This window comes from Zea mays, chromosome 3, assembly GCF_902167145.1.
Source record: "Zea mays cultivar B73 chromosome 3, Zm-B73-REFERENCE-NAM-5.0, whole genome shotgun sequence".
NCBI lineage: Eukaryota > Viridiplantae > Streptophyta > Magnoliopsida > Poales > Poaceae > Zea > Zea mays.
In genome coordinates this window covers 173,698,401-173,770,489 of record NC_050098.1, presented here as the reverse complement: position 1 = coordinate 173,770,489, position 72,089 = coordinate 173,698,401, and the positions used below count along the sequence as shown (strand labels likewise).

Genomic DNA, 72,089 nt, shown 5'->3' with positions numbered 1-72,089 from the left:
ATAGATCTAGTTCTTGTGTAGAACGTGTAGTGATTTGCAATAGATGTAAGGACTTTAATGTTGATGCATGTGTTGAGCATCTTACTTCTATTGCAAAACTAAATGGTGAAGTGGCTAGTCTTAATGCCCAACTTAAGACTAGCAAAAATGAATTTGATAAACTAAAATTTGCAAGGGATGCCTACACTGTTGGTAGACACCCCTCAATTAAGGATGGGCTTGGCTTTAAGAGGGAAGCCAAGAACTTAACAAGTCATAAGGCTCCCATCTCCGCCAAGGAGAAAGAGAAGGCCCCTATGGCTAATAGTGTTCAAAAGAATCATGCTTTCATTTATAGTGATAGAAAATTCTCTAGAAATGCTTATAGGAATTATTCTTATGATTCATATGCTATGCCTGCTTCTAGTTCTTCTATTATGCATGATATGTCTAGGAAAAATGTTATTCATCATATGCCTAGAAGAAATGTTGTTAATGTACCTAGGAAAGCAAGTAATGAACCTTCTACAATTTATCATGCTTGCAATGCTTCCTTTGCAATTTGTAGAAAGGATAAGAAAGTGATTGCTAGGAAATTAGGGGCAAAATGCAAGGGAGATAAAGCTTGCATTTGGGTCCCTAAGACTATTGTTACTAACCTTGTAGGACCCAACAAGAGTTGGGTACCTAAAACCCAAGCCTAAATTGCCTTGCAGGTTTATGCATCCGGGGGCTCAAGCTGGATTATCGACAGCGGATGCACAAACCACATGACGGGGGAGAAGAAGATGTTCACCTCCTACGTCAAGAACAAAGATTCCCAAGATTCAATCATATTCGGTGACGGGAATCAAGGCAAGGTTAAAGGACTAGGGAAGATTGCTATTTCATCCGAGCACTCCATTTCTAATGTGTTTTTAGTTGAGTCGCTCAGGTATAACTTGTTGTCCGTTAGTCAACTTTGTAATATGGGCTAATTGCTTATTCACAAATGTAGATGTGTCTGTCTTTAAAGAAGTGATGGTTCATTAGCTTTTAAGGGTGTACTAGACGGCAAACTCTATTTAGTTGATTTTGCAAAGGAAGAGGCCGGTCTAGATGCATGCTTAATTGCTAAGACTAGCATGGGCTGGCTGTGGCATCGCCGTCTAGCACATGTGGGGATGAAGAATCTTCACAAACTTCTAAAGGGAGAACATGTGTTAGGTCTAACAAATGTTACTTTTGAAAAAGATAGACCTTGTGCAGCTTGTCAAGCAGGTAAACAAGTGGGAAGTGTGCATCACAACAAGAATGTGATGACAACATCAAGACCCCTGGAGCTGCTGCATATGGACCTCTTCGGAGCCGTCGCCTACCTTAGCATCGGGGGAAGTAAGTATGGTTTAGTAATTGTTGATGATTTTTCTCGCTTCACTTGGGTATTCTTTTTGCAGGATAAATCTGAAACCCAAGGGACCCTCAAGTGCTTCCTAAGGAGAGCTCAGAATGAATTTGAGCTCAAAGTGAAAAAGATAAGGAGCGACAACGGGTCCGAGTTCAAGAACCTTCAAGTGGAGGAGTACCTTGAGGAGGAAGGAATCAAGCACGAGTTCTCCGCTCCCTACACACCACAGCAAAACGGTGTGGTAGAGAGGAAGAACAAGACTCTTCTAGACATGGCAAGGACGATGCTTGGAGAGTTCAAGACCCCCGAGCGGTTTTGGTCGGAAGCCGTGAACACGGCTTGCCATGCCATAAACTGGGTCTACCTTCATCGCCTCCTCAAGAAGACGTCGTACGAACTCCTAACCGGTAACAAACCCAATGTGTCATACTTTCATGTTTTTGGGAGCAAATGTTATATTCTAGTAAAGAAAGGTAGTGTAACACCCTGGGATCCACAAACACCCTAGAATGCTACTAAACTACACATCTAACATTCGTATATAAAATTTCGACAGCATCTCCTTTGAAAATGGCATAAACGGGGAAGCAACAAAGTATAAATAGATATCATGATAAGAAAACATAATAGACATTAATAGTCTGCTAGCAATGGGAAGACAACCATAACGGCATGAGCTAAATTATCCAGTGCGCACAACTAGTTAGAAACAAACATCCTTTGACAAGAAGCTTCTAATTAAATCATGACTATGCCTAAGCAGCGTTATTATAAGAGTGAAGGTGGATGTGCTGCTACTTCCCACTTCCCTTGATGAGCAACAAGCACCTGCATTGAGTAATGCAAGAGTGAGATGAAACATCTCAGCAAGCGAATAATTTTGACGAGATATTTAAACCACAAATTGAATTCATCAACATTTCAAAAGAGTCACAATTAAAATCAGAAATACTTGTAGATATGGAACTCAGTAGTCCCACTATAACCAATACCATCTCATTTCCTCGAACAACCACAATAGGTTCTATAACACTTCCCTGCGTCAATAATACCTGCAAATATCACTTCAATGTATGCATAGGAATGCAATGTGTAGGTACTCTATCTTCATACCTCTGAGAGTATAAAACCACATCATCTGCAAATATCACTTCAATGAATGCATATGAATGCAATGCATATGTCCTCTGCCTTCATACCTCTAAGGGTATGAAGCCACATCGTACCCCTCCTCGGGCAACGTACGATGCTAAATTGTACCGGTACGGTCGGACCATAGGTCACGACAAAACTTCAGATGCAAATGAGTCATGCAATGTATATGGCATGCTGCATTTATCAATAACCTTCACTTCCTTCAGATACAATACAAACCTCAAATAATACTTTATTTACCTTCAGATACAATACCAACCTCAAATAATACTTCATTTACCTTCAGATACAATACCAACCTCAAATAATACTTCATTTACCTTCAGGGGTGTGAATTAATCTCATGAATCATACTCGAATCATAATCATCAACAATATATGATTGAGCATCAGTATAATGCAAGCAAGTAAAGCATCACCATAGAGTCCAATTATGAAAAAATCCAATACTTCTGAATATTAGAGTGTAGGCAATAGAAATAACAGGTCAGAACGGAAGCAACCACCGCTACATTCACTTGCCTTCATCGAAGAAGAAGAAATGTACTAGACATGATCTGGAGTGTAGCCACCTGCTAGCGGGCATAAAACTTAGTACAAATATTTCACAAACATTTGCCATCAATCAACAAAACACTCCTACACTTGAAACCAAGACCCAGTGGAAAGACTCCCACCCTGAACCACATGCCATACAGCAGCAGCGCTGTTTGTTAATTTTGTATCTTTAAAATTAAAACAGCGGTGATATCAAACAAATACTCTAGAAGTATCTACACAAAATACTCTACAACTTCAGTATTCAATGGATAATTAAATTCTGCCATCTACAAGTTCTAAAACATCTGACAAGATAACTGACTGAATCTGTTTTAGACAGCAGTATGGTTAACTTTAAAATTCGATATCTCCCAAACTACAGAACCAAAAATTATGAAATTCTGCTCGAAGTAAGAACTTTTATCCCTCTACAAAAGTCTCCATAGTTGGAAGAGCCAATTCGGCCATTTACTAGATGAAACCCACCAGTGAACAGACCCACTCATTTTTGTCAGGCAAACAGGAACAGCCACAGTAAAACAAATATAACTGGAGTTTCACAAATCATATGAATACACTCTTTAACAATCTGGAAAGCTTATGAAATTATCTACAACTTCTTTTACCAACCCACAGTTTAATTCTGTTGATAAAATTACCTAACTCTTAAGAGAACAGATTCTGCACAGAATTATGAGACTGAAAAACTGCTATAATCAAACTGTCATAACTTTCTGTTCTGATGTCCGATTGAGGTGTTCTTCGCGGCCACGGAAAGATCTACAAATTATCTACGACTCATATATAGACTTTTTATTTTTTTTTGAGGCCACTAAGATCACGGAAAACTGGTATGAACAGAAACTGTCGAATCTGCCATTCTGCAGAAATTAAATTCGAAATCAAAACCTAACCCCACACCTAATCCAACCTCTAATCCTTCAATCCACATGATCCACAACCTCCAAAAGCACATAATTATAGGGAGAAACAAGAATCCCATCCTTACCTAGGGTTTTCCCTAAGAAAAATCTGCAAGAGATGGGGGTAGCACATCTCCTTGATCCTCTCTTCCTCTTCAATCCATCTTGTTCCTCCTCTTCTCGATCCTTGTTGCGTGGGGGGAGATCTAGGGAGGAAGAAGTATTGTAGGGCTGCTGCAATGGGGGGAGAGGGGGCGACCAGCCAAGGGGGAAAAGTGAGGCGGCCAAGAAAGGGGAGGGGGTGGCGACCAAGAAGGGGAAGAGGGTGGCCACCTAGGGTTTATTTTGTGGGAGAAAAGAAGTGACGCCTCAGATGACTTCTGATGCAGCATCCAACGGCCCACAACCCTTTTTCTCATATCCACTCACCGAAGATCAACTTTTGGGTCAACATTTTTTTGGGATATTACACTCTACCCCCCATAAAAAGAATTCGTCCTCGAATTCAACCACTCCAACCAAAACATCCAAGGTACCCCATATAGCAGCACCATTCAAAACATGGGTCCATTATTGGTCTTAATTAACACAAGAACTTCTACCTTGGACTAATTGTTTAAGGAAACTACACGACCTGACATAAAGCATGAAACAACATGCAATGAAGCTCAAAGCAAGTCATAGATGCAATCAACACTACAATTTCACAGCATCGAATTTGGATGCAACTATACATCAACCTCAATGTCTTAAGACAACACTCTTTTATGAAGGGGTAATATGCACTAAGCACAACCCTTACCAACTTCAACAATTAATTTTAATTAAATGGTGAAACATCCCCACCCGACGAATGTATAAGAAGATCAAACCCCTCACCTCAAAGCACCACGAAACAAGTAGTTCTATTGAAACAAAACTCCTAATCTTCCTAAATCTTATTCTTGCCATCATGAAAAGATAATCATGTAATCTAACATTCTTTGCACCCCACAAAAGGGAGAAAATCTACAGAACTAATGGAGCAATAAAGCCAACAAGAAGCCAATAACATTCTGCGCGGCACATTTTATCGAAGAAATGCCAAAAGCTCCACAAAGAGCACTGACAGCACAACAACACAATACTTGGTTAACCAATGTCACTATACTCCATCCAACAACTCAACTAGGGAAAAATATCTAAACTAGTGAGGTTAACCTACACATAACATAAGTCTTCATCTACTATAGTTCAGAAACTTACATTTCATTCTATCATACGATGCACTCAAAGTACCAGACATACAAGGTCAATAATAACCCCTAATCCTTCACACATTTGACAAACATATTAAGCTGATGTAAAAACAACATCATCTAGGAGTAGGTGACTAGCCACACCCAACCAACTCTAGGCTAGGCAATAACTTCCATCAAACCAATAGATAGGTGGTCTAAAAATGGCTCCACAAGCATGCATCGGAAAGGGAACCATCAGATCCTCAATGTATTAATACATAATCAATGGATCAAGAGAATCAAAGATTTATTCTACAATTAGTATGACTAACAGGCAACCACTTTAAACCACATCTAGGCTTTGTGGCAACTAAAACACACAATAGGAGAGAGACATGTAAGCCATTATGGCTATGAAAAGACTTCCCCCAAAAATCCATATAAAGTACCAATATTCATTTCTTTCAGAACCGGTTTCTCGTCATAAACAATCATTCTTTGCAAAGATAGTTGGAACTATCCACCAACCGCTCCACAACTAAAATTCAAATTGATGGTTGCCTTGTAACCCAAAACACACAATTCACACTCCTCTTAGATACATCCTCAATCAAGCATATATAACAATATTATTGTAATAAAACTCAACCATGAAAAACATGGTGAAAACAACATAGGCATACTTGTATATCACAAGCATAATAACAACGTCAATCTCACAAAAGACTAGCGATATCAAACGCATTAATAAAATAATATAAAGATTTAGAGATAAATTATATCAGGCATTAGGTCATAAACAACTTACCACATCACCATAAAGCAATAGGGAGGGGTGAAATTATTGTCATCTGCACTTCAAAGACATTAATATATATATCAAAGATATTTGTACCCATACCCTTCCTATATGTGCAAGTGTGTCAAATTTATCTTCAAATTGCCAAGAATCTAAAGCCTATGCTTTGATACCAACTGTAACACCCTGGGATCCACAAACACCCTAGAATGCTACTAAACTACACATCTAACATTCGTATATAAAATTTCGACAGCATCTCCTTTGAAAATGGCATAAACGGGGAAGCAACAAAGTATAAATAGATATCATGATAAGAAAACATAATAGACATTAATAGTCTGCTAGCAATGGGAAGACAACCATAACGGCATGAGCTAAATTATCCAGTGCGCACAACTAGTTAGAAACAAACATCCTTTGACAAGAAGCTTCTAATTAAATCATGACTATGCCTAAGCAGCGTTATTATAAGAGTGAAGGTGGATGTGCTGCTACTTCCCACTTCCCTTGATGAGCAACAAGCACCTGCATTGAGTAATGCAAGAGTGAGATGAAACATCTCAGCAAGCGAATAATTTTGACGAGATATTTAAACCACAAATTGAATTCATCAACATTTCAAAAGAGTCACAATTAAAATCAGAAATACTTGTAGATATGGAACTCAGTAGTCCCACTATAACCAATACCATCTCATTTCCTCGAACAACCACAATAGGTTCTATAACACTTCCCTGCGTCAATAATACCTGCAAATATCACTTCAATGTATGCATAGGAATGCAATGTGTAGGTACTCTATCTTCATACCTCTGAGAGTATAAAACCACATCATCTGCAAATATCACTTCAATGAATGCATATGAATGCAATGCATATGTCCTCTGCCTTCATACCTCTAAGGGTATGAAGCCACATCGTACCCCTCCTCGGGCAACGTACGATGCTAAATTGTACCGGTACGGTCGGACCATAGGTCACGACAAAACTTCAGATGCAAATGAGTCATGCAATGTATATGGCATGCTGCATTTATCAATAACCTTCACTTCCTTCAGATACAATACAAACCTCAAATAATACTTTATTTACCTTCAGATACAATACCAACCTCAAATAATACTTCATTTACCTTCAGATACAATACCAACCTCAAATAATACTTCATTTACCTTCAGGGGTGTGAATTAATCTCATGAATCATACTCGAATCATAATCATCAACAATATATGATTGAGCATCAGTATAATGCAAGCAAGTAAAGCATCACCATAGAGTCCAATTATGAAAAAATCCAATACTTCTGAATATTAGAGTGTAGGCAATAGAAATAACAGGTCAGAACGGAAGCAACCACCGCTACATTCACTTGCCTTCATCGAAGAAGAAGAAATGTACTAGACATGATCTGGAGTGTAGCCACCTGCTAGCGGGCATAAAACTTAGTACAAATATTTCACAAACATTTGCCATCAATCAACAAAACACTCCTACACTTGAAACCAAGACCCAGTGGAAAGACTCCCACCCTGAACCACATGCCATACAGCAGCAGCGCTGTTTGTTAATTTTGTATCTTTAAAATTAAAACAGCGGTGATATCAAACAAATACTCTAGAAGTATCTACACAAAATACTCTACAACTTCAGTATTCAATGGATAATTAAATTCTGCCATCTACAAGTTCTAAAACATCTGACAAGATAACTGACTGAATCTGTTTTAGACAGCAGTATGGTTAACTTTAAAATTCGATATCTCCCAAACTACAGAACCAAAAATTATGAAATTCTGCTCGAAGTAAGAACTTTTATCCCTCTACAAAAGTCTCCATAGTTGGAAGAGCCAATTCGGCCATTTACTAGATGAAACCCACCAGTGAACAGACCCACTCATTTTTGTCAGGCAAACAGGAACAGCCACAGTAAAACAAATATAACTGGAGTTTCACAAATCATATGAATACACTCTTTAACAATCTGGAAAGCTTATGAAATTATCTACAACTTCTTTTACCAACCCACAGTTTAATTCTGTTGATAAAATTACCTAACTCTTAAGAGAACAGATTCTGCACAGAATTATGAGACTGAAAAACTGCTATAATCAAACTGTCATAACTTTCTGTTCTGATGTCCGATTGAGGTGTTCTTCGCGGCCACGGAAAGATCTACAAATTATCTACGACTCATATATAGACTTTTTATTTTTTTTGAGGCCACTAAGATCACGGAAAACTGGTATGAACAGAAACTGTCGAATCTGCCATTCTGCAGAAATTAAATTCGAAATCAAAACCTAACCCTACACCTAATCCAACCTCTAATCCTTCAATCCACATGATCCACAACCTCCAAAAGCACATAATTATAGGGAGAAACAAGAATCCCATCCTTACCTAGGGTTTTCCCTAAGAAAAATCTGCAAGAGATGGGGGTAGCACATCTCCTTGATCCTCTCTTCCTCTTCAATCCATCTTGTTCCTCCTCTTCTCGATCCTTGTTGCGTGGGGGGGAGATCTAGGGAGGAAGAAGTATTGTAGGGCTGCTGCAATGGGGGGAGAGGGGGCGACCAGCCAAGGGGGAAAAGTGAGGCGGCCAAGAAAGGGGAGGGGGTGGCGGCCAAGAAGGGGAAGAGGGTGGCCACCTAGGGTTTATTTTGTGGGAGAAAAGAAGTGACGCCTCAGATGACTTCTGATGCAGCATCCAACGGCCCACAACCCTTTTTCTCATATCCACTCACCGAAGATCAACTTTTGGGTCAACATTTTTTTGGGATATTACAGGTAGAAATTCTAAGTTTGCTCCCAAAGCTATAGAAGGGTTTTTGTTAGGTTATGACTCAAATACAAAAGCGTATAGAGTCTTCAACAAATCATCGGGTTTGGTTGAAGTCTCTAGCGATGTTGTATTTGATGAGACTAATGGCTCTCCAAGAGAGCAAGTTGATCCTAATGATGTAGATGAATATGATGTTCCAACGGACGCAATTCGCACCATGGCGATTGGAGATGTGCGACAACAGGAACACCAAGAGCAAGATCAACCTTCTTCCTCAACAATGGTGCATCCCCCAACTCAAGACGATGAACAGGTTCATCAAGAAGAGGAGTGTGATCAAGGGAGAGCACAAGATGATCATGTTATGGAGGAAGAAGCACCTCAACTCCCTCCAACCCAAGTCCGAGCGACAATTCAAAGGAATCATCCCGTCAACCAAAGTTTGGGTGATATAAGCAAGGGAGTAACTACCCGCTCTAGATTAGTTAATTTTTGTGAGCATTACTCTTTTGTCTCTTCCATTGAGCCTTTCAGGGTAGAAGAGGCCTTGCTAGATCCGGACTGGGTGTTGGCCATGCAGGAAGAGCTCGACAACTTCAAGTGAAATGAAGTTTGGACCCTGGTGCCACATCCAAAGCAAAACGTTGTGGGAACCAAGTGGGTGTTCCGCAACAAACAAGACGAGCACGGAGTGGTGGCAAGGAACAAGGCTAGACTTGTGGCAAAAGGTTATGCCCAAGTCGCAGGTTTGGACTTTGAGGAGACTTTTGCTCCTGTGGCTAGGATAGAGTCTATTCGCATTTTGTTAGCCTATGCCACTCTACATTCTTTCAGGTTGTTCCAAATGGATGTGAAGAGGCCAATCAAGGAGGAGGTGTACGTAGAGCAACCCCCTGGCTTTGAGGATGAACGGTACCCCGACCACGTGTGTAAGCTCTCTAAGGCGCTCTATGGACTTAAGCAAGCCCCAAGAGCATGGTATGAATGCCTTAGAGACTTTTTAATTGCTAAGACTTGGGAAAGTCGATCCAACTTTATTCACTAAGACTTGCGATGGTGACTTATTTGTGTGCCAAATTTATGTCGATGACATATTATTTGGTTCTACTAACCAAAAGTCTTGTGAAGAGTTTAGCAGGGTGATGACTCAAAAGTTTGAGATGTCGATGATGGGCGAGTTGAACTACTTCCTTGGGTTCCAAGTGAATCAACTCAAGGACGGCACCTTCATCTCTCAAACAAAGTACACACAAGATTTGCTCAAGCGGTTTGGGATGAAGGACGCCAAGCCCGCAAAGACTCCAATGGGAACCGACGGACATGTCGACCTCAACAAAGGAGGTAAGTCCGTTGATCAAAAGGCATACCGGTCTATGATAGGGTCTTTACTTTATTTATGTGCTAGTAGACTAGATATTATGCTTAGCATATGCATGTGTGCTAGATTTCAATCCTACCCAAGGGAGTGTCACCTTGTGGCCGTTAAGCGAATTCTTAGATATCTAGTTGCTACGCCTTGCTTCGGGATCTTGTATCCAAAGGGGTCTACCTTTGACTTAATTGGATATTCAGACTCCGATTATGCTGGATGTAAGGTCGATAGGAAGAGTACATCAGGGACATGCCAATTCCTAGGAAGGTCCCTAGTGTCATGGAGTTCTAAGAAACAAACCTCCGTTGCCCTATCCACCGCTGAGGCCGAGTACGTTGTCGCAGGACAGTGTTGCACGCAACTACTTTGGATGAGGAAAACCCTCCGGGACTTTGGCTACAATCTGAGCAAAGTCCCACTCCTATGTGACAATGAGAGTGCTATCCGCATGGCGGACAATCCTGTTGAACACAGCCGCACAAAGCACATAAACATCCAACATCACTTTTTGAGAGACCACCAGCAAAAGGGAGATATCGAAGTGTTTTATGTTAGCACCGAGAACCAGCTAGCCGATATCTTTACCAAGCCTCTAGACGAGTCAAGCTTTTGCAGGCTGCGTAGTGAGCTAAATGTCTTAGATTCGCGGAACTTGGATTGATTTATAGCATACATGTGTCTTATGCCTTTGATCATGTTCCATTATGCATTTTATTGCTTCTTTTTGGTGCTCACGTTGTACAAGGGATCCCCGGACCTCACAAGTCCATGTGTGAATGATGTCCATACTTAGGGGGAGAAATGCTACAACTTGACCCTTTGAGACTAACCGTGTGTTTGAGCTTGCTTGATTTAGTCTCAAAGGTGGATTGAAAGGAAAAGGTGGACTTGGACCATGAAAGACTTCCACTGCACTCCGATGAGAGGGTAACTCACTCCAAGTTCATCTCCATACTCTTATTGCCTTTTATTCTTATTTGAAGATTTTGGTGAGGTAATGGGGTTTAAGGGCCAAAAATGATCCTGTTTTGGTGCTTCATGCCAAAGGGGGAGAAATTAAGGCCAAAGCAAGAAATGGATCAACTACCACTTGAGAATTTTGAAAATAGTAGAGTTAGAGCTTTTGTTTTGTCAAAATACTCTTATGGTCTCTTATTGTCAAAAATTGGTCTCTTGTGGGGAGAATGTTTAATTATGGGGAAAATGGGGAGGTTTTGAATCTTTGATCAATTTCTCTTGGAATACTTCTCTCTACGCCTCAACAAGTGAATTTGACTTAGAGTTAGGAAATTGAGTTTGATTTGCAAAAACAAACCAAGTGGTGGCAAAGAATGATCCAAATATGCCAAATTTGAATCAAAACAAATTTGTGTACTCATTCGCATTGAGTTTGCACTTCTATATGTTGCTTTTTGTTGTGTTGGCATAAATCACCAAAAAGGGGGATATTGAAAGGGAAATGTGCCCTTGGGCCATTTCTAAGTATTTTGGTGATTAAGTGTCCAACACAAATGGTTATTTGTTAAACTATGCCAAATGGTGGACAAAGTGCAAATCAATACAAAGGTATGATTCTAGACTTAGTACATTGGTTTTTGTGTACTAACATATTTGTCTAAGTGCTAGAATCAGAGAAAAGTCAAATGGAAAAGACTTGGCTCGAGCAGCCAAGACTCTGTTCAGTCTGGGTGCACCGGAGTGTCCGGTGGTGCACCGGACAGTGTCCGGTGTGCCAGGCTGCCTCTGGCAAAAAGGCTGCTCTCGGGTTTCGTCGGCGGTGTATGGCTAAAAATCACCGGGCTGTCCGGTGGTGCACCGGACTGTCCGGTGAGCCAACGGTCGGTCGAGCCAACGGTCGGCCGCGCAATCCGCGCGTGACGCGTGGCTGGGCCAACGGTCTGATGGGGGCACCGGAATGTCCGGTGTGCACCGGACAGTGTCCGGTGCGCCAACGGCTCCAAATCGTCAACGGTCGGCTACGCCAGAATAGGAAAGAAATCTACACCGGACAGTATCCGGTGGTGCACCGGACTGTCCAGTGCACCAGTCGACAGAAGGCAAGAATTGCCTTCCTGGATTGCTCTCAACGGCTCCTAGCTGCCTTGGGGCTATAAAAGGGACCCCTAGGCGCATGAAGGAGTACACCAAGCATTCTTTGATCATCTCTTAGCATCAAGACATCTCTCTAGCGCATTTGATTCATTGTGATAGCAATTTGAGCTCCTCTTGAGTTGAGAACTCCGTGTGTGATCTTAGAGCTCAAGTTGTGACTTGTGTGCGTGTTTGTGCTCGTGCTTTGAAGCTTGTGTGTGTTGCTCTTCCCACTCTTACTTCTGTGCTTCTTTGTGATCATCTCATTGTAAGGGCGAGAGGATCCAAGTTGTGGAGATTCCTCGCAAACGGGAAAGAGTAAAGAAAGAAGAACACCGTGGTATTCAAGTTGATCATTGGATCACTTGAAAGGAGTTGAGTGCAACTCTCGTCCATTGGGACGCCACAACGTGGACTAGGCAAGTATTGTACTTGGCCGAACCATGGGATAAATCCTTGTGTCTCTTGTGTTTGTTCTCACTGCGTCAATTGTGGTTCACAAGAGCTCTCCTTAGCCACTTGATTTTATTGTGCTAACACCTAATCAAGTTTGTGGCTTTAAGTTTCAAGTTTTATTCAGGATCACCTATTCACCCCCCCTCTAGGTGTTCTCACTCCTACCACTGAAGCCCCTTCCACTGATGCTCCCCTTCATAACCTTTTGATTATTTGTACCCTCCTCCATACCCGTACAAATATCCTTGTGGTCCTCCTACTTATGGATCTTATGATGGTCCTCTTTCATATGCTCCTTCTTATGGTGTTCCTCTTGCATTCCATCCCCGATGGTGGTACTCTCACATATGGTTCTCATGCTCCTTTTCGTTCTCCCCCAGGCACAGTAGTGCCACTAGGTAGCCACCACTGTGCAACCTCTAACCGGTCTACGTGCTCCTATGGGTCGTAGTTCCAACGGAGATAGGACTAGACTAAGATGGAGGATGAAATACTTGTAAGTACACGTATTCCTTTATGAGTTTCATACTTTTTTAAGTCAATAATAGTTTTTAGGTTCATAAATTTATTGGTGTACGTATGTATACTACACTCCATTGACCTTGTTGAGGGCAACGATAGAAAAGGATCAACCTTTTGGGACCAAATGGTGGTTACATATAGTTCTACCATCGAACCTCCTTCCCACCATAACACCAAGCAGCTCAAAAATTAGTGGTCCATGAGCAACCAAAAGGCCACCCTCTTCATCTATAACCGTTTGTTCGTGGCCTGACCAAGTAGATTAGATGATGGTATGTTGCTCAAAACGACAAAAGAGAGCTTCCACAACAGGTCCAGTGAAACAAACTTCAAGCTAGAGCACATGTGGTGTGCTTTTCATCATCAGCTAAAGTGGTGCGAGTGATAAAGAGATGACAACTCTAGCGATGAAATAATTGATCTCATCTTAACATGGAGGGTGAGTATAGCTTCATGTCATCGGATTGTATCGAACCGATATGATCTATTGGTTGTTATAGGCAATAGCGCAACACGAAGGTAAGAGGACACTAACGAGTAGCAACGAGTCTCCTGTCGAGAAGAAGAGCATGGTGAACAAGCTCTACAATACTAGCAAGAATATAAATCAATCAAAATTATACGAGTACTTCACCAAATTTCTAGATCAATCCACCATCGATATGGATGATGACATAGAGAGGGTCTATAGGTTGTTTGTAAAAAATGACCAAACAATTTAAACTAGATGAGGAAGAAAACAAGGAGGATGGATAGTAGTTTTAATTTTTTATGAACTATGTAATTTTATTTTTGATTTCACATTTATTTTCTTTGTTTGAATTATATTTTTATATATGTGCTCGATGATTTTTTCAAGAAAATATTGTGTTTTTTATGAACTATGTAATTTTAATTTTTGATTTAACATTTTTTTCTTTGTTTGAATTATATTTTTATATATGTGCTCGATGGTTTTTTTCAAGAAAATATTGTGTTTTGTTTTAAATAAGAGTCTATAAAAGAAAAACCGATGTGACGTACAGGTAAGTATAAGTTAACGCCTTAATAGTAAAGACTTAGCACTAGAGCGCTATGATAGATAAAGGCTAACGATGATGAATACCGTGGTTGGTTATGTGATCGGTAGCTAAGGTGACACACGGTATAAACCTTGAAGGTCGAATGCAGCGCTATCAGCTCACACCAAGTAGACTTTCTATTTGACATCCGAAGAGATATGGGCTAATTGTTGGGTCCCTACTCCCTATATGGAGATCGAGCATAATTACTAGTAACGGTCAAAGATACCGATGAATTTTAGAGCATCTCCAACTGCTTCTAATTGATACTTCTAAACCAATAGTTTAGAAGTAAAAGTAAAAAACCTTAGTCCAACAGCTTCTTATCTGCGCTCCCAATGTATTCGCTAAACTAAAACTAGAACTTCATGGTACAGATTTAGGGGAGAGCCATGACTGTGATTTTTTCGTTTCTCGCGACCAGAAGTGTTGCGTGCCAGGAATCTTCTCGCGCCACCACCAACCTATCGGTCACCACAGTTGTGTCGGATGCAATCTAAGCTAGAAGATCGTATGGCAACCATGCTCACCTCTAGTGAAGTAAAGTGTATCAACACCGTAGAACTACAACAATAGTTGTAGTAGTGCCAATTAAAAGGGCGTTTGGTTTCTGCGAATTAATTTTTAGTCACTTTATTTTATTCTATTTTAGTTCATAAATTATCAAATGTAAAAACTAAAATATAGTTTTAGTTTCTGTATTTGAAAATTTATTAAATAAAATAGAATAAAATGAAAGGGCTAAAAATTAGTCTATAGAAACCAAACTCCAAACACCCCCTAAAGTAATGCAAGACTTGCGACTCCATAGTTTCAACAGAAACCATTGGTGGAGAAGGCCACGAGGAAAGAGAATGAAAGAGGTGAGGGATAGAGCACATTGGGGTATTTTGAAGGAGTCATTGGAGTTTGGTATATTTTTAGGTCTTTTAAACCTTTGGGAGGAGTCCAATATAGAAATATTGGAAGTAGAAATATTAGAAGCCGTTGGAGATGCTTTTAGACCTTATTTATTTGAGTTGTAGCTTTTAGAGCTTTTCTAAAAATCTGTTGTTGGGCTTTTGATCCTGAGAAACAAATGGTAACTTTCGATTATGTTATTAGTTTCCTAAACTCAAGAAGCTACAGAAAGCCTATAAATCAGGCTTCTCAACTTCCTATATAAACTCAGGGCTTGTTTGGAAGCAAAAAATTTCCTAGTTCTAATGCAATACCATGATATTTGACAATACTTTGATATTTATATAAAATGGTGTTTGACAAAGGTTCCAAAAACTCTATATTAAAAACATGGTATTATGAATACACTAGTAAAACCACAGTATTGAAAACTTTGTCTAGACCAAAGTTTTTCCTCGTCGCGCATGCGAAACTATGTATTAGGATACTTTGGTTATGCTTTAGCATTCAAAAACTGCAATACTATAAAACTGTGGTATTGGAAAACTTTGCTCCCAAATAGGCCCTCATCTTTTCTGAGCTTCTAGCCTTCCTAAAGCTAAACAAAAAGCTAGCTACTTGTTTCAGCTTTTGACTTTTCACACTGAGAAGTTGATGTAAATAGGATCTAGTCGACGAATGGAGGTCAACATATTCCAATTCCACGTCCTAATTACACATCCTACAGTTACATATGAGGATTACAACGGCATACGCAGTAACTCTGGTTCGTGGTGTTTCTATAAGTGAGCACATATCTCTTTTTGTTGGTTTTGTTTTCGTTTCTGAACAACACTATGTACTTTGAACATTTTATTCAGTTGGCCTATTAGCTCAGCTGGTTAGAGCGTGGTGCTAATAACGCCAAGGTCACAGGTTCGAGACCTGTATGGGCCATTTTTTTATTTCTGTGGGATTTTGATTATTCGAGACCTGCATGGGCCATTTTTTTTATTTCTGTGGGATTTTGATTAAATTTCTAGCATGTTATGGGCCTTCTTTGCTATTGCTATGTTTTATATGGGGTTCTGGTTTAATTTCTAGCATGTTTGTGAGAGATAAACAACTTTTATTTGCATAACAGGTCCGACCATAACTATACCTGTGGCCACTGAGCTATCGTGTATAATAAAATAGTGGGGCCTGTTTACCATTGTTTTGAAATTGTGTCATATTGGTCAGAGATGAATCAGTTAACAATTTACCACATGAATCGAGGAACTTGTGTGCTGTACGGGTTCTAAACCCTTCTCTTTTGTCTATGATTCAAGGAACTTGTGTGATCTACGGGTTCTAAACCATTCTCTTTTGTCTATGATTCAAGGAACTAGTGTGTTCACGGGTTTTAAATCCTTTCTCCCTTCTTCTAAACCCTATTGATTTTAAAATTTAAAAATTCTATACATAGATTCAAGGTTCACTTGTGTTGATGATATGATAGAAATGAACGAATCAAATAGTGGTCTAGAATTAGATACTCAATATTGTGTATCATATCATATCATATTTTAATCATGTTTGTTGTACAAATGCGCTTAAGTGTGAGATATCTTCTAAGTTATTGCGCATTTTACCGTTGTTTATTTGAACTATCGATGCGTGGATTCATTATCTATACTACTCTATTAAGAACATAATGTGAGCACCCGGTGCTACCACAGCTTCACCCTCCCCACGTCTAGCGTCCGTAAAAAATAGTGCAAAACGAGCACTCGAACCCACACTCCTCTGCTCCAGAAATTTAGGGTTAACCATCAGATCACATATACCTTAGTGTTTAGAAATAAATAAAAAATATATTTATAGCCTAGACGCCGCTCCCCACGCTTTCCACCTCGTGGTAATGCACGAGCACATACCTAGTGAAATGCTTAACCACTTAGTGGATCTAGCGTTCTTCTAAGTTATGATGTCGTTTTGGTGGAGTCTTCTCAAGTCGATGGAGTTGGTAGCTGTTGGAACAACATTGAGTAGGGCTGGAAATAGATGTTTAGAAATCTGTATTATCCGTACTTATATTCGCTAAAAGTGCTAATATAGATATTCGATTTTAATATGGATGTCAAATAGATGTATCCGAATTCGATTTATAGTACATTTCTCTATCCGATTCCATATTTGTATTCGAAAAAACCATCAAACATCTGGTACCATCCATATCCGTGAAAAAATATGTTCGATGAAACCATTTAAAACTTAATTTTATCACTAATTACTAATTACAAATGATTTGAAGTTTAATAATATACTAGAAAAATGATATATACCATTTAAAATATTTATATGATAAATAAATATATCAACCTTATATTTCTAGTGATATTCAATAATAAATTTCAATAAGTTTCATAAATATGCAACTATAACTCTCCACTTTATCTATATAGTGAACACATCTCAACTAAGTTCCATAAACATTCAACTATAACTCTCCACTTTACAATATATAGATAAATTTCTTCATGTTTTCATTTAAGTTTTGGTACACACATTTATATAGGGTATTCATTCATTTTAGAATGGAAAATTTGTTTATGGATACATGCTCAAGAAATTTAGGTGATTAAGACCCTCAACAATGTTATGATCAAAGTGAACATTGGGTTAAAAGTGAAGAAAAGCTCAACAAGGAGATCAATCTTAATATTTAATTGAGCTAAGTTGAGTTTGCCACACTATCAAGAAGGATGTTTCACTAGAGTTTTGATACAAGTGATAGTGATAAAAACCTAAAAAATAAAAAAAGATGAAATAGTGAGAGAAAAACATCACTTTGGTTCGTCTCTATCAAAATTGGCCACGCTGAGTTTCTTTCTTGACTAGTCCGGCTTTGTTGAGTCAACACCAACAACTAGTTTATGGGTGGTTATTACAAATACCACATCCACTTTTTAATTTTGTGTTGCTGGTTCGCTCCACTCCAACCCACGACCAAATTAGTCCTTGGGTTTTGCTCTCTCTCTCTCTCTCTCTTTGTGAGTGAGTTGATCAAAGATCTGTGAAGCTTGCATTTGTGGCATTAGTGAGTTCAGAAGCTTGTTAGAGTTGTCTTAATTTTAAGCACTTGAACATGTCAAGATCTTTGGTTCATTGTGTTTGCTCTCTTGGACCTTGTTCTTAGTTGGCAAGGAGTAACCTACAAGCACCCAAGGAGGTGTGGGCTGTTGTGGTGGCCATTGTGAGAAGGGATAGTCTTCCCACTTAAAAAGAAAAGGAGACTTCTTAGTGGAAAGGTGGAAAGAGGCCATTTTGGGTTCAACCATGAGTGGACCTTGTTTGTGTAAATCACCTACTTTCACAATAAAGGCATATGGTACCTTGGGGTAGCCTGAACTCTGGTGAAACGAATTCTTGTGCTCCCCATTGGGTTGTCTTGCATTTATTCATATTGCATAGATTACTTTTGCTACCACTTACACTACTCGAATGTTGTGATATGTGATTGTAGGAAGTGTGTGAAAGTATTCAAGCACTTATAAAAACATCACACACTAAGTGTATCTATAATTCTAAAGGAGGCTTGAAACTCTTGGTTGACAAAGTCGGCCATGCCTCCTAGCATACTCGGATAGATCGGGTTTGGCACTGTACCTCAATCGATAAGGAAAACCTGGCCAGGTCGTGTCCTACAATCGTTTAGGCCAACCATTTGTGATAAGCCTTATTAATTAAGATTTGGTTGTTGTCGGGTACCGTAATTAGGGGTACCCCCAATACTCCTAAACGCGACCGGAAAATATTTTCAGAACAAAGCATAAACAGCTGATAAAGCGCGGTTCAAGTCAGGGCCTCGTCTTCCAAGGGACGCAACCTCATCCGAGCCCAGCCTCGGCCTCGGGCGGGAACAGTAGTCCCGGGCGGATTCACTCCTCGCCCGAGGGCCCCCTCAGGCAGTGAGCGCACCCTCGGCTCGCCTGAAGCCCAGCTTGGGCAGACTTTGTCGTGCAGCGACCTCGGCCGGATCGCCCTACCAACCGACCGTATCGCATGCGCATTTAACGCGGGGATCGCCTGACACCTTATCCTGACACGCGTGCCTCAGTCGGCAAGGTCGAAGTGACCACAATCACTTCGCCCCTCTACTGACCGTTCTGACAGGAAAACAGCATTGTTCGCCCCGCTCCGGCTACTGTGCCAACCACCAGAGTAAAACTGAGTCACGATCTCCCACGAGTTTGGCCTTGGGTGCGACAGGGAGCTCCGCCTCGCCCGACCTCAGGCCTCGGCCTCAGTCTCGGCCTCGGGAGAAGGTCTCCGCCTTGCCCGAGCTTAGGCCTCGTCCTCAGCCTCGGCCTCGGGAGAAGATCTCCGCCTCGCCCGACCCCAGGCCTCGGCCTCAGCCTCGGCCTCAGGAGAAGTCTCCGCCTCGCCCGACCTCAGCCTCGGACCGACTACGCTACAGGGGATACATCATTACCCTACTCCTAGCTAGCTGCCTCAGGCTATGAAGGAACAAGACTGGTGTCCCATCTAAGGTCACTCCGGCAACAGGTAATGATGGTTCTCCGCGTGCGCCCATGACGTCGGTTGCTCCCAAACCCCCTACGGAAGCAAGCAAACGTCAACAGTATACATGTCGCACCGTCAGCTATGCTTCTACAGGGCTCAAGGCACTTCTCCGACGGCCACGTTAGCTCATGTACAGGGCTCAAGACGCTCCTCCGCCAGCCATGTTAGCACATAGCTACACCCCATTGTACAGCTGGGCATCTCCTTGTATCTATAAAAGGGGATGTCCAGGGCCTTCCTAAGACGGGCAGGTTGACACACGGAGGTTGACGCGCAGGTTGACACACGGAGGTTGACGCGCACATCGACACACAGAGATGGAGATTCACGTTGGCACACAGACACGCTCACGTGGACACACGTTGACCACGGGGCCTCTCTCTCTCGCTCTCGCCCTCGCTCTCTCGCGACGCTTGTAACCCCTACTACGAGCAACCCGGTGCAGGATAACATAAGCCTCATTTCCCTCTTGTGTTCCATCTTGCATCAACCCATCTGGGCAGGGGCACGCAGCAACAAATTCACCGGTCGGTTGACGGACCTCGCGGGTCCGAAACACCGACAGTTGGCGCGCCAGGTAGGGGCTCGCTGCGTGTTTACGAATACTTTCACGTTGAGTTCTAGATGGGTAGCCTTCAGCAGCCTCTTCAGCCGGGGACGGTGCTTCGCTCCGGGAGTCTCGAGTTCATGTTCCGCGACAGCGGCTACGACATGGTACTCCTCCCCACGCAGCACGACAGTAACGATGGTCGTCGGCTCGCCCGGCGGCGGTGAACTCGACGACGACTTCCCCCCGTGGCAGAAGAGGAACACCCGGGTTCGCCCCGCCACCCTCCTCGTCGTCGGAGGAGGAGACGGGGCAACCGTGGCCAGGCAGGAGGAGGCACCTCGTCGGCTGTCGGACCAGAGCTAGTCGACGGTGCCGGCACCCATGCGGGGGACATGTCGAGTGTTGTCTTTGCACCTGAGACAACGACGGGTATCGCTTCCCCGCAACGTGCCAACCTTGAGCGGACTGATGATGCCAACACCCTCGCGAAGGATTTGCTGGGCGTTAGCCTCGTACCTGAGATAACGGTGCATTCCGTCCCCGACGCGACTTCACCACCGTCCATCGACCAAAAGGTACCGTCCGTTTTCCACCGTGTCCCTTTTAGATTCAGCTTCGATCCACCAAGCGACCCCGCTTCGGTAAGCACTTTCGCAAGGGCATACCCTAACCTTCCGGGGTACCATATGTGGTCAACCTGGGACCGACTGACGGTCGTCTCAACCTACGGACCCGTGGGTTCCGAGGAAGAGGATGACTCCGACTTCGGTTGGGATTTCTCCGGGCTCTGTGATCCCAGTGTCGTGCGAGACTTCATGTCCGCATGTGACTACTGCCTCTCCGGCTGCTCTGACGATGGCCACAGCCTCGGCGACGAGGGTTACGACCCAAGTCGCGAGTGTTTCCACATCGATCAGGGGGACCACGGCGAAGATAACCACCTCGGCATGCCAGAAGATAACAACGCCCCTGTGCCTGCGTCTCGCGTTGACATCCCGCGGGAGCTAGCTGTGGTCCCAGTCCCTGTGGGGGGTCAGGACACACAGCTCGAGCAATTCCGCGAGATGCAGGCCAGGCTCGACAAAGAAGTGGGGCGGCTTGTGCAGCTCCGACAAAACATCGAGCAGGAATGGGCAGGCCGAGCACTCGTCGGAGGAGCGCATCATCGGGCCCGGGACGTCCAACGCCGTATCGTTGACTGTGCCAGGGTAGGGCTGCCCCCGGCCTTCAGCGGGGTCGGCCAGAATCTAGCTGCAGCAGCGATGCTGCTTCGAACGATGCCGGAGCCATCCACCACCGAGGTGCGGCGTATCCAGGGCGAACTCAAGGATCTCCTGGAAGATGGCGCAGTCCGACGAGCCGAGAGCTCTGCCACCCGAAGGTAAGGGTGCCCCTCGAACCATCGTGCAACGCCCTCCCGACGCATACGGGAGGCCTCGGTGCGCACCGAGCGCACACGGGACGAGACGCCCGCAGCCCCGGATTGCCTCGGCGACGAGCAACGCCGCCACGAACGTCGAGCCCGCCTCGAGGAAAGGGTGCGCCGAGGCTACCACCCTAGGCGTGGGGGACGCTACGACAGTGAGGAGGATCGGAGCCCCTCGCCCGAACCGCCAGGTCCGCGAGTCTTCAGCCGGGCCATACGACGGGCGTCGTTCCCGGCCCGGTTCCGACCCCCGACTACCATCACCAAGTACTCAGGGGAGACAAGGCCGGAGTTGTGGCTTGTGGATTACCGGCTGGCATGCCAGTTGGGAGGGACGGATGACGACAACCTCATTATCCGCAACCTCCCCCTCTCCCTCTCCGACGTCGCCCGGGCATGGCTGGAGCATCTGCCTCCTGCGCAGATCTCCGACTGGGACGACCTGGTCAAGGCCTTCGCGGGAAACTTCCAAGGTACGTACGTGCGCCCTGGGAACTCATGGGATCTCTGAAGCTGTTGCCAGCAGCTAGGGGAATCCCTGTGAGAGTACATCCGGCGGTTTTCGAAGCAGCGCATCGAGCTACCCAACATCACCGACTCGGACGTCATCGGGGCATTCTTCGCCGGCACCACGTGACGGGACCTGGTGAGCAAACTGGGGCGCAAGACTCCCACCAAGGCAAGCGAATTGATGGACATCACCACCAAGTTCGCCTCTGGTAAGGAGGCGGTCGAAGCCATCTTTCGAAAGGACAAGCAGCCTCAGGGAAGACCGAAGGAAGACGGCCCCGAGGCGTCCGTACAGCGTGGCTCGAAGAAGAAGGCCAAGAAGAAGATGCAAGCGAAACGCGACACCTTTGACGCGGATCTTGTCGCTGCCACCGAGCACAGGAACCCCCGGAAGCCTCCTGGAGGAGTCAACACGTTTGACAAGATGCTCAAGGAGTCGTGCCCCTATCATAGGGGTCCCGTCAAGCACACCCTTGAGGAGTGCGACATGCTCTGGCGTTACTTCATCAAGGCTGGACCCTCGGCAGAAGGTGGCAAAGACCAAGGCAACAACAAGAAGGGGGGCGACAAGGATGAGGAGTTCCCGGAGGTCCACAACTGCTTCATGATCTACGGTGGGCAAGTGGCGAACGCCTTGGCTCGGCACCGCAAGCAGGAGCGTTGAGAGGTCTGCTCGGTGAAGGTAGCAGCGCCGGTCTACCTAGACTGGTCCGACAAGCCCATCACCTTCGACCAAGGCGACCACCCCGACTGCGTACCGAGCCCAGGAAGGTACCCGCTCGTTGTCGACCCTGTCATCGGCAACGCTAGGCTCACCAAGGTCCTCATGGACGGAGGCAGCAGCCTCAACATCATCTACGCCGAGACCCTAGGGCTCTTGGGGATCGATCTGTCCATGATTCGGGCCGGTGCAGCGCCTTTTCACGGGATCGTCCCCTGTAAGCGCGTCCTGCCCCTTGGGCAACTTGACTTGCCCGTCTGCTTCGGAACTCCCTCCAACTTCCGAAAGGAAACTCTAACTTTCGAGGTGGTCGGGTTCCGAGGGACCTACCACGCGGTGCTGGGAAGACCATGCTACGCCAAGTTCATGGCCGTCCCCAACTACACGTACCTGCAATATCTCCTCTGAGGAGAGCTGCCCCTCGACAAGGCCGAAGCTCGGCGACTGGCTCGGCGCGCCAAGTCATTCGTTTTGCTGGGTGACGAAGAAGAGTTATACCACCGCAACCCCTCAGGCATTCTCCAACGATGCATATCCGTCGCTCAGGGACAAGAACTGTTACAAGAAATACACTGGGGGCTTGCGGTCACCATGCAGCACCTCGGACCCTCGTGGGAAACGCTTTCCGACAAGGTTTCTACTGGCCGACCGCGGTGGCCGACGCCACTAGGATTGTACGCTCCTGCCGAGGGTGTCAATTCTACGTGATACAGACACACCTGCCCGCTCAGACCCTGCAAACAATACCCATCACTTGGCGGTTTGCCGTATGGGGTCTGGACCTCGTCGGTCCCTTGCAGAAGGCACCCGGAGGCTTCAAGCACCTGCTGGTCGCCATCGACAGGTTCTCCAAGTGGATCGAGGTCCGACCCTTAACCAGCATCGGGTCCGAGCAGGCGGTGGCGTTCTTCAAAAATATCATCCATCGCTTTGGGGTCCCAAACTCCATCATCACCGACAATGGCACACAGTTCACTGGGAGGAAGTTCCTGGACTTCTGCGAAGGCCACCACATCCGTGTGGACTGTGTAGGAAACGGGTGACGCCTAAGAGGGGGGGGTGAATTAGGACTTCTAAAACTTTTACTAAACTAGGCCACAATTAAATCCCTAGAGCAAAACATATGCAAATAATCAAACTAGAAAGTGCATTCTAGGTTTTGTCTAAGTGTTGCTATCTCTACCGCAAAGGCTAAGTTTCAATCTACACTAAATAAGTATGAATACAAGATTGTAACTTAAATACTTAATATAAATGCGGAAACTTAAGGAGCAAAGTAGAGAAGCAAACTCTCGTGGATGACGCCGGTATTTTTACCGAGGTATCCGGAATCGCGCAAGGTCCTGACTAATCCTCGTTGGTGCCCCTATGCAAAGGGAAGCCCACGCGAGGGCCAAGCACCTCGGTCGAGTAACTCCGTAGAGAGTCGTGGGCCTTCTCCACGCGCAAGTGGTGCTCCGCTTCCGGCTCCTCTCGGACGCTCCCCGTCGTCTCCACTATCGAGCTTCCGGCCGAAACGCCGCGGGCCTCGTTCCCTCCGGTACACGGTGGCGGCCGTGACACAAACACGGTTGTCACGGTCTCGCAAGACTCTCGCCCCTCTCGGTACAATTACAACGGCTCGCGCAAGAGCCGAGGGGTTGTGTGGTTTGTCTACACTCACTCAACTAACTAGGATTCACCTAGAGCAAGCGCCAATGCGGTCTAACTAACCTAAGCACTTCGCAAAGCACCTACGCTAATCACCGAGTGATTCTATTAAGCACTTGGGTGTTTGAGCACATGGAAATGTCTACAATATGCCTTGGTATGTTGCTTGGGCTCCCACACCTCCAAATGGCCGGTTGGGTGAAGTATATATAGGCCCCAACTCCAAAATAGTCGTTGGAGAAAAGATGTAGTTCTCTGCGGCACACCGGACAGTCCGGTGGTGCACCGGACAGCGCACTGTAGCCTGTCCGGTGCGCCTAGCCGTTGCTCTGTCCGAGCAGGTGACCGTTGGCGCCACAGGCTTTCCACACCGGACAGTTCGGTGCTCACACCAGACAGTCCGGTGGTCTTTTCTCCGAGTGCCACCTGGAACTAGTCGTTGGGCTGGAGTTCCCTGGTGCACCGGACAGTCCGGCGTGTGGGCACCGGACAGTCCACAGCAGCACACTTGGACTTTTCTTGGATCTTCTTAATGTCTTCTTTTGAGGTGTTGCTTTCCTCAATTTCTTAGTCCAAGTAAATCTTGCATCCTGTGAACTACAGACACAAACACTGGAAAACTTATTAGTTCACAGATTGTGTTGTTCATCAAACACCAAAACTCAATTAGCCAAATGACCCGGGGTCCATTTTCCTTACAATCTCCCCCTTTTTGGTGATTGATGACAACACAACCAAAGCATGCAAATAATACAAGTATTTGAATGAAAATATGCACTCTACTTGCTAGGATGCATGTTTGCCCCCACAATGTGATATTATGGACTTAAGCCTCCCCCTAACTCCATAATTCACTTACTTCCTATTTTTAGGACCAAATAACCAAAACCACTTGAAATATCATTTGGAGATATAAAATTTTAAATTGGTGGTGTTTGGTGTTTGATATAGTTTTCATTGCTTTGGCCCCTAAACTTCTCCCCCTTTGGCATCAAGCACCGAAAAGGAAGACATTAAAAACATGAAGGAAGTAAATAAAAACTTGTCCTCTTTAAAGAATTATCAAATAATATCAAAAGATTACTCCCCCTAAATGGGTGTTCTCCTTTAGAAAGAATTTTCTCCCCCTTTAGAGACGAAGAAAAGCTCCCCCTGACAGAGATCATCTACTTAGGAAAAAATCATGTGAAAATTAGAGGTGCAAGTCATGATTTGAAAAGACTCACTTCCCTTATGCATAGGTAACAGAATATGAGTTAACTACTTATGCATTTTTAGCAACATGGAAGTATATGATATGAAATATAGTCTAATCAAATATAGGAGAAGACATGTAAGTGATACTGGATGTAGTCTCAAAAGATACCGATGAAATTCAATGGCGAGCTTGAGACACATGCGAGTTCTTGGAGATTTTGTAGTGGAAGATTGTTGTCATTCTCCCGGGACCTCATTTTCCTTACAATAAGACTATCACATAAAAATAGACTTGAAAACAGGTATTAGTCTCAAAGACTTAGATTATAGAGTAATCTCCCCCTGAAAGTGTGCATACAAGTTTTAAATACTTGTAGGAGACATGCACTTTGATTTGATATCAAGAGGGGCAGATTATCCATAATCCGAGCTTTGGCACATATAAGTTAAATGATACCAATTGTAGGATATAAGCTTTTGATGCATTAGTGTCATTTACTTAGGGATGTTAAATAAGCTATGTGTCGTGCTTAATTAAACATTTTAAACCATGTAGGTTTGCTCAAGAATATGAATTTGAGAACGAGTTACCCTACCATGTGATTTACCTAGTATGCATGCATTGTTAATCTAAAGTAAGTACCAAATGAAATACTAGGCATGAAAGGTAAAACTAGATACAAGAAAATAGATACGCATATCTAAAAATAAGGAATACAATAAATCTAGTTACCTTAGTCATGGGTGGGGAAATTTGGGTCCAAAATATTCACTAACCCACTTGGCAATAAACTTGATCCAACATGATGTATCCCATGATATACATCCCAACTTTGCCAAGTCTCCAAATTTCCCGATGACCTTTGGTCCACTCACTTCCCTTTCGGGATCCAAACCTTCTTGGTGCTTTTCATAGTTGAAATTATTTCCTTTGGCACCCAGATGCGTTTGGCCCCCTTTCCTTTGTTGGCTTGCTTGTTGGCCTTGATTGCTATCACCTTTCCATTCTTTTTCTTCTTGATCAAATATGGTGTAGTAGCCTTTTTGTCCACCTTTTTGATGTAGGTGTTGGAGATTTTGATTGATAGCTTTTGCTTGAGCTTTTGCCTTTGTTTATCCCCGGTCGTCTCCTTGCATTGGAAAGTCTTATGGCCTTCCATGTGGCATAGCCTACAAATCACAGTTTCTCCCTCCATAGGCTTGTTCACTCCCGCAGTGGTGTTATCCTGTGGAGGTTGGATTTGTTTGGCTTTGCCTTTCTTCTCATACAAAGCCTTGCCAAGGCGAGCCACTTCCTGCCTTAATTGTTCATTTTCCTTTGCAACCTCATCCGAACATGTTTCTACAACAATATTCTCAACAAAAACTTGGTTGCAGGGGTTAGAATCATCAATTAAATCAAAGCAAGAAGTAGAAGCATCTTTCTTAATAATTTTAGGTATTTCAACTAAAGATGCTGCTGGGGTGCTACCGATGTTCTCTAGCTTAGTAGTTAGCTCATTATTGTGTATGCTAAGAATTTCCATTTTCTTTAGCAAATTTTCAATAGCTTCTTGGGAGCTAGCTAACTTAGCCTTAAGTTTTTCATTCTTTTTAATCAGACCAACATCAGTAGCAGTGGATGCAGCACTCGACTCTAATAGCTCAATTTTAGTTGATAGCTCACAATTTAGGTTTGCAAAAGTTTCAAATTTTTCTAGCAATCCTTTGTAATCATTTTGGGAGCTAATCAACTTATTTTTCAAAGTTTTAAGTTGAGCTTTTTGCTTAGTGAAAACATCCTGGAAAAATTTAACGGCTTCCGCAAGTTCATCTATAGAGGGCTTTCCCTCACCATCATCATCACTACTACTATCATCACTAGAGGATGGAATGCTCATTTTACCTTTTGCCATAAGGCATTTGTGTGATGACCGTGATGAGCGTGATGAGGACCGATGGCTGCACGTTCTTGGAGGTTCATCTTCACTTGAAGAATCATCCCAAGTTCTGACACTTGTTAGCGCCTTGCCTTTGCTCCTCTCCTTTTTGGGTTTGGCCATAGTTGGACAGCTGTCCCTGAAGTGGCCCTTCTCCCCACATGCGAAGCATCCTCTCTTTCTTTGCTTTTTCCTATCAATGTTAAAGAGAATATCTTCGACCTGCAGGGGCACACCCATTAGATTAATCTTGCGGATCATCCCCATTACCTTTCCGACGCGTCAGATTGTTTCTTCGTCCTCGGAGGATGATGTGCATGGCTGATTATCTTCATCATCATCACTTTCTTCTTCTTCCTCTTCTTCACTTGAGGAACTTGGAGTGGGGGCCTTCTTTTTGCCCTTCCTTTCATCACATGCAAAAGCATATGGCCTTGAGGAAGTTGGCTCCTCTCCCCGACACATTTTTCGCGACATCTCAAAAGCCGCGATTTTCCCAATTACAATGGTCGGAGTCATGTTACTCAAGTCCTCCATGTTGTGAAGGATGGTGATGATGCTCCCATATCTTCGTTGTGCTAGCAGGGAGATAATCTTCCTCACAATGTCTGCATCACCTAGCTTATTTATGCCAATAGAGTTGAGCTCATTGATGATTAGATTTAAACGAGAATACATGTCTCTAACAAGCTCATCATCTCTCATAGCAAAAGTATTATACTCATTTAAGACTAGGCAATGTTTTTGCTCACGGACATTTGATGTGCCGTCATGGAGCTCATGCAATTTTAACCAAATCTCATTAGCAGTTTTCAAGGTAAATACTTGATTAAAAATATCCATGCTAAGAGATTCATACAGGCAATTTTTGGCTCTAGCATTTAAATGAATTTCTTTTTCCTCACTCGCGGTGGGTTTCTCAGGATTCTTGGGGGGTTTCATCCCGTCACGAGTGACTCTCCAAACACCTAGATCAACGGCCTCTAGGTAACAAGCCATTCTAGCACTATAATATGGGAAGTTAGTGCCGTCGAAGTGTGGTGGCCTATGGGTATCCATCCCTTCCTCTAAAAAGCGTCGGCTCTTTTAGCGGTGAAGCTAAAGCGTTTCAAATGAGCCAAAACCAGCCTTTGATACCACTTGTAGGAAACGGGTGACGCCTAAGAGGGGGGTGAATTAGGACTTCTAAAACTTTTACTAAACTAGGCCACAATTAAATCCCTAGAGCAAAACATATGCAAATAATCAAACTAGAAAGTGCATTCTAGGTTTTGTCTAAGTGTTGCTATTTCTACCGCAAAGGCTAAGTTTCAATCTACACTAAATAAGTATGAATACAAGATTGTAACTTAAATACTTAATATAAATGCGGAAACTTAAGGAGCAAAGTAGAGAAGCAAACTCTCGTGGATGACGCCGGTATTTTTACCGAGGTATCCGGAACCGCGCAAGGTCCTGACTAATCCTCGTTGGTGCCCCTATGCAAAGGGAAGCCCACGCGAGGGCCAAGCACCTCGGTCGAGTAACTCCGTAGAGAGCCGTGGGCCTTCTCCACGCGCAAGTGGTGCTCGGCTTTCGGCTCCTCTCGGACGCTCCCCGCCGTCTCCACTATCGAGCTTCCGGCCGAAACGCCGCGGGCCTCGTTCCCTCCGGTACACGGTGGCGGCCGTGACACAAACACGGTTGTCACGGTCTCGCAAGACTCTCGCCCCACTCGGTACAATTACAACGGCTCGCGCAAGAGCCGAGGGGTTGTGTGGTTTGTCTACACTCAATCAACTAACTAGGATTCACCTAGAGCAAGTGCCAATGCGGTCTAACTAACCTAAGCACTTTGCAAAGCACCTACGCTAATCACCGAGTGATTCTATTAAGCACTTGGGTGTTTGAGCACTTGGAAATGTCTACAATATGCCTTGGTATGTTGCTTGGGCTCCCACACCTCCAAATGGCCGGTTGGGTGAAGTATATATAGACCCCAACTCCAAAATAGCCGTTGGAGAAAAGCTGCAGTTCTCTGCGGCGCACCGGACAGTCCGGTGGCGCACCGGACAGCGCACTGTAGCCTGTCCGGTGTGCCTAGCCGTTGCTCTGTCCGAGCAAGTGACCGTTGGCGCCGCAAGCTTTCCACACCGGACAGTCCGGTGCTCACACCGGACAGTCCAGTGGTCTTTTCTCCGAGTGCCACCTGGAACTAGTCGTTGGGCTGGAGTTCCCTGGTGCACCGAACAGTCCGGTGCGCCTTGCACAGACAGTCCGCAGCAGCACACTTGGACTTTTCTTGGATCTTCTTAATGTCTTCTTTTGAGGTGTTGCTTTCCTCAATTCCTTAGTCCAAGTAAATCTTGCATCCTGTGAACTACAGACACAAACACTGGAAAACTTATTAGTTCACGGATTGTGTTGTTCATCAAACACCAAAACTCAATTAGCCAAATGGCCCGGGGTCCATTTTCCTTACAGACTGGGCCGCCGTTGCTCACCCAATGACAAATGGGCAGGTGAAGCGCGCCAACGGTATTATTTTGCAGGGACTAAAGCCGAGGATCTACAACGACCTCAACAAGTTCGGCAAGCGGTGGATAAAAGAACTACCCTCGGTGGTTTGGAGTCTGAGGACGACACCGAGCCGGGCCACGGGTTTCTCGCCGTTTTTCCTAGTCTATGGGGCCGAGGCCATCTTACCCACGGACTTGGAATACAGTTCCCCGAGGACAAAGGCTTACGACGACCAAAGCAACCAGACCAGCTGAGAAGATTCGTTGGACCAGCTAGAAAAGCCTCGGGACGTGGCCTTACTACACTCGGCGCGGTATCAGCAGTCTCTGCGACGCTACCACGCCCGAAGGGTTCAGCCCTGGGGCTTCCAAGTGGGAGACTTGGTACTTCGGCTGCGACAAGACGCCCGAGGGCGCCACAAGCTTACTCCTCCATGGGAAGGGCCTTTCATCATCGCCAAGATTTTGAAGCCCGAGACATACAAGCTGGCCAACGATCAAGGCGAGGTCTACAGCAACGCTTGGAACACCCAACAACTACGTGACTTTTACCCTTAAAAATGTTTCAAGTCGTTCATGTATCTCGCTTTTCTTTACATGCATAAATAAAGTCTAACCGTCAAGGAAGGATCAGCCTTGCCTCGGCAAAGCCCGACCCTCCCTCGGGGGCTAGAAGGGGGGGAACCCCCTCTACGTCAAAATTTTCCTCGGAAAAGTCTTTTACTAGAACGTCTTTCATGCTTTTTGACTATGTCGATAACAGAATCCTAAAGACGAGCGAGAGAGACCTTGAGCGGCAAGGCCGACCGAGCCGAGGGACTCCTACGCCTCCGGGATACGGATACCTCACTCATCACCTTCCGCGAAAAGTAGCTCACGCTCGGATAAGCGATTCTGCTACCAAACAAGTCCTAACGCTCAAAAACTCTTCTACCAAAACGACTTTCGTGCTTTTCGACTATATCGATAATGGAATCCTAAAAACGACGAGAGAACACGTAAGCGGCAAGGCCGACCGAGCCGAGGGAATCCTACACCTCCGGGATACGGATACCTCACTCATCACCTTCCGCGAAAAGTAGCTCACGCTCGGACAAGGGATTCTGCTACCGAACAAGTCTTAACGCTCGAAACGAGAGGAAAGAAAATGCAGCTTTATAATCCGACATTAAAATGTTTAGGCCTCAGCGGCCGCAAAAAACATACGCATACTTAGAAACTGTTCCTGCAGGCTCAGACATCGGCAGGGGGAGGAGCAGCACGCTCGGTGTCATTTCCACACTCGACAGAATCTGGCCCGGCCTCGGACGGCGACACGAGCGGAAGGATCTCCACCTCAAAGGAGGAAGCCAGCGCCGCACTCGGGCCCTCGACAGCCGCGTCAAGCCTCTAGACCTTGGCTAAGGCAGCCTCCTCTTCATCGGGTAAGCAGTACCCCTCGCTAACCCGCTCTAGATCCACGTCGTAGCGGGAAGCGAGCACGGCGAAGGCTCGCCTAACATCGTGGTGCAGCGCCCCGCGGAGTCTGTTGCGCACATGGCCGCCCAAGGCTCGCAAATGACTCTGGGGGGAGCTACCCGAGGAGACGCCGTCAAGGCCGAAGGCTTAGCAAAAGGCCGCGATTGCCTCGGACATGGCCACACGGTCGGCCTCCTTCTGCTCAGCCGCCTCGGCAAGCACCTTGCAGTTCTTGACGGACTCGTTAAGAGCCGTCTCGAACCCTGCAGACAGCCGGACAAAATTCTTCAGACGCAAGAAGAAGAATGGAGACATAAACAAAGTCACAGAGCAGGCAAAACATACCTCCGGCCCAGGCACGCTGCTGCGAGGCCTCGGCTTCGGCAGACTGGGCAGACCCGACGACCACGGCCAGACCCTCCGCAAGGGTCCCGGCCCGCGCGGTCGCCTCGGGTCTAGAGAGGAGGTAGCCCCCTCTGCGCTGAAATCTTTCCTCGGAAAAGTTTTCTGCCAAAACGACTTTCGTGCCTTTCGACTGCGTCGATAGCGGAATCCTAATGTCGAGCGAGAGAGACCTTGAACGGCAAGGCCGACCGAGCCGAGGGACTCCTACGCCTCTGGGATACGGATACCTCACTCGTCACCTTCCGTGAAAGGTAGCTCACGCTCGGATAAGTGATTCTGCTACTGACGAACAAGTCCTAATGCTCGAAACAAGAGGAAAGAAACACGGCTTTATACCCAAATGTTCAGGCCTCAACAGCCACAAAGAACAAACACTCGTACTTGGGGTAACAATGGTACCTAGACTTAGACGTCGGCAGCGCCCTCGGTGGTTGTCCCGACCTACAGTAGATGTCTTAGTACTTAAAGCTATTACATCTCGCCTCGCTCTCAAGAGGGTACCATTACAAACGGGACTTCGGGTCCATTCCCGCAGGAATGAACAACCTCCACACCGGAAGGCCTACGGGATAACAAACTCCAGGTGGCTCGCCGGCAACCACTGCACCAACAGTGCGACAACGACCTTCGTCTCGGGTGGCTAGACAACAGCAGCGATGGCCTCAGGGCAAACACTACTGCTGAAAGGCCCTCGTTCACGTCCCCTCACGGGGGACGAGAACCAGCCATTAAAGCCAAAGAGCCGGAGGTCCGGAGCGCAGGTGGCACTAACGGTCTCGTCGGCGGAAGCAACCACCGCTACGGTGGGAAGCCTCACCAGCGGCGGCCACCACTTCAGCACCGGCGACAGCAGCCACCTGCGCACGACACGACCGTCGCCCGGGTGGAGGACGGACAGCTGCACCCTGACCAGGCAGCAGCAGTTCGCCTTCCCCCGCATGGCTAGAGGATGCCTCCTCCGCGGGGCTGGAGGATGCCCTTCTTCCCCGAATGGTGGAAGAAGAAGCGGGTCACCGGCCCACGCGAGAGGCAGGACCCAACTCAGCGCACCCTCCTCCCCAGCTCGGATGATGAACATCCTTGAAGCTGAGGGCGGGGCAGAGGCCGCAGCCCGGCTTGCTTCTCCCCACCACAAGGCTAGTGATCATCCCTATGGATGACCATTGGTGAGGGACTGCAGCCGGGCTGCATGATGAAAATCCTTGAAGCCGAGCGATGACTGAAGAGCGCCAACCCCCACGGGGTCACGCTCCTCAAACAACAGCAAAAAGAAGGCAACGCAGGTGCACCCCATCTGGGGGCTCGGAAGGTGGAACGGTGCGATGGATGCGAGAAGTGTGAAGGCATGGCTACTGCCTAGGGGATCGGTCCCTTTTTAATGGCATTTCTCCTCACTCGCACCTCCAAGCGTCACGGGCAAAGTCTCCACCGACGTGCTCCAGGGTTCCCACCCCACGACACAGGGGCTGGGTCCCACACGTCATGCGAGCCAACCCGAAACGCAAAGAAGCCAAACCGCCGCACGCGAAGCATGTAACCGCCCCGCGGTTATAAGCATTCCCCCATCCTCACCGAAACCACCGGTCGAAAGGGCGGACCGCCACGCAGGAAGCATGCAACCGCACCACGGTTGTGCACCCTTTCGGCTTCGTCGCATCCGGCGGTCCAGCATGGAGGCCCGGGCCCACATGTCATGTAACTGGCGCAACGGTTACTATGTGCAAGGAAACCGCACCGCCACTCGCGCCAATGCCACGACTCGAGGCAGCCCTGCGCGTGACCCAACAGTGCCAATTAAGTGCAACGATCACGGGTCAGTCAGCCGCGGGGATAGGCACGACGGTCGATATGGCCAAAAGCGAACCGGCAGTAATTGCAGCAACAGACGGGTGGAAGCAGCGGTCCAATCACCTACAGGCTCGCATCCTCTCCTGAAACGGCAGGGGAGCCCTCTCCCGCGGAGTAAAGACGACACGCCCGTGTTCCGTTCCTCAAACGGCTCACGCACGCGCAACAGACGCCCCGCGAATCACCCGTCCCGTCGCATTAACTCCTTGGCAGGGCAAGCGACACCTCCGGCAGGAGAAGCGGGCGCCGTTTCACCTCCGTCATGATGGTCGCGTCAAAAAAGGTGCGCCACCTTATTTAAATTCATGTCCTTTTTCTTTCCCTCTCTCTCTCTCTCTCTTGCCACAAGGACCGGGAAAGGGGATATTTCAAAAAAGGATCCTTTCCAGCGAAGGAAACGGGCCTCGAGCCCTCCTACTGATCAGGGGTTCGAAGGTTGCGCCCTCCGGGGTTTGGCAACCGCCCCAGAGCACTCGGGCTCCGAGCCCTTTACTGATCAGGGTTCGAAGGCTGGCCCCTCGGAAGGGTTCGACAGCCGCCTCAGAGCACGCAAAGTCAGAGATGACCCTGGGTACGTCCGTTACATGGCCGAGGCTCGGGCTACGCTCCCGAGGTACCCTAGGACATTTCCGAGACCAGCGGGAACAATTTGTAACGGAATCCCACCGGAGGGAGGCATCGAGCCCTCGGACCCTATCGAATGGGTCCGGGTCCGGCAAATCACCTGCAGGTACTTTTGGAGCGCGCCTCTGGGCCACTAGCCGACCCTTATCGAATGGGGCTTGGGCGTCCACTCGGATCACACGCTAGCAACTCACTAGAAACACCATGTTCGGTGCCCTCCAAGGGTAACATGGCGCTTTCCCCCCTTCCTCCTTGCGGAAAGGCGACGAAGGGGCGTACAATAAAAGTCGAGACGGTCCTTGATCGCCCTCTCGCTCCGTGCAGAGGCTCGGGGGCTGCTCTCGCACTAGGCTACGGTCGAACCGTTGACCACGTCAACAAACCAGCGTGAGAACTCGGAGCCTGACCGTGCACCCGGGCTACGACCAGGCCGCATGAGGAAACAACAAGGTCGACCGAGGCGTCACAAACATAATTAAGAACTCGGAGGAGTCAAACCACTCCTCCGAGGCCTCGGGGGCTACACCCGACAGGTGCGCTCGCGCGCACCCATCGGAACCAAACACGACCGAGAAGGGCCGATCCCCTTGCAAAAATCCGGCAGAACCTCCAAGCGAGTGCCCGCACTCCCTTTGAGGCTCGGGGGCTACTGTCGGGTACCGTAATTAGGGGTACCCCCAATACTCCTAAACACGACCGGAAAACATCTTCAGAACAAACCATAAACAGCTGATAAAGCACGGTTCAAGTCGGGGCCTCGTCTACCAAGGGACGCAACCTCATCCGAGCCCAGCCTCGACCTCGGGCGGGAACAGTAGTCCCGGGCGGATTCACGCCTTGCCCGAGGGCCCCGTCAGGCAGTGAGCGCACCCTCGGCTCGCCTGGAGCCCAGCTTGGGCAGACTTTGTCGTGCAGCGACCTCGGCCGGATCGTCCTACCAACCGACTGTATCGCATGCGCATTTAATGCGGGGATCGCCTGACACCTTATCCTGACACGCGTGCCACAGTCGGCAAGGTCGAAATGACCGTAGTCACTTCGCCCCTCTACTGACCGTTCTGACAGGAAAACAGCACTGTTCGCCCCGCTCCGGCTACTGTGCCAACCACCAGGGTAAAACTGAGTCACGATCTCCCACGAGTTCGGCCTCGAGCGCGACAGGGAGCTCCGCCTCGCCCGACCTCTGGCCTCGGCCTCGGGAGAAGGTCTCCGCCTCGCCCGACCTCAGGCCTCAGCCTCAGCCTCGGCCTCGGGAGAAGGTCTCCGCCTCGCCCGACCCCAGGCCTCGGCCTCAGGAGAAGTCTCCGCCTCGCCCAACCTCAGCCTCGGACCGACTACGCTACAGGGGATACTTCATTACCCTACTCCTAGCTAGCTGCCTCAGGCTATGAAGGAACAAGACCGGTGTCCCATCTAAGGTCACTCCGGCAATAGGTAATGATGGTTCCCCGCGTGCGCCCATGACGTCGGTTGCTCCCAAACCCCCTACGGAAGCAAGCAAACGTCAGCAGGATCCATGCCGCACCGCCAGCTATGCTTCTACAGGGCTCAAGGCACTTCTTCGACGGCCACGTTAGCTCATGTACAGGGCTCAAGGCGCTCCTCCGCCAGCCACGTTAGCACATAGCTACACCCCATTGTACAGCTGGGCATCTCCTTGTATCTATAAAAGGGGATGTCCAGGGCCTTCCTAAGACGGGCAGGTTGACACACTGAGGTTGACGCGCAGGTTGACACACGGAGGTTGACGCGCACGTCGACACACAAAGGTGGAGATTCACGTTGGCACACAAACACGCTCACGTGGACACACGTTGACCACGGGGCCTCTCTCTCTCGCTCTCGCTCTCTCGCGACGCTTGTAACCCCTACTACGAGCACCCCGGTGCAGGATAACATATGCCCCATTTCCCTCTTGTGTTCCATCTTGCATCAACTCATCTGGGCAGGGGCACGCAGCAACAAATTCACTGGTCGGTTGACGGACCTCGCGGGTCCGAAACGCCGACAGTTGTACTAATAATTCTTGAGAAATTTTGTAAAGCTTATTTATATCTTCTCTAGGCATTGAACCGATCCTTTCATATCGAGAGCAACGTGACAAGACTCAACATTACAAAAATCACTCTTCGCTATGGCATCCAAACTCTTAGATACAATGTGGTATTGATATCAAAGGGTTACAATTTTCAAAATGTTGAGTATTGTCTCGCTACTGCCGCTGGCACGACGAAACAATACCGCCACACCAATAATAATGGTGTGACATTTTTTTACATGAAGAACACCTTTCTATGTGGCTATTTTGCTACCCTAATGCATGAAATGCCACTATGATTTTTTCGCACTTGTCGAACTGGTGCGACCAAAAAACTAGGTCCATAAAAACTCTAGAGCAGATATTAATAATATATTAAAAAAGATTAGATTTTTTTAAAAAAAAATCATGAAAACAACATGCACGCAAGGTGCATGAACTAAAGCCTAAATCTGAAGCTATGTTACAATTGTAGTGTGCGACTCTGCGAGCATGTGACCTATGTACGAACCAACGTAAACCACAATTGTCAAATTGAGAATGTTATGGCACCACAAATTGTATCAAGTCAGGTACAAAATGTCGTTCTGCCCACTTATAACCAATTAACAACACAAAAAATGGGTACAAGCTTCACAATTACACAAGTAATTCACCATGGCCTCAATAGCAGGAAGAGCTCCAAAGACCACTATTGGTCCTCTTCCATGTCATCCCAATCAATCCCTATTAGAAGTCTACAAAACTGTTTATCTAGGAAATTAAATTCTTCTGACCTTTTGAGTTTCACAAATGCCATTGTTCTGCATTGCTCTTAATTCATTGATTTTGATGGTGTAGGAGATGATGGAGCCTTCATGCCAGGGCACTGCATAATAAACTGAAGGCTTGTAACAACTTCTACAGTTGTACACTATTTTTTGTGGTCACTAGTCAGTTTCCATCATAAAGAGTGAAGAAATTAAGGATATAAATTAGTATAGATATTTAAAGGCAGTCTGTCATGTCTCTACCTTATGTGAGCAAATAGCATTTGTATTGGAATTCCTTGTCTTTGCTTGTTAGTAATTTTTGTGGACCTGAGTCCAGCCATTTATGTGCCTTCAAAGTGCCATTATCTAACTTTCTGGTAAACATAAATTTGAGCTTCAATGATTTGCTCAAAATATGCCTTGTGTTGTATTGAGTTACACATGTAGATAGTCAATAATTTGAGGTATTGACTCTTGAGTTAGGCACATGAATTTAGTTGTGAAGTTGTGATAGCTTGGGCTAGGGCTACAAATTCGTCCTAATTAAGGTCATAATTAAACAAGTTCTTAATGTCATTCTGAACCTAGATTTTAAATGTCTGATATAGCAAGCCCCAACACGAAATTACTAAAAAAACATATCGATCCCAAAATTTATGACTCAAAACACGATAGGCATGTGTCACAAAATTTATGACTCAACACGATAGGCCTGTGTCACTGTGTGCCAGCCCGGCCCGGCCCCGCTTTCATTGGCCATTTCGTTAACCATTTCAAAATTCGAATTCTCCCCTCATTTACTGTGCTGAAATTGCTTCTCCGGTCTGCCGCCTGCCCGCCACTCTCACACATAGCTTCCCTTCTCGCTCGAAATCACCACTCAATTCGATCGCAAGCTGCCGAATCCTGAACCCTATGAAGATCTCCGAGCTCTCTCCCGAGTACCGGCAGCCGCCGCCGCCGCCGCAATCCGCCCTCCTTACCGACCTCAACAGGGTCGTCGCCGACGTCGAGGCGCTCGACGCCTCCGATTCCTCTTCCCCGGAGAAGCTCGCAGCCGATCTCCGCTGCCTCCTCACCAACCTCGCATCCGCTGCTTCCTCCTCCTCCTCGGGTCTCAATGGGGCGTTCAGGCTCAAGGTATGGAACCTCGCCTTCCGCCTCTGGAACGCGTGCGTCGACCGCGCCAACCACTTCGCTGCGAGGGGTGCCGAGGCCGCGGTCGCGGAGACGGAGATCCGACAGGCGGCGCCGGAGCTCCTCCTCGTAGCTGGCCTCCCGGAAGGCGTCCCCAACGCCGCTGCGAAGGCGGCGTCCCTTTTCCACCGCACCGGCCTGTTCTGGCTTGACCTCGGCCGCGCCGACCTCGCTTCCGCCTGCTTCGAGAAGGCCACGCCGCTGGTCTGCGCCGCTGACACGGAGGAGGATCGGGACATCCTGTTGGACCTCAACCTCGCGCGTGCCCGCGCGGCGTCGAGCGAGGGGAAACAAGCCCTCGCCGTCGCGTTGCTAAGCCGGTCCAAGCCCCTCGCCGCGGCGTCTTCCGTGGGGGTGAAAGCCCTCGCCGAGGGGTACCTTCTCCTCGGCAAGGCTGCTCTCGCCACTAAATCCCCGGATCCCGCCATCGACGCGTCGAGCCTCCTAACCGAAGCGCTTGATCTCTGTGAGAGGGCCGCGGCCTCCCCCTGCTGCACCACTCCGACGAGCCCGAGATCCAGTCCTGCAACCCCAAATCTCCAAGTGATCAAGGATCAATGCCTCCGCTGCCTCGCCGCAGAGCGTCTCCAAGCCAACGACTATGAGGGCACCCTGCGCTGTATCATGGTCTCGAGAGCCTCACCAGGGCTGGGGAAGGAGCACTCTAGCATTGCGTTCATGGCGCTCCGTGCGTGTCTCAGCAGTGGGAAATTGTTGGAAGCCGAGAGGGAGCTCGATAGGCTCATGGCCAACGCTGAAGCGCCGGAGTTTGTGTGTGTGTCGGCAGCCGAGCTGTACGTAGCCAGTGTGGGGCTGGACGCTGCCCTTAAGGTGCTTGTTGCACTTGCTGCACGGTGTCGCGCCAGTGCTTCAGCTGTTGCAGTGAGGGTGTTGAAAACGGTGGTTCAGGGTGCAGGCGGCGAGGCTGGGCATGCAAGAGCGATCGCTGAACTCGTGTCAGATGAGAGGGTGGTTGCACTTTTCAATGGCCCTGCTAACGCCCATGAGCGTGGCACGATGCATGCACTGCTATGGACATGGTTTGTATTCTCTTGCACTACTGAACTTATGTACGGTACTTTGTAAGAAAATGTGTGCACCTACTGAAACTGGCATTTGGAATTTTGGGCAGTGGCACTGTGCATTTCCATGCAAAGAATTACGAGATTAGTGCGGATTTGATTGAGAGGTCGATGCTTTATGTTTCCCGTGACGAGGAAAGCAGATCCCGCCGTGCAAACTGCTTCCGAGTACTTTGCCTTTGCCATATGGCACTTCGTCATCTCGATCGAGCCCAAGAGTTCATAATTGAGGCTGAAAAGGTATTGATCTTTCTCCCTGTTGCGTTGTTAGATGATATTGTGTGATGCTTTCTTATGTGCTTGGCTTAATGCATACCTGTAGGTTGAACCCAGTATCCACTGTGCCTTTCTGAAGGTAATGGTCTGCACATGCTGTCAGTTTTACAGGGCCCCATTTTAGTTTTAGCACTTCTTACTAATACATATGCATTTTCTAGTTTAAGATTCTTCTGCAGAAGAAGGAGGAGGAGGATGCTATCAAGCTGATGAAGGCCATGATGGGCTATGTTGACTTCAACCCTCAGTTCCTGATACTCTCGATTCATGAAGCTATTGGTTGCAAGTCTTTCTGTGTGGCTGTTGCTTTGTTAACCTTCCTTCTAGGCCTCTACTCTGCTGGAAAACCAATGCCAATGAGTGAGGCCACCGTCCTCCGCAACCTGATAACTCTCCTCCTTCGTGAGCCAGGATCTGAGGCTGAGATTCTTAAGTACTCAAGACGTGCCAAGCTACGGATGGGTGAGCTTGGTTTGGAAGCCTTTTTCGGAAAGGAAACTGTAGGGCTGCGTGAACTGAATTGGTTTGCTGTCAGTTCATGGAATATGGCTTTAAAGGTGCTAAAAGAGGACAAGTATGATTATTGCTCTGAATTCTTTGAGCTTGCAGCTGAATTTTTCAGCTCAGGTAATGGTGAAGATGGTGCTAACCTTCTCTTGATTTGCAAATCATTGATCATGAGTGTCAGTAGTATGCTCCTGGCTGACGACCTAAACAAGTCTCAATTATCAGATTCTGACCTTAAAAGGGGCATTGAGATGCTCAGAAGAGCTGGGAAGGTAAAATAGAGCTTGCCAATTATCAAGAGTCGCTGATACCAGTGTGTGCGGATTTGCTTTTCTTGGACATTATTTTGATTCATTTGTACTGATTTGCAGCTATTACCCTTGACTTTGTCTTCAGCTCTGGTGACCTCTGATCAATTGGAGAACAACTTGCCCTTTCTTCATACATTCAGCTTCTACCAGCTTCTCAGTAGACTGGACACTAACGCACACCCTCAGCAGCTCCAATTAGCCAAGAACTTTGCGGCATCTAAAGCATGTACACCAGGTCATCTTCTCATACTTGGAGACATGGCTTCTAAAGGTAACCAACCAAATCTCGAGGCTGCTGAGTTTCTCCTGAAGGCCAGCATCAGTACTGCCCTTGCCTCTCACTCACCAAACTATGGGGTAATCAGTGCTGCCCTTAGAAAGCTAGTATGCCTTGCTGGTCTCCATGATTTCAGTGGTAGCATGAGTGATGCAGCCTATGACGTATTTCGACAAGCTTACCAGATTGTGGTTGGACTTAAAGATGGTGAATATCCATTTGAGGAAGGGAGGTGGCTTAGTATAACTGCATGGAACAAGTCATATTTACCTGTGCGGCTTGGACAACATTCTGTTGCTAGAAAATGGATGAAGATGGGTCTAGATCTTGCTCGGCATTTTGACAGGATGAAGCTGTATATATCAGGGATGGAGGAATGCTTTGAGAACTTTCGGAAATTAACTGGTAAAGAACCTGATGAATGTAGCCAGCAAGATGGGGAACCAAGTACTGGCATGTCTGGTACTGGTAGTATGTCTCAGCCTGTCCTAGTTTAGAAATTTGTGGGTGGTGGAGGTTCATAGCTAGAGAAAAATAGAACATCTGTTTGAACCATACATACCTATATTCTTCATTGATTGATGTGCACTCAAATGCTCTTCCATTTTCTGATGAGAATTTTGCGCACGTTCCGTGATTTGTAGAGAACTATGTGATGATTTTGTTGGCCGTATAATGTCCTAGAATATAGTATGCCCATGTGCAAGGAGAAGTCAATATTTGTCTTATATTGGGTGACTCTTCTATAAGTATGATGATCTTTGTATCGGCAGTAAGGGTCTGTTTGTTGGTTCCTCGGGGCTCAGGAAGAGTTGCCTTGGGTTGGATTTCAACTGCTTGGGTTTCACATCTCTGCCTGGCAGGGTCGCAAGCAAACAACCCCAAGCGTCCCTCGATTTTAATATCATCATGTGCAACAAATGTTCATTATTTTCGTTAAAAAACATTTTGACAGGAAACTGGTTTTCCGAGGTGATTTTTTTTGTTAAGACAACTAATTGAACTCCGTAGGGAGCTATTACAGTTCATTGTCATACCATATAGATTTCAGACACAAATTATTGTTGAAAGAAATTGGACTGGAGAGGGCTGAGGAGCAAAAGGAGGACATGAAACATTTACACAACCCTGAACGTACACTGTGTTGAATGTATATCACTATATCAGGGGTAAGAGAGTCCTTTTCTGTCAAGGAATGACAGGTTTTCCTCTGTGAATACCGGTTTCTATTTAGTTATGGATATTTATTGCCTTACACAGGGGCCAGGTTCTGATAGTGATGCACAGCAGCTACTCCTCTTTGGTTCAGCTTCTCAATCGTAGTCCAAGAGGATTGGTGAGTCAAAAATCGTTCATACGGATGGCAGTGCAATTATGCATTCTATAGCAGATGAGTATTTGCGAGTGGCATACAAATTTCATACTACTATAGGTTACAAGGTTGCTTGTAAACTCTGCTTCTGTTAGTGTGGATCATGACCTTAAACAATATTTTGATGTAGATCAACTCAACTCCTACATAGAATCTACTGAAACTATGAAAGTAGTCAGATATCATTGTTCAGCGACCTGCTAAATTGTGCATGCCTTTGAGAAATTATTCTATGCATTATGCTCTTCTTTCTAATAAAACAATGTTGTAGATCTGAGCAGTGAGCATGCATCTGTAACCTTTTATGCTAGGAATATTGATGACATATGTTATTATATATATTAGAATATGAATCTTGGAGATGTATATACTGGGTGGAATTTTATCATTCAAGGCATACCAAATTTCTGATTGGAGTACTGTGTCACACTATATTATGTCCCCTAAATTCATTAAAACATATAGGTGGTTATAGCTTGCAATTAAGACTCTTGTTTGGATAATGTTTTATCCATTAAATTTGGAATATATCGGGCATTAATCAGGACACTCAACCTTTTCATTCAGTTACCTGCAGCTGCTGCAACACGTGGCTAAATTGTTTGCTGAATGTCTGAGACATTAATTTGCTCGTCCCACATGCAAATCTTGTTGTTCATTTGTTAGACTACCCGTCTAGGGTTTGGGGTGTTCCCCTGTAATTACCATATCACCCTCATTGTATTGGGCATGGCCCATTTACTCAGTCTATTAATACCACTCCTAGCCCTGTTTAGGGTTTAGGTTCGCATTCCAACATGGTATCATCAGCCTAGGTTTAGGGTTTTCTGTCCTACATCCGCCGGGGGCTCCCTCTCCCCTGCAGCCGCCGGCCCCAGCCGTCGGCTCCTCTCCCTCCTCTCCCCTGCAGCAGCCACCGCCGGCCCCCAGCCGCCGGCTCCTCTCTCTACCTCCCCGGCGCGCCGCCCGCCCCTGCTTCCCGCAGCTCCTGCGCGGCCGCCGCCAGGAACGCCGCCGTGCAGCGCAGGGTCCGCACCCGTCCGCGTCGTGCTGGGCAACGCGCCCGTTCCGCGCCGAGCAGCCGCGCCCGTCCGCGCCCCTGCTGCGTGCGCCGCCCCGACGTCCGCGCCCTGCTGCGTGCGCCGCCCCGACGTCCGTGCCGAGCAGCCAAGCACCCGCCGCCAGAGCCCCGTCTCCGGCAATTCGACGCCCTCTGGCGGCCAGCAGGGCCGCGCCCCACCCCGACCGCGCCCTACTGCACCGGCTCCGCGCCTGCAGCTCGCAGCGCCAGCCCTCCCCACGCTGGTGCCGCCGCCCGCCGTCGTCGCCATGGACGACACCGCCACCGTCACCACCGGCCCCACCACCCCTGCTGCGATCAGCAGCGAGCTCGCCCATGGAGGGGCCCCCTACATCGCCGGCCTCGGGCCGCTCCACGCCGCTCCCCCGCTGCCCCTGCGCCGTGGCTCCCCGCCGGGGTTTCCCGCTCTCGCTTCACCCACCTGGAGCCCCATCGTCGCACCCTCCGCACTCCCCGCCGCCGACTTTCCGCTCGTCGACACCCTCGCTACGATCCAGGCCGCAGTGACGGCTTCGCGGGAGCGCGAGCGCGTCGCCTCCCTCGCCCTGGAGAGAGAGCGTGCCCTGGGCGCCGCTCTGACCACCCAGATGGCCACCACGCAGCGCCTCCTCGAGCACCCGCCGACCGCCCCTGCGGAACCCCCAGAGGACCCCCTCGCCTCCGACCTCGACGCTGACCTCATCGCTGCTCTCCACGCTCAGCCCGCAGGTCTGCACAACATCCGGGCCCTCGTGTCCGTGGTGTTCGATCCGGCGTCTCCCCACTACCCCCGTTGGCGAGGACAGGTCCTTCTCACGCTGCGGAGGTTCGTCCTCGACGATCACGTCCTCGTCGACCACGACGCTCCGCCGCCTCGCTCCTGGTGCCTCCTGGACAGCGTTGTCCTCTCGTGGCTCCACGACACCATCACCATTGAGCTCCAGGACATCATCCGCGACCAGGCGGACACTGCGCGCCAGGCCTGGCTCGCCCTCGAGGACCAGTTCCTCGGGAATCGGGATGCGCGGGCGCTCCACCTCGACGCCCAGTTCCACCTGTTCTCTCAGGGGGACCTCTCCGTAGGAGAATACTGCCGCCAGATGAAGGGCCTGGCTGACTCTCTCCGCGATCTCGGCAAGCCTGTTGCCGATCGCACCCTGGTGCTGAACCTCCTGCGTGGCCTCAGCCCCCGCTACGGCCACCTGAAGGCTCTCATCAAGAGGAGCGTGCCCTTCCCCACCTTCCACGCCGTGCGGAACGAGCTTCTCCTCGAGGAGCTCACCATGGCGAATGAGGCGCCCACTCCTGCCTCGGCTCTCTACAGCGCTCCTACCAGCGGTCAGCCGTCTTCAGGGGGCTAGGCCACCCGTCCCCCGTCGACCGGGGCTCCTACCCGCCCTCCACCCGTCGTCCCGACGGCCCCTCGTCCGACTTCCACGACCGACGGAGGTTGTCGCTCCCGCAAGGGCGGCTGTGGGGGTGGTGGATCCTCTCGTGGTGGTCCCTCCGGCCGGGGTGGCGGCCACGCGTGGCCGTCCTTCTACAACCCCTGGACCGGGACCATCGCCATGTGGCCGGGCCAGGCACCGAGTGCCTCCCGCCCCTCGGCGCCGGCCCTCCTGACTGCACCTCACTACGGCATGCCCCCGACGCCTCCCTACGGTGTGCCCGTCGTGCCCCAGGCTCCGCCCGCGCTCCTGCCCCCGGGGACCCACACCTCGACGCCTTGGTCCCCGCCGGCTGGCGGTTGGGACAACGCCTCCCTCGCTGCTGCCTTCAGCACCATGGCGATGACCCCACCCCCCTCTGACTGGGTGATCGACTCTGGTGCCTTGTACCACACCACTCCCACGACAGGCACGCTCTCTCGCTCTCATCCCCCCCTCCCTTCTCACCCATCCTCGATCGTCGTTGGAAACGGTTCTACTCTGCCAGTCACCTCAGTAGGTGCCTCGGTTCTCCCTGGGCCGTTTTACCTCAACGATGTTCTCGTAGCTCCCCACATCACTCACAATCTTCTTTCTGTTCGTCGATTCACCACTGACAACTCCTGTTCCATTGAGTTTGACCCCTCTGGTTTTTCTGTGAAGGATCTGGCCACCAGGACCCTTCTCGCCCGCTGTGACAGCTCGGGGCCGCTCTACATGCTCCAGCCCTCCACCGTCGGCGTGTCTCCAACTCCTGTCCTGGTCTCCACCACCTCCTCCACCACATGGCATCGTCGTCTTGGCCACCCTGGACCCGACGTCATGACCAAGATTACCAGTAGTCTAGATCCTTCATGTAGTAGGGGACATTTTGAGGGTCTCTGTCATGCTTATCAGTTAGGCCGACATACTCGTCTCCCATTTACTACTTCTTCTTCTCGGGCTGAGCAGGCTTTTGACCTGGTTCACTGTGATCTTTGGACCTCCCCTGTACTCAGTCTTTCTGGTTATAAATACTATTTGGTGATTTTGGATGATTTTTCCCATTTTCTCTGGACCTTCCCGCTTCGGTTGAAGTCAGACACTTTCACCACCCTCACACACTTCTTCACCTGGGTATCCACTCAGTTTCGTCGCCCGGTCCGTGCTCTGCAGTGTGACAATGGCCGCGAGTTCGATAACAACGCCTCTCGCTCTTTCTTCCTCACTCATGGCGTCCAGTTGCGTCTCTCGTGCCCCTACACCTCTGCACAGAACGGCCGAGCCGAACGCATGATCCGCACCACCACCAATATGCTCCGTTGTCTCCTCTTCCAGGCGTCTCTCCCTGCCCGCTACTGGGCAGAGGCCCTGCACACTGCCACCCACCTCCTCAACCGTCTTCCCTCGAAGGCGGTGCGCCACCCTACCCCTCACTTCGCCCTTTACGGCACAACCCCTTCCTATGACCACCTTCGCGTGTTCGGCTGTGCCTGCTACCCTAATACTTCCGCTACCGCTCCACATAAGCTTTCTCCTCGCTCCACCCGATGTCTATTCCTTGGCTACTCTCCTGACCACAAGGGGTACCGGTGTCTGGACCTCACCTCCCACCGCATCATCATCTCTCGTCATGTCATCTTCGACGAAGATGTGTTTCCCCTTGCTGGCTCCACCCACCCACCGATCTTGACTCCCTCCTCGAGTCCGATCTGATTCCTCCCCCACCTCCGGTTCCCCGTCTTGCGCCGTTACCTGCTCCTCGTGCGGCCACTACGACCTCTTCCGCGCCATGCGTGGCCCCGTCGACCCCGCCTGCGCCACGCGCGGCCCCGTCGACCCCGCCTGCGCCACGCGCGGCCCCGTTGATCCCGTCTGCGCCACGCGCGGCCCCGTCGACCCCGCCTGCGCCACGCGCGGCCCCGTCGACCCCGGCTCGCTTCACCAACCCCGCACTCGTCTACCATCGCCGCGGCCACGCCACTACCTCGGCGCCCCCCGACTCGGGCCCGTCGACGAGCGCGGCCCGGTTCGTCGACCCCATCGTCGTCTATCACCGCCGCGAGCCGGCCCCACCAGCCGCTCTCGACGTTCCGGCGGTTCGCTCCGAGCCGTCCGTTTACCACCCGGTCGCCATCCACCGCGACCTCGGGCACGTCCACCCGATGGTGACTCGCCGTGCTGCGGGCGTTCTCCGCCCCGTCGACCGGCTGATCCTGGCAGCTGCTACGTCTAGCACTCCACCCCGGTGCCCTCCTCCGTTCGCACTGCCCTCGCCGACCCACATTGGCGTCGTGCTATGGAGGAGGAGTACGCGGCCCTCTTGGCCAACCACACCTGGGACCTGGTGCCGCGTCCACCAGGCACCAATGTGGTCACCGACAAGTGGCTATTTCGCCACAAGCTGACCTCGGATGGCTCCCTCGACCGCTACAAGGCCCGTTGGGTCCTTCGGGGCTTCACCCAGCGCCCCAGAGTGGACTACGACGAGACCTTCAGCCCTGTCATCAAGTTCGCCACTGTTCGCGTCGTCCTCTCCCTCGCCCTCTCTCGTGACTAGGTGATCCATCAGCTCGATGTCAAGAATGCCTTCCTCCATGGCACTCTGACGGAGACTGTCTACTGCAGCCAGCCCACCGGCTTCGTCGACGCTGACCGCCCGGATCTGGTTTGTCGGCTGAATCGGTCCCTGTACGGCCTCAAGCAGGCGCCACGGGCTTGGTACAGTCGCTTCGCCTCCTACCTGACCTCCATCGGCTTCGTCAAGGCCAAGTCGGACACGTCCCTGTTCATCTACCGGCGCGGTGACGACACCGTCTACCTCCTGCTCTACGTCGACGACATTGTGCTCACGGCATCCATCGCCGACCTTCTACACCGCACGATCGTCGCCCTTCAGCAGGAGTTCGCGATGAAGGACCAGGGGCCCCTACACCACTTCCTCGGCATCACCGCCGAACGTCGGCCCCAGGGTCTCTTCCTCCACCAGCGCCAGTACGCCATCGACATCCTGGAGCGGGCTGTCATGTCTGACTGCAAGCCCTGCTCCACGCCTGTCGACACTCAGGCGAAGCTCTCTGAGGACGATGGGCCTCCGGTCGCCGACGCGACGTCATACCGGAGCCTCACCGGCGCGCTCCAGTACCTCATGTTCTCCAGGCCCGACATCGCTTACGCCGTCCAGCAGGTGTGCCTGCATATGCACACTCCGCGGGAGCCCCATCTCACTGCGCTCAAGCGGATTCTGCGCTACCTCCGTGGCTCCCTCGACTACGGCCTCCTACTCCGCCCATCCCCGACGTCGGAGCTCGTGGTCTACACCGACGCTGACTGGGTTAGTTGTCCCGACACGCGCCGGTCCACCTCCGGCTACGCCGTGTTCCTGGGCGCCAACCTAGTCTCTTGGGCCGCCAAGAGGCAGCCCGTCATCTCTCGCTCCAGCGCTGAGGCCGAGTACCGTGCCGTGGCCAATGGTGTGGCAGAGGCCTCCTGGCTGCGCCAGCTCCTCCACGAGCTCCACAGTCCCCTTCAGCGCGCCACTCTCGTCTACTGCGACAGCGTCAGTGCGGTCTACCTCTCCACCAACCCCGTGCAGCATCAGCGCACGAAACACGTCGAGATCGACCTGCACTTCGTCCGCGAGCGTGTCGCTGCCGGTGACGTTCGGGTTCTCAGCGTCCCCACCACGCTGCAGTTCGCTGACATCTTCACCAAGGGCCTACCGTCGAGTGTATTTGTAGACTTTCGATCCAGTCTCAACATCTGTACAGGATAGAGTTGTGACTGCGGGGGGGTGTTAGACTACCCGTCTAGGGTTTGGGGTGTTCCCCTGTAATTACCATATCACCCTCATTGTATTGGGCCTGGCCCATTTACTCACTCTATTAATACCACTCCTAGCCCTGTTTAGGGTTTAGGTTCGCATTCCAACATCATTTACTACAACAAATCTCACAACCATTAACCGATTGTTGCTGTTTTATACTATCGATACCTTTTAGGGGCTCATTCATGTAAAATCCTTCTCATGACGAATCCAAGTTCGCTAGATACCACTTATAATGGTTGCTTACTAAACAGTATACACCATGCTATCATGGAGATTTGCTGTGGTACCCTGCCTGTCATGGACCTTCTGTCCATGGAGATAACTGTCTTCTCCGGTGTAACATCCCAAAATCCCAACCCAGGTTTGAAACCCTAACCCCCCCCTAATTTTTCCCCTTTTGTTTTATTCTTTTCCCTAACCCTACCCCTAGGTCACCCTATCATTTGCATATACTTAAAGTTATTTGAGCACCTCACATAGGCCATATTTATCATCTAGTTCATCTAGAGAACTTTTGTTAAGAAGAAAAGAAACAAAAGGACACAAAAGTAGAAAAGAAAAAGGGAGAGAAATGGAAATCAGAAAAAGAAAAAGGAAAAACCTTTCCCTCCCTCGGCTGGGCCTCCTTTCAGCCCACCTCGCGCGCGCCCGCCTCCCTCCCCTCTCCTTCCGGCCCAGGCGGCCCAAGCCGCGCGCCACTCCCGCCGCTGACAGCCCGACCCCGCCCGTCAGCGCCCCGCCTCTCTCTCTCTCGCGGACCTCTCACTGGCAGCCGACCCCACTCGTCAGTTCCATCTCTCTCGCCCATGCCTCACCGGCGCGCTCGCCGCCGAGCGCTGCACGCCCCGTCGCCTCGCCATTAAAGCTCGCCCCGACTTCCGCGACCGACCCGCCTCTGTGCCCGAGCCGTCCCCTCATCCTCAGCCTGCCCGAGTCGTCTCGTCGCCGTTTGCTCCATGCCCGCCATCATGGAAGCTCGTCGGAGCTTGCCGTCCCCTCCATCCCTCTCCCCCTCCCGGGCGCCTATAAAAGGGATAGCCGAGCCCGAGCCCTCCACACCAGCCACGGCCATCTCCTCCACTCCTCCCCGAGCTCAATCGAGCTAGCAGCGCCGCCGTGCTTCCCTCCACCGCTCCGGTAAGCTCCCCTCTCCCTCCCTGGCGACCTTCAGTTCAATTAAATGGTGCCAAGAGTTCCGCCACACTCCCACGATCACGACCCGCCACCTTCCCCACTCTATTTCGGCCGGAAAACTCACCGGCGGCGAAGCCGCCGCGGGCACCCGCCACCGTGCCGCGGACCGGCCGCCCTAGGCCCCCGCAGGCGAAATTAGCCCCGCCCCTGTGATCCCCATCTACCACTCCTGCTCTGCCACCGCCTCCCCGTCGCAAAACCGGACCGACGGCGGAGAACCGCCGCGGATCCTCACCGCCGGTCGGCCCCGGTCGAGTCCCCCACCCCCTCCGTTGTCGCTAATACCGTCAGCCCCCTCCCCTCTCCCTGGCTGGTGGGCCCGCGCCTCCACGCCGTCACCCGCCGTCTCCCCGCACAGCTGGGCCAGCTGGGCCGCCTGCCTCGCCCGCGCGAGCGCCCGCGCCCATGTGGGCCAAAATCCCCCCCCCCCCGGCCCACAAGGAAAGGAAATCCTTTTTCTTTTTCTTTTCCCATTTCTTTTCCTATTTTCCCATATATACTTATATGCTGATATTTTATGCACCAAAAATAGTTTAAATAAATTATTAGGGCACAAAAATAATAAAGTATAACAATTTGCACACTCCACCAAAAGTCACCATGTTTGATGTATTGTTTTTGGCTATGTTTTAATTAGTGGAAGAGGGATCCGATCCTCCGGAACTCTTAGCTCCGGAAGAAGGGCAGGAACCCGACCCCTCCGAGATTAACCTTTTGTGCCAGGAAAGCTTCGACGAAGGCAAGTCCATCCTTCCCTTGATGCATTATTTACCTATTTCTCTCTACCACTGCCTATGCCTGGATTATGGGATGGGAATCGAATTGCATGGTAAGCATGAGAGAGCCCGCATTAACTATTACTTCAATTAAAAGATATGGGGCAAGTAAAAAGGAGTATAAGTGAAATGTTTTCCAAAAAGAGTGCGATGAAGGGTACTGACCTACATCACCTAGTGAAGTGGGATGATCAGGGACTCCCTGGTTTAGGGAGGGCCTAAGGTGATGGCTCAGCTGGTTTAGGCGTGAGCAGAAGGATTGTCCCCTCGTATAAGGACCGGTTTGTCATCTTCACTACCTGTACTCTTTAGAAGTACAACCACTCGAGGCTGTGTGGGCAGCCACTCAATCCGAACTCGTACGGTCCCACCCCAGGGTTATGAAGGCTGGGGTAGCACCGGGAGGATAAGGAAGGGGAATGTTTTGTCCGGTTTGGACATGGTGGTGGCCTGACTCCTTCCGGTATAACCATTAAGGTTCGGACGTACAAGGAAGGAAAGAGTTTCGGATTCGAGTCTCATTGGCCATGAGATCGCAGAGCCGGACTAGTGGGTAAAGTGTACCCCTCTGCGCAGAGTCTAAACCTATTCGAATAGTCCGTGTCCACTGGTATGGACGAGTCTGGTATGGTATGACAATTAGTGTTTCTACTACAACTGGGAACAGGGAAATGTGTGTGTATGTTCTGGAAAGAAAGTAGTACCACGGGAGCGGGAAGCTCAGTGGTAGTTAAGCATGTTGTTACTTCTATCGTTTTTGGGAAAACCCTCACTATTGAGTACTGCCTTTCTCTGAAAAAGTATGAGTGACTTCAACTCCACCATAAAAAGCATGTACAATATAGGTCACTTTCTCTTTACGGGAGCCGGGTGGGCTTGCGGAATACCTAGCGTATTCACCCAGATTTATTTATGTTTTTCAGCAGCTGAAGACTTCTTTTCTGCTATGCTTGATTGATGGGGCTGTGTCTTCACCCAGTTCTGCCTGTGGCCTGGGCTATTTTATCTTCCACGGCGATATATGTTTTTTTTTGGCTCCCTTTCGAGCTTGTATCCCCGGTATTGTAATAACATTATTCAGACTCTGTAACTATTTGAAGTAATGAATGTGATTACTAGCCTCCTGGGACTAGTAATTGTATCACATTTGAGTCCCAAAGGATCGGGACGCTTCAGGTGGTATCAGAGCCTATAGAACTGGCCGTAGACCACAGCCCTGACCTTAAAAGTTGCCTTAACAAGAAAAACACCTCTTACCTTCAAGAAACACTCTTTCCCCTTTTCCCCGAGATTAATAGACCTTTCTTTTCGTCTACCAGATGGAAAACCCCTGGGTGATTAGGACTTCCTATTGCTCAGAGGAGGAAGGCTTTCCTCACCTGCTTCGAAGCTGCGCACTACGCCTGGGGATCCGCAAGAAGCCCGAATATGTCTGGAAGGAGTACCGTGAAAATGGAATGGAAAAGTGCTCTATGGCAGTCTACCTGGGAGAAAGCCGGAACTACCCAAACCACCCTCCTTTCCAAATTACCTTCATCGGGCACCGCTTCCCAGACACATGCCAGAGCGTTGCTCGAAAAGCCCTCAAACAACTGTGCCAAAACTATAGCCGAGAGACCTTTGAAACTCCCCTCCGATATTTCCCACCCAGCAACAAAAACACCCCCACCTGGAAGAAAAGACTCCAGGCTCTGTCAGGAGGAGATCCCATAGAAGATGATCCCACTATCGTCTACATGGCCGGATACCTCCACACCCTCGACAACCACTACGATGAGCTCTCCTCCCATTGTACCCACCTAAACTCCCGAGTGGAATGCCTAGAGCAGCAAGTCAAAGAGCTTACGCAAGAGAAGGTATCCCTCCAGGAGAGTCTCAGCATAGCGGAAGGCGAGGAAGCCAACACCTGTGAGGCCTACCGAACCTTGAAGTCAGACTTTGACAAGAAGCTGAAGGCACTCGCCCCCAAAAAGAAGATCCAAAAGAAGACCACTAACCAAGGATGCCAGACAGAGAAGAAGAAGAAGAAGGCCCCTCTAGCCCTACCTCCCCCCAGAATCGATGACTGGTCCGACGAAGAAGATGTATCCCTAGCCAGCCTCGATGATCTTCTCAAGGCATTTGGGGACACCTTAGACAAGGAACTCGCTAGCACCTCGAAGAACGCCCTCGTGTAGTCTTCCCCTGTAGTAGTCCTATGCTTGTAATGTGATGGTGTAATGAATAAAATAACTTGGTTGAGAACAATTTGCATGTGCATAATAGTGACTCTCTTCCCTGGCAGATGGCTTCGGATAAAACCACGTCTACCGCCTCAGGGATTGGAGCAGGTTTCCCCCGAAGAGCTGAAGGGGAAGTCGTTAGAGAGGAAAGTGAAACCCACCTCCCCGCACCTCCACCCTTACCCTTAGACCTAGCTCAAGTTCTAGCCAATCAGACCCGACTCATCGAGGTCCTCACTTGAAATCTGGAGAATCAACGGCCAAATGGTGGAAGACCGCAAGACAGAATGGGGGACTTCCTAAGACTCAAACCTCCCACGTTCGCCGGATCAAGCAACCCCCTCGATGCAGACGATTGGATGCGCACGATCAAAAGGAAGCTGGAAGCCATTGGTTGCCCAGAAAACCAGCGTGTTCAACTGGCTGCCCATCAACTCTCTGGGATGGCCTTAGCCTGGTGGGACACCTTCAACGTCACCATCAGAGATGCTACCTGGGCGTAATTTGAGGCAGCTTTCCGGGAGCACCATGTGCCCCAAGGATTGGTACAGCTTAAGGAGGACGAGTTCCGAGAATTGACTCAAGACGGAAGATCTGTCAGCGAATATGTGCACAAATTCACGGAGCTAGCCCGCTACGCGCCAGATGATGTCAATACTGAGAGCAAGAAGATGGCCTGTTTCCTTAAGGGACTCAGGCCAGAACTCAAGACAATTCTGGCTAGCCAAGACTTCCTCAACTTCTCTCACCTTTCCAACAAAGCCATGCAAGTTGAAAGAGCTAAGGAGGAAGAAAAAGGGCACCTCAAAAAGAAGTTCCAGGTTCTCCGGGCACAACAGCAGGACCGACACCAGAAGACTCGATCATTTGGGTTTCCACCCAAAGGGCCCAATTTCAGTAGACCAGCTGGACCCACTCCGTCACGATTCAGCCAGCAGAGTCAGAGCTCTTTCCATTCTCCCTCGGTGGCAAGCAACCAACCTCCGGCAAATGCATGTTGGCACTGCGGTGATCCAAGCCACTTCAAGAACAACTGTCCGCAGCTGAAGCCGCAGGGACCCGCCTACTCCAACTTGGTGAATGGCCCGAAGAATACCTCAGCACCCGCCCCCAAAGCGCCCTCCGCCGTCAGCCAGCAGAACAAGACTCCATACCAAGGAAGGGCACGTGTAAATCACGTCGATGCCCAGGAAGCTCAGCAGGCTCCGGGAGTAGTACTCGGTGAGTTCCTTGTTGAATTTACTCCCGCTACCGTACTTTTCGATTCTGGAGCATCCCACTCTTTCATAGCCACTAGCTTTGTGGAAAAATATGGAATTCCCTCTACTCCCCTAGAGATTCCTTTGGTCACCCGAACCCCAGGGTCCGACCTCCTATGCCAGCTAAAATGTTCTCAGGTCAGAATCCTTTTAAGTGGGGTAGTATTCCTGGCAGACTTAACTGTCTTGCCATCCAAGGGAATTGATGTAATCCTAGGGATGGATTGGCTAACTAAACACAAAGGCATCATCAGTTGCGCAGACAAGACAGTCCTCCTCACCGACCAGCAGGGAGAGTCAGTCTCTTGCCAGGCACAGCCACCCGCCAGTGACCCAATGATGTTCAATATAACAACAGAAAATATATCAATAGTAGAGGAATTCATGGATGTGTTTCCCGAAGAATTGCCAGGAATGCCACCAGAAAGAGAAGTGGAATTTTACATAGATCTGATTCCTGGAACAGCACCCATCGCAAAGAGACCATACCGCATGGCCCCAACTGAGTTAGCAGAACTGAAGCTTCAAATCTCAGATCTTCAGCAAAAAGGATACATTCGTCCCAGCTCATCACCTTGGGGAGCACCAGTCCTGTTTGTCTCCAAGAAAGATGGAAGCATGAGAATGTGTGTTGATTACCGATCGTTAAATGAAGTTACCATCAAGAACAAATACCCACTCCCTCGGATCGACGACCTCTTCGATCAGCTTCAAGGAGCCAAGTACTTCTCCAAGATAGACCTGAGGTCTGGATACCATCAATTGAGGATCAAGGAAGCGGACATCCAAAAGACTGCATTTTTCACTCGATACGGGCAATATGAATTCACAGTAATGCCGTTCGGACTGACAAACGCACCCGCCTTTTTCATGAACCTCATGAATAAAGTGTTTATGGAAGAGCTAGATAAGTTTGTCGTAGTCTTCATCGACGACATCCTTATTTACTCCAAGAACCGCGAAGACCATAAGCGTCACCTTCGGATCGTCCTTGGGAAACTCAGAGCACACCAGCTGTATGCCAAACTCAGTAAATGTGAATTCTGGTTGGAAAAGATAGCCTTCCTTGGGCATATCTTAACCGCAGAAGGAATAGAAGTGGACCCCTCCAAAGTAGAAGCAGTGTCAAAATGGAGGCAACCAACCAACGTCAGTGAAGTTCGAAGCTTCCTAGGAATGGCAGGGTATTACCGCCGCTTCATCAAAGGATTCTCCAGCATAGCAAGACCAATGACAGAACTTCTCAAGAAAGATCACAAATTTGTGTGGACCCCAAAATGTGAAGAAAGTTTCCAAATCATAAAAAAGAAACTCACAACGGCACCCGTTCTATCACTGCCAGATATTCATCAAGATTTTGTCGTCTTCTGTGATGCTTCGAGGCAAGGCTTAGGGTGTGTACTAATGCAGAACGAGAGAGTCATTGCTTACGCATCACGCCTACTCAAGCCGCATGAGCAGAATTACCCCACCCATGATCTGGAATTGGCAGCCATAGTGCATGCCTTAAAGATATGGAGGCATTACCTAATCGGAAACAAATGCCATATTTTCACCGATCACAAAAGTCTGAGGTACATATTCACTCAACCTGATCTCAACCTCCGTCAGCGAAGATGGTTAGAGCTGATCAAGGATTATGACCTAGAAATCCACTATCACCCCGGGAAGGCCAATGTGGTAGCCGACGCTCTCAGTCGAAAGCCATTCGGAATAAAAGGGACTAACTTTCTAGAAGACTGGAAGGAAGAATCGGCACAACTAAATGCCTGTCTGGGAAACAACGACAGTCTCGAAGTCAAGCCAATGCTAGAAGACATCATCTGCAAAGCTCAACATCTAGACCCAGAGACGGCAAGGCTTGTGGAGAAAGCCCGCAAGGAACAACTCCCGGATCTCAGGACAGATGACCAAGGAGTCCTTTGGTTCAAACACCGTCTGTGTGTACCAAAAGGGGAGGCCCGAGAAGTCCTACTCAAGGAAGCTCACGACTCGGCCTACTCCATCCACCCCGGAACTACCAAGATGTACCTGGACCTCAAGACCAGATACTGGTGGAAGGGGATGAAGAAAGAAATAGCTCAGTATGTGGCCCGATGTGACATCTGCCAACGGACGAAGGCCGAACACCAAAAACCTGCTGGCCTACTGCAACCCCTCCCGATACCTGAATGGAAGTGGGAAGAAATAGGCATGGACTTCGTGACCGGACTACCCCGGACGCAGAAAGGGAATGACTCCATCTGGGTAATAATAGATCGCCTCACCAAGGTAGCCCATTTCATTCCAGTGAAAACTACCTTTGGAGGAGCCACCCTTGCCCGAATCTACCTCAAGGAGATAGTCAGACTCCATGGCATCCCAAGGAAGATAGTATCAGACAGAGGAACCCAGTTCACATCCAAATTCTGGACAAGCCTTCAGAAAGCTATGGGCACCAAGCTAGATTTCAGCACCGCGTACCACCCTCAGACAGATGGGCAGACAGAAAGGGTCAACAAAGTCCTTGAAGATCTGTTAAGAGCATGTGTTTTAGCTTTTGATAGAAGTTGGGAGTCCAGTCTACCTTACGTAGAGTTCTCCTACAACAATAGCTATCAGTCCAGCATCAAGATGTCACCATTCGAAGCTCTGTACGGACGAAAATGCCAGACCCCTCTCATGTGGTCCAACGTGGGGGAAAAGCACTAGAAGGACCTGCTTTTGTCAAGGAGGCAGAGGAGAAAGTTGCACTGATCCGCAGAAGGTTGCTTGAAGCTCAGAGTCGACAGAAGAGTTACGCAGACAACAGGCGGAGGGAACTCCGATTTGAGGAAGGAGACTTCGTCTACCTTAAGGTTTCTCCAATGCGTGGGGTCAGAAGGTTCCAAGTCAAAGGGAAGCTAGCCCCACGTTTTGTAGGTCCCTATCCCATCATTGGCAAGGTAGGACCCGCCGCATACCGCCTGGAACTACCAGAATCCATGTCCGACATCCACAATGTGTTCCACGTATCCCAGCTCCGCAAGTGCCTGCAAGCACCAGAAAGTCACCTCGAAGAAGAAACAGTGCAGATTCAGAAAGATCTTCAATATCGTGAGAAACCAGTGAAGATTCTTGATTCAGCAGTCAGAAAGACCCGCACCTCAGAAGTGAAGCTCTGTAAAGTCCAGTGGAGCAGAGAAGGAGAAGAGGAAGCCACCTGGGAGAGTGAGGACTTCTTGAGGAGGGAATACCCTTACCTTTTCCCAAATCCAGTCTAAATCTCGAGGGCGAGATTCCTTTAAGTGGGGTAGGTTTGTAACATCCCAAAATCCCAACCCAGGTTTGAAACCCTAACCCCCCCCCCCTAATTTTTCCCCTTTTGTTTTATTCTTTTCCCTAACCCTACCCCTAGGTCACCCTATCATTTGCATATACTTAAAGTTATTTGAGCACCTCACATAGGCCATATTTATCATCTAGTTCATCTAGAGAACTTTTGTTAAGAAGAAAAGAAACAAAAGGACACAAAAGTAGAAAAGAAAAAGGGAGAGAAATGGAAATCAGAAAAAGAAAAAGGAAAAACCTTTCCCTCCCTCGGCTGGGCCTCCTTTCAGCCCACCTCGCGCGCGCCCGCCTCCCTCCCCTCTCCTTCCAGCCCAGGCGGCCCAAGCCGCGCGCCACTCCCGCCGCTGACAGCCCGACCCCGCCCGTCAGCGCCCCGCCTCTCTCTCTCGCGCGGACCTCTCACTGGCAGCCGACCCCACTCGTCAGTTCCATCTCTCTCGCCCATGCCTCACCGGCGCGCTCGCCGCCGAGCGCTGCACGCCCCGTCGCCTCGCCATTAAAGCTCGCCCCGACTTCCGCGACCGACCCGCCTCTGTGCCCGAGCCGTCCCCTCATCCTCAGCCTGCCCGAGTCGTCTCGTCGCCGTTTGCTCCATGCCCGCCATCATGGAAGCTCGTCGGAGCTCGCCGTCCCCTCCATCCCGCTCCCCCTCCCGGGCGCCTATAAAAGGGATAGCCGAGCCCGAGCCCTCCACACCAGCCACGGCCATCTCCTCCACTCCTCCCCGAGCTCAATCGAGCTAGCAGCGCCGCCGTGCTTCCCTCCACCGCTCCGGTAAGTTCCCCTCTCCCTCCCTGGCGACCTTCAGTTCAATTAAATGGTGCCAAGAGTTCTGCCACACTCCCACGATCACGACCCGCCACCTTCCCCACTCTATTTCGGCCGGAAAACTCACCGGCGGCGAAGCCGCCGCGGGCACCCGCCACCGTGCCGCGGACCGGCCGCCCTAGGCCCCCGCAGGCGAAATTAGCCCCGCCCCTGTGATCCCCATCTACCACTCCTGCTCTGCCACCGCCTCCCCGTCGCAAAACCGGACCGACGGCGGAGAACCGCCGCGGATCCTCACCGCCGGTCGGCCCCGGTCGAGTCCCCCACCCCCTCCGTTGTCGCTAACACCGTCAGCCCCCTCCCCTCTCCCTGGCTGGTGGGCCCGCGCCTCCACGCCGTCACCCGCCGTCTCCCCGCACAGCTGGGCCAGCTGGGCCGCCTGCCTCGCCCGCGCGAGCGCCCGCGCCCATGTGGGCCAAAATCCCCCCCGGCCCACAAGGAAAGGAAATCCTTTTTCTTTTTCTTTTCCCATTTCTTTTCCTATTTTCCCATATATACTTATATGCTGATATTTTATGCACCAAAAATAGTTTAAATAAATTATTAGGGCACAAAAATAATAAAGTATAACAATTTGCACACTCCACCAAAAGTCACCACGTTTGATGTATTGTTTTTGGCTATGTTTTAATTAGTGGAAGAGGGATCCGATCCTCCGGAACTCTTAGCTCCGGAAGAAGGGCAAGAACCCGACCCCTCCGAGATTAACCTTTTGTGCCAGGAAAGCTTCGACGAAGGCAAGTCCATCCTTCCCTTGATGCATTATTTACCTATTTCTCTCTACCACTGCCTATGCCTGGATTATGGGATGGGAATCGAATTGCATGGTAAGCATGAGAGAGCCTGCATTAACTATTACTTCGATTAAAAGATATGGGGCAAGTAAAAAGGAGTATAAGTGAAATGTTTTCCAAAAAGAGTGCGATGAAGGGTACTCACCCTCATCACCTAGTGAAGTGGGATGATCAGGGACTCCCTGGTTTAGGGGAGGGCCTAAGGTGATGGCTCAGCTGGTTTAGGCGTGAGCAGAAGGATTGTCCCCTCGTATAAGGATCGGTTTGTCATCTTCACTACTTGTACTCTTTAGAAGTACAACCACTCGAGGCTGTGTGGGCAGCCACTCAATCCGAACTTGTTCGGTCCCACCCCAGGGTTATGAAGGCTGGGGTAGCACCGGGAGGATAAGGAAGGGGAATGTTTTGTCCGGTTTGGACATGGTGGTGGCCTGACTCCTTCCGGTATAACCATTAAGGTTCGGACGTACAAGGAAGGAAAGAGTTTCGGATTCGGGTCTCATTGGCCATGAGATCGCAGAGCCGGACTAGTGGGTAAAGTGTACCCCTCTGCGCAGAGTCTAAACCTATTCGAATAGTCCGTGTCCACTGGTATGGACGAGTCTGGTATGGTATGACAATTAGTGTTTCTACTACAACTGGGAACAGGGAAATGTGTGTGTATGTTCTGGAAAGAAAGTAGTACCACGGGAGCGGGAAGCTCAGTGGTAGTTAAGCATGTTGTTACTTCTATCGTTTTTGGGAAAACCCTCACTATTGAGTACTGCCTTTCTCTGAAAAAGTATGAGTGACTTCAACTCCACCATAAAAAGCATGTACAATATAGGTCACTTTCTCTTTACGGGAGCCGGGTGGGCTTGCGGAATACCTAGCGTATTCACTCAGATTTATTTATGTTTTTCAGCAGCTGAAGACTTCTTTTCTGCTATGCTTGATTGATGGGGCTGTGTCTTCACCCAGTTCTGCCTATGGCCTGGGCTATTTTATCTTCCACTGCGATATATGTTTTTTTTGGCTCCCTTTCGAGCTTGTATCCCCGGTATTGTAATAACATTATTCAGACTCTGTAACTATTTGAAGTAATGAATGTGATTACTAGCCTCCTGGGACTAGTAATTGTATCACATTTGAGTCCCAAAGGATCGGGACGCTTCATCCGGCGAGGTTATACTCCTCTGCCGCAGGCTTGGTTCTAGGGTAGCAGCCCTAAGCGCTTGAGAGGGTCATTGCAAGAGAGAGAGATTGGTTTGATAATGATCTTGCTTGATTTATTCCCTACTGACATGCGGCTTATAAATAGCCATATGGCTAACCAACTTCTCCTACAAACTCTCAACTAACTCCTACTTTCTTGGACTTATCTGCTGCTAACCAACTCTCCACAATTCTCTCATCTCAATCTTATTCTCTAGCCTTATCCCAGCTCATCTCAATCTTATTCTCTAGCCTTATCCCAGCCTGGCTGTTGCCTCTCGCTCCCTATGATGCCCATGACATCTCCCCCTCCCTTGAGGACCAGCTCGTCCTCGAGCTGCCATAGACTTACCTGACACGACTTAAGGTTAAGCCTTTTACATCTCGGCTTACCTTTATTATTTAAGACAAAAATACAAAATATAAATTTGAACTACAGCTATGTCCTCCTGTCCTCCTGGATCCCAAGGGAAGAGCTGAACTGCGGACTTCACGTTGGATGAAAGGTGAAGGAGGAACCAGCCCGTTCTTATGTTGGGTCTGTCCAACACCAAGGTAGTTGTCCGAATGAAGGAGACGACCCTCTTGGGTCGTGCAGGGGGCTGCATACCCAGATCTCGACTTCTGCAGGGGGTTCAAAAAGTATAGACGAGACCTGGTGGTTGGGCGCGCAGGCTGCGAGTTGGTGCAGCGATGAGCTGATCAGCAAGTGCAGCTTCCGCACCGCCCGCCTAACAAGGAAGCCGCACACTGTGGCTTGCAGGCGCACCACGGCCTGCTCATGTGATGACGGCCATGGAGTGGCCCTGGAGGCCACAGCAAGGTGCTTCTCCCCACGAAGGAAATGTACCTGGCGGCGTGCCAGGAACCCTCGCGCTGCCGCCTGAAGCCGCACCGCTGCTTGGAGTTCCTTCTCTGTCTTCTCCTTGTAGCGGTGGAACATCACAACGAACTGATCCCACTTCTCTGCGAGACGGCCAAAACTCTCTTCGAGTCGAGTGAATGCATTTGGAGTTGGAGAGGGCGGGTGGGAGGGCGTTGCGGCGGCTGATGGCGCGGCGTCTGGTGGTGGTGAGGGATGGGCGGCTGGTGGTGGTGAGGATAACCTGGAGCTGATACCAGGTGTCATGGACCTTCTGTCCATGGAGATAACTGTCTTCTCCGGCGAGGTTATACCCCTCTGCCGCAGGCTTGGTTCTAGGGTAGCAGCCCTAGGCGCTTGAGAGGGTCATTGCAAGAGAGAGAGATTGGTTTGATAATGATCTTGCTTGATTTATTCCCTGCTGCCATGCGGCTTATATATAGCCCTATGGCTAACCAACTTCTCCTGCAAACTCTCAACTAACTCCTACTTTCTTGGACTTATCTGCTGCTAACCAACTCTCCACAATTCTCTCATCTCAATCTTATTCTCTAGCCTTATCCCAGCTCATCTCAATCTTATTCTCTAGCCTTATCCCAGCCTGGCTGTTGCCTCTCGCTCCCTATGATGCCCATGACACTGCCCCTACGTCGACCTTCCACGCGAGCGGCTCGAGCGGCCATACCTTGCCGCCGCACCCTTCCCTTCCCTCTCCCGCTACGTCACCGCCGAAGCAGGCCGCCGGCAGGGCTGCGCGGCCGGCTGGGATGGCGGTGGGGGGCCCTCCTCTCGTTTTGGTGGTGTGGCTCTGCGGGATGTCGCGCCTCGCGGGCCGGCGGGCGTTGCCTCTTCTAAACCGCGTGGGGCTCGACAAGGCGGCCTGGCTGGCAGCGATGCCACCGGCCAATGGCCCGGGCAGGCACAAGGTGGTGGTGACAGCGACGGTCTTCTATTCCTTCTTCCCCTCTATCATTCCCTTTCGTCCTCGCATGGTGTCTTCGGCAGGGAAGGCCTGGGCTGCTCTAGGGCCTGGGATGATGGATCTGATGCCTTGGTGGTTGGATCTAGTGCCCCTAGGCCTGGACGCGGTGCCGGTGGTGTCGGCCATGCTGGGGGCGACTGCGCTGGCCTACCCGGGTTTTCCGTCTTCGTGGCCGGATCCAGGGTCCATTGGGCGGCGGGCTATGGTGGTCGTGTGTGCCAGGGCCAGAGACGTTTTCGGCACGTGGCAGTGTGACGCACGTGGCAAGGTGATACCCGGTTCCATGGGCCCGACCGGAGGGGGTGTGCGACAGACGGTACATCAATGACCCTCTGGAAGGTTTTGTGCGGGATATCGGGGCAGCGGTGATGGCGGAGACAACATATGCTATGATCCGAGGACTTGGCCTAACGTCGTGTTAGGGGACATTTTGGGCGAAAGCCTCGGCGACAGTGTTGTCTGTTGGTGCCGCTTTCCTTGGAAGGCATTGCATTTCCCAGCACTGTCTTCCATAGGCGAAAGCTCGGTCCATATCAGACATGCGATGGTGGTGTCTCCGACGTCACTCCATTTATGAAGGTGTCGCTATTGAAGTTCGTCTCGGCCACAGCGTCACATTCGCGATTGATGCTTTCGCTTCTCAGTGCCCGGTATGCGTGTGGGAGGAAGGGACTTGCAATGTGAAGTCGGAGCTGCTACATCAGGGGATGTGGCTCATCAACGATGACATGAGGCGAGTCCCCCCTTTTCGTGGACTTGATTGTTTTAGAGGTTGAGCAATTGCCAGGGCAGGCCAGATGATCAAGATTGGGAGTCAGAGCTGCTCTTTGGCTTGAGCTCGACAACGATGACCTGTTGTGACTTTCGCTTTGGGTCGTCTGCCTATTTTTGTTTGGATCATTTGGGGTCTGCCATGGGAAGTCGAAGTAACTTGCTACTTTGCAATTATGCTTGACAACGACGACCATGGTAGTTTTGTGTTCTCTTCCGTGTCACGTTGGTGGGTTAGCCCTTTGTGTGTCCAGTGTTGGTTTCATGATTGTGCTATCTGCTTGTACATACATTTATTTCGTCTTAATTAAGCAATAGATCTCCTACCTTTTACTTCATAAAAAGGTATACACTTATGCCCTGCAAGCAACCTTGTGTAACACCCCGTCCACTCCCGGACTGGCAGTGCTTACTCCTGGCGGCCCTTTAGGATCATATATCATCCCCACAGACCAACACGAGTCTTTTGTGCATATTTTGTCCTCACTCGTACGCACCCAGGAAAACTTTCTGGTCGGTCACCCATAGCAAAATTGCTCCAAGTCAAGCACGCTTAACTTGGAGGTTCTTTCGAGATAGGCTTCCGAAAAATAAGATACACCTTGTTGGTATGAGTACACTGTTAATTCTATTAAGCATTGGGCCAGGATATCACCATTCACCGGGGTTAGGATATCACACCTTGCAACCACCTAGGTTGGTCTTGTTTTCCCTTTTAACCCCTTTATTTCACTGAATATGTTAAAACTAAAATTTTATGCCTCTTCAAGCTTTGAACAACTATAAACTCCAGGGAAAGCATTGTGTCAAACTGGGAGTCATTGTGTAATTGTTCCATGTAAAGCCTTCCATGTGTTATAAATTAAGCAGAAATTGAGTAAATATCAGTTATACACCACAGATTTAGGGTCCAAGTTATCTCCAAAATTGCTGAATTTCTCTTGCCTGTAAGCTTGTAACTTACCGGAACCTATAAAATTGTCGAATATGTGGTACCAGTTTATGATATCGTATTCGATGCAGCTAATCTGTCCATTGTAGGCATTCCCGATTTATAATAGCTTGATATTTCATGGTTTCATATCATGCCCAATCACTAGTGGTTATCTGAAATGACTAGGTTAGGAGTTGACTTCATTTTTGTCAACAGAACAATTATGATGTACAACATGAAAGAATGCCATTGATCACTTCAAATGTGAAGTTTTTACTGATATCAAGTGGTTCTCTGTAGATTTATGATGGGCATGATGATGGGTAGTCGATGCCCCTGAAAATTTATATTTTCACAATTTAAGTCTTTATTTTGTATATTATAACTAATTAGAGGACCCAATGGAGACACCAAGGTAATTCTCATAAGGCACGTTAGGAAAAAAAGGTAAATCCTAGAAATTCTCACAATAGTCAGATTCATGTGGCCTTTGATTTGGTAAACTCTAATCACCATAATCGATAATAGTCGTTGGATCTATTATAATTTATTAAAAAGTTATCCACCACTAAAAATGCATGAAGTAACCCCTGATTTTGCTTTTGCATCTAAATACCCACTTGTACCATAACAAAAGCTAATTCAAAATAACCCCATATATTTGTATATAAATTACCTACAATTGCCATTATGAAAATTAATTCAAAATAGCCCCCCCCCCCCCCAATTTGCATCTAAATTATCAGCCTCAGCCCCTATGAAACATAATTTAAAATAACTCCCTAACATTAAGTCTAAATTACCCAACTTTGTTATTATGAATGGTGATTTAATAAGCATGCATCTTTGTACCTAAATTACCACATCTATCATTATGAAAGGTAATTCAAAATACCTTCTAATGGTTCTATAAATTATCCACCTTTGTCATTATGAAAGATAGTGCAAAGTAATGTTCTAAGTTTGCATTTAACATATCCATATATGTCGTTGTGAAAGACAATATAAGATATTACCATAATATTTATTATATGTATCTTAGGCATTATAAAAACTAAAGAAAAAATCTCAAAAGTCTACACTTAAACAATAATATATACAGAAAAGCAAATCAATATCTATAAAGTACGACACAGACGCGCGCACACACATCCCCTCACGTGGTGCTGGTGCATCGTGCTGGCTTGGTGCATGGCTTTGCAATAAACAGGGTCGAGATGCAACATATCCCAGCGGAACCTCTTTCTTTAACGTGACATATCAGGATTGAAGCTAACTCATCTCCATAGCGGACGCCTGCCATTCTTGAGGAGTTGATACACGCAATTTACGTGCTGTGAACCATGAAAAGGGTGTGTTAGTAAGAAATGGTTGTTATCTGTTAATGACCTGCTGGCTGTGTGGTGTTGGCCAATGGGACACACACGCTGTCACGGTCACGGCACCGCGCGAATTTGGACCGAGTGAATAGGCTATCTCATCTTGGGCCGAGGTACTATTATTGCGCTAAGTTGGGCTGACTTGGCACATAATCGTGCTCCTACCTGGCCCATTACTGCTTAAAATCTTTGACGCTAATACGCTACACTATAATAAAGTTATAGCGGCTAGCAAATATATACTCTACGTCTACGTTTTCCAATATCCGAGTCGGAGGAGGGTGTGCATGCCAAACGATCACACGCACACAGCAGGTGATGGTGACCGCTATTGGTGAACAGCGATGCCAAAACTAAGTTTGCTTGACCGAAGCAGTTGGATTTGATTTGAAGGAATTCCGCTCGAACGAACGCGTGCCTAGGCTGGGTTGAGATGTGCCCAACCCACCAGTGCCGAGAGTAGTCAAATTTGCCATACCCGCAACAGTCACATGACATGACCGACCCACGTACGTACGTACCAGAGGTCATTGGACTGCTGGCTCTACGATAAAAGCACGCTCCTAGTTTCGACCCAGCTGGTCAAAAGATGGATTGTCCTGTAGCCAGTTCTTTGCCGATGGTAGTGGAAAGCAAGGTGGACTTAACCCTAATTGCCTGAGCCCTCCAATCTTGATTCCGAATTCAGATAGACAGGTTGGTAAATGGTCCACCGATTGTGCCTCCATTTCTCCAAATGGCTGTAGATTCAGAAACGGGTAGCTAGCGTCGTTTCTGCTATTAATTAGGTGCGGTTTGGTTCACATATTTACAACGTAATGAGCTATTTAGATCATGTTTGTTTAGGACCAACTCAAATTTGTTACCATTAGTACTCAGGTGTGAATCATTACCATTATTATTTATGTTACATTTCATTAACCAAACAACACTTCAACACTTTAGTTCTATATGAACACTTCGTGGAAGCGAGGCTAAGTTTTTTTTTTAAAAAAAAATCGGTGTTCATTTACGAATTGTCTTGGGACGGCTTTGTTTGTTGATCTATATAGAATTCAGAGTTCAGCCAGTTTCAAACTCCCATATATGTCAATGTCAGCCATTATATTCTTGTGAATTTTGGAGCTCTTTCTCCGAATGGTACTGCAATAATTTGCGTGAGCTGACGGTGGCCATAAGTGCCAGAAATACGCCCCTAAACCCTGCACCTCTTACGAATTCGTGCATCCAATCCATCCATCAAACAACTCAGTGAAGTGATGATGGCAGTTGTGTTTGTTCGTCGCCTGCTATCTATGGACTATGGCTCGGCAGAAACAGGTTATGCACACATGGGAAGTGTCTAGCCTGCCATGAGGCGTTTCCACCAAACCCATACTTTATTCACTCTCCAATGGTCAACGCCGCATGTAAAAGCTTACTAACCAACCTGAACACCTACCTACCTGATGGCTTCGTTTTCCCAGGTTAGGTTTCTGAATCATGCACTCATCAACTGCTTACCTCCTACAATGCTCTCAAATTTTGTGCGAGTTTACACAGATACTCTTTTGCGATCCAAATTCTAAAGAAGGCGACCAAGTTGGTAAGCAAAGCGGAGACCCGTCGCTAGGAGATTTCTGAATCCTGCACTCAACTGCTCGTCTTAGGGTTTCACCTCTATAAATACATTTGTAATTCGCAGGACATAATCATCTCATTGTAAATCTCCTGCGATCTATAACCCACTGAAAAATAGTGAGATTGTTACTGGTCGACGCCTGTGTTTTTTTTTCTTTGCTTTGGAGGGGTTTTTCACGTTAAATATGTGTCTTCTCTGTGTTTTATCTACTTTGTGTCTTATTGATTCACTAGGTAAATGCCCGTGCGTTGCAACGGAAGACACTTTGTATACTTAGGTCATTGTTTAGTAATGCTATCAAGAATCAACTCAATAATCATAACAAATGTCGAAGTCTATCATTTGAAACAACCAAAATTTGACTCAATGCCATTATTAATCGAAATAGGCAAATCCTAGGTTGATAATACAGGATATGATGATGTACCATGACCTTCATAGAACAATTTTGTATTGTAGGGTGAAAAATTATAAAAAGCTATATTCTAAGCATATTGAAACGGGTGGTGAGTTGTGATTATCAAAATTCATGTTCAACTCAAGTTCACACAATTGTCAAGCCTCTATTGTACATACTTGTTCTCAGGCAACAAAAAAAATATATACTCAGGTTAGGCAGGGATCAACTCAAGTTCACACAATTGACAAGCTTCTAGTGTACATACATGTCCTCAAGCAACAAAAAGTATATATACTCCAAATACATGAAAAACACATACTTAGCCCATGCAGTCTTTTATACATCCTTGGATTGGAATTGCAAGACACTTCCAACAAGAGTGGATACATACTCAACACATACAATCTTTAACTTTAATAAATTAATAAAGCAATCTATAAATACTCGAAGTTCTCATGGGACTCCATAAATAAAATAGATAGTAATTAGAGCCAAATCCTCTCTTAGTCTATTATCATGGTCTTATACCGCGTCTTGGCAACTCTTCTAGGATAAAAGGGGTAAAAATTGGTTATAACTGCATATTCAACTCCAGAGAGGCCACTCCTGCAAAGCATTATAAAAGTGAAAGATTCTAATCAGTAATATTCTTAGAAATGATGTCAGTTCACAAATATGGTGTGGATAATTTCAGCTACAAATTTCTACAATCTTGAAAACACAATTGTAACTAAAATACAGTTGGTCTTGAAGTAGTAACTAAATACAGTGGGCATCAGCATATGTTCTTAAAAGTTCTTGTGCCACAATATGAAACATGTAGCTAGAATCAGGTTTAAGAAACTACCAGTAGTTGTACTAAGTTGTAGCTAGAATCAGGTTTAAGAAATACCTGCAGGTTTAAGATGCTATATTTCTAATTTACTGATTTAGATGTCTCATTATTTTTTCACCCATATGGCAGCAACAAAATGAACTAAGCTAATTTTCTCCCCTGGTAATTACACATATGAGATGCGATTGAACTAAGCTAATTTTCTCCCCTAGTAGTATAAAAGATTTACAAAAACAAACACAACTGATATGTTTTAGGATCACGATGAGTTTATTTCATAGTGCCGAAATAAAATATCCATTTCAGTTTCACAAATCAATCAGACCAGAAGCATATATTTGGCTTTAGCAAATCATTTGAATAAGAAACCTGGTATGCACCATAGCACCACCATTGCCTACTTATGAATTATTTTCAGCATATATTTCTATTTTTAACGGTTTCTGCAATCAAATAGATTCAGTTTTTGTTTGTGCTCTTAAACAGCTTGTATTTGCCCCAATTTTCTGATTCTGCCAGATTAAGTGCTAGATGTAGCATTTCAGTATCTGTTTCTACACTCAAACATAATAGATTCAGTTCTATTTGTGGAGTTCACTGAAACCAGAACAGAACAATTTCTGTTTGTGCACTCAAACGTATTCAGATCTAGTTCCGTTGAGTTCTGTTTGTGCACTCAAACAAAATAGAACAGTTTCTATTTTTGCAGTTCAGTTCAACAGATTCATTGAAAACAGAAATAGTGGTTTCATCAGTGAAAATAGAAATGCACTAACAACAAAAAACAGAAATATGCATTCACTTAAACAAGTAGTTCACAACCAGAATTCAGTTTACTTTTCACAAGCAGTACTCATACCAGAATTCCACTGATAACATGAGTTGAATACAATAACACAAGTGCACTACAAATCATAAGTTCACAACCACAACTCACTACGAATGTCACATAGTACAATCCCACCACTCTTCGAAGCGAATGAGGTGATGGAACAATGGAAAGGACGATCGAGTTGTGTGTGCAAAATGCAAAGCAGAGCCAAAAAACAAACCTTCTAGAGCGAGGCGAGTCGATCCACGATGAGGGCATCAGCCTGGACGTCGTCGCACTCAAGCAGGACCTTGTGGATGTGGAGGCTATGGGAGGCGATCTCGGATTCTCGGTGGTGAAGACAAAACAATAAAATGTTCTGTGTAGAGTACTAAGCAATTATATAAATATCATTCAGTAACGAAATTAAATAAAGGAAATTCAGATGCTCCCAATCTTATGATTTTACCTTCTCAACAATTATGACCTGACCTTGCAACACAGAACAGTCCAGATATTTGATGCAGTGATCTGCCTCCTTAGTAGCAGCCATGGTGACAAAACCAAACCCCCGCGGTTCCCTTGTCCAAGGATCGTACACAATGCTTGCATCAATCACCTATAGCACAATCAGTAAGCAAAGTGAATTGTTCAATAATTATATTTTGACTTCTCAGAAATGACACTTTAAAGTTGCAGATATTTTATTATATTCTTTAATGATTACCTACCTCTCCCTCAGTGGAGAAGTGCTTCTTCGGACCTTGATCAGTTACACGAGGTGACAAAACGGTCACATACAGGTTGTTTCCCAGGGTTTTCAGCATCACTTGAGTCCACATTCCTAGATAAATTATATGAATATCAAATACTCAGATTACAAGCAACATAGATGTTTCATGTCTTGAATTTAAATATACGACATTGGCAAAAACACGTTAACTGGCCCAAGGATGAAGGGCATACCAAGAGCGACTTCTGTACCTTGTGTTTGAGTAAGGAGAGCGAGATCCATACCTTTCACTTAAAAATGTGCTTTTTTTAGAATCAAAGCATCTGGCTTAAAAAACACAGATAAATGTGGTAAAGATAAATGGTTGCTTTGGATTTGACAGGGCACTAAAAAGGAAAAGTTTTAGTTGTACCCAACACCAAACATAGTTGTATCTCCAGAAAGACCAATCACTGGCAAGACTATCACATTCACATCCTGAGTTTCGCATGCAGCAACAGCAAAAGTGATAGGTGGATTATCCTTAGCTGTTCCGCAAAAATAAAATAGCTTGTCAGCCTCGATAACACATCATAAAAAATAATACGTAATTCACAATAATGAACTCAAAGAAGAGACAATCAAAACTTGCTTGTGGTGCAGAAGCACTCCTGACACTCCATCTTCCGCATTGCCCATATCAAAAGATCAAACTATGAGTACAAACAACCCCCGAAAAAATAACTGAACAAGTATAGGTTATTATGTATTGATTTACTTACATGAAGGGTTCATTGTAGTGGTCTCCTGAATTATGCGAAAAACCTCCAATAGAATTACACAGCAGGGTTGCCAAATGGGCAAAATAGTGGACTCTACATGACAAACAGGAACAATGCTATGTTTGGTAAAGAATAATCACATGAATTACACAGCTGGGTAAATATGTGTTTGTTTTCAGCTCTGACATATAATTAAGAACAAATGAATTAAGTATGCAAAGCAAAACCAAACTGTGTTGGTGTCTCCATTCTCGTACATATGTTTCCTCTTATACAAGAAAAACATATCAAATTCTCGTACATACGTTGTCTGATGATGCTATCGCCTAGCCTGAGTTCAAGACCAAATCTCTTAGCTAGACTGACTAATAATCATGGATGTGACGCAGCGTTAGCTTCTTTAGTTACGTGCTATAGTCTCGTAGTGTGTAACTTATATATGGGACACGTTACGGCCAACTACTTGGTAATCCAAGGAACTAATGCTATAAAATCCTTCCAGGGTCAGGATCTCAGGGCGACAGCAACAACCGCGACAAGGAGGAGCAAATCGATTTGTGAAAAAAATCAGAACGGGTGGGTAAATCTCACGATTTTTTTGTTGTCGCAGGTTCCTGGATCTGAACAAGCCGGGCACAAAAATTAGGAAAATAACAAAGCACGGTTGGGATGGGGATGAGACGATTCTGATATGAATGATTGAATTGCCGCTCAGCTTACCCGGCGGATCGGTAAATCTCTTCCCTTCCTTCTTGCTCCTCTCCCATGTCTGTCCCCTGTATTAGGTGGTGAATCTTAACGTTCTTGATTCTTGGTAGTGTCTCCTATTTATATGTGTTGTTGTCTGTGTCATGATAGTAATGTATTTCATGGCAGTCCTTATAGCATGGTAGTAGCTTTGTTTAGATTGAAGTGATTTTTCTTTGACAGTCAAGACACATGTATTAGCATGTTCATGTCAGATGCACACTTAGGATAGTAGAAGTAATGCATTCTATTGACTGACTGGGCATCATCATATGAACCTAGCTCATTTCCTAACACTCTCTGTTTTTAGTTCGACTCTTTGATAAAGGTCACACAATAATTGACTCAGTTCACAATCTGATTCAGTTTTCAATTCACACAATCTGACTCACACAATTTGACTAAGTTTTCTAGACTGAATCAGCATTAGATTCACTTTTCTGGACTGAATGTGACAAGGTTGTGGTACACACGAATTCTGAAGATTATACAATGGCCAAGTGCTGTGAAAAACAGACTGACGACTACTGGAGATTATACTATGGCCATGCAGATGTGTGCCGAGATGATCTATATAATCATCAAAACTACTAAATGAGGGCTATAGCCTTAGTACGAAGCCCAGGCAGCTGCATCAGGGAATGAGACACCTGCAGGAGCAAGTTCTGATGCGCCAGGTTCCATAGCATAATTGCTGTAATTGCTAGGTGCAAAGGGTAACAGAGGACGTGATGGATCAGCTATAATTGCTGCAGACAGTTAGCTGAATAACAGAGCTATGGCCTATGGTGGCAGTGTGTCAGCTTTGAATGCAATGTTGGGTATCTTACCTTTCTAGTTTTGCTTAAGAGGGAGTTTAGTTAGAGAGAATCCCACTTTAAACTTGTAATGGCATAACTCAATGCTACCCTTTGTAAGTTGGTCTCCCCAGCAAAACGTTGCTTTCCATAAAGCAGGGCTTATCGGTCTGGAGTCTAAAAAACTTGTTCACAAATTTCAATCACCAAAATTTATAGCCAGTGCTAA

The 72,089-nt window shown here is 48.0% G+C and overlaps 1 protein-coding gene and 1 non-coding gene across 3 annotated transcripts; both read left to right on the top strand.

Annotated features, from left to right (window-relative positions):
* The first annotated feature begins 16,052 nt into the window (after positions 1–16,052).
* Positions 16,053–16,126, top strand: TRNAI-AAU (transfer RNA isoleucine (anticodon AAU)). The gene has a single exon. It is a non-coding gene; the product is annotated as a tRNA-Ile (tRNA).
* Positions 16,127–38,068: 21,942 nt separating this feature from the next.
* LOC100502424 (TPR repeat-containing protein ZIP4) lies at positions 38,069–42,548 on the top strand. Of its 2 annotated transcripts, XR_563541.4 has the most exons (6): positions 38,069–39,571; positions 39,664–39,853; positions 39,936–39,968; positions 40,051–40,668; positions 40,768–42,153; positions 42,245–42,548. XR_563541.4 is itself a non-coding variant. In NM_001196902.1 (5 exons), exons 1-5 carry the CDS (start codon positions 38,250–38,252, stop codon positions 41,479–41,481), a joined length of 2,877 nt encoding a protein of 958 aa, NP_001183831.1. In that variant the 5' UTR covers positions 38,193–38,249; the 3' UTR covers positions 41,482–41,575. The 2 variants fall into 2 exon arrangements, 1 of the variants encoding a protein (NP_001183831.1); NM_001196902.1 differs by lacking the exon at positions 42,245–42,548 and having other exon boundaries at positions 38,193–39,571; positions 40,768–41,575.
* The last annotated feature ends 29,541 nt before the right edge of the window (positions 42,549–72,089 follow it).

Bases quoted from the DNA above. Each gene is read 5' to 3' on its own strand.
- LOC100502424 (NM_001196902.1), top strand. From the start codon at position 38,250: ATGAAGATCTCCGAGCTCTCTCCCGAGTACCGGCAGCCGCCGCCGCCG. The intron at 39,572-39,663 runs GTTTGTATTCTC...AATTTTGGGCAG, and splicing joins CATGCACTGCTATGGACATG to TGGCACTGTGCATTTCCATG. The intron at 39,854-39,935 runs GTATTGATCTTT...GCATACCTGTAG, and splicing joins TCATAATTGAGGCTGAAAAG to GTTGAACCCAGTATCCACTG.